General features: G+C 43.7%; 2 protein-coding genes across 11 annotated transcripts; both read right to left on the bottom strand.

Annotated features, from left to right (window-relative positions):
* Positions 1-14,490: 14,490 nt before the first annotated feature.
* LOC124703002 (noroxomaritidine/norcraugsodine reductase-like) lies at positions 14,491-16,412 on the bottom strand. Its single transcript, XM_047235205.1, has 5 exons — positions 16,282-16,412; positions 15,948-16,155; positions 15,393-15,618; positions 15,106-15,212; positions 14,491-14,893 (listed from the first exon to the last, which is right to left on the bottom strand). The coding sequence occupies exons 1-5, from the start codon at positions 16,365-16,367 to the stop codon at positions 14,729-14,731; spliced, it is 792 nt and encodes a 263-aa protein (XP_047091161.1). The 5' UTR covers positions 16,368-16,412; the 3' UTR covers positions 14,491-14,728.
* A 1,569-nt stretch (positions 16,413-17,981) lies between these two features.
* LOC124703000 (probable metal-nicotianamine transporter YSL16) lies at positions 17,982-23,894 on the bottom strand. 10 transcript variants are annotated; one of them, XM_047235198.1, is made up of 10 exons: positions 23,498-23,879; positions 23,191-23,363; positions 22,704-22,801; positions 22,424-22,558; positions 22,135-22,324; positions 21,690-21,746; positions 20,106-20,176; positions 19,948-19,986; positions 19,243-19,529; positions 17,982-18,234 (listed from the first exon to the last, which is right to left on the bottom strand). In XM_047235198.1, exons 1-9 carry the CDS (start codon positions 23,877-23,879, stop codon positions 19,520-19,522), a joined length of 1,155 nt encoding a protein of 384 aa, XP_047091154.1. In that variant the 3' UTR covers positions 17,982-18,234; positions 19,243-19,519. The 10 variants fall into 10 exon arrangements, with proteins under 10 accessions (XP_047091154.1, XP_047091153.1, XP_047091160.1 ...); XM_047235197.1 differs by having other exon boundaries at positions 19,431-19,529; XM_047235204.1 differs by having other exon boundaries at positions 19,431-19,529; positions 19,948-20,176; positions 23,498-23,894.
* Between the last annotated feature and the right edge of the window lie 48,195 nt (positions 23,895-72,089).

Here is a 72,089-nt window from a genome sequence, read left to right as displayed (position 1 = left end):
CGGCTTGCCCGTCTCAGAAATAGCAACAAAATCTAAACCATGTTCCCTGATACTCTCCAATATGTAAGTGTTTAGCCAAGCCTCGAAGAATTCTGATATTCTTAAACATGAAAACAATTGTAGATTTTGAAACCTTTGCCTTTTTATCAGGCCATGCATTCCTCTTTAAAGAGGGGGACCTTGATTTCTGGTTAGATTATTTTAGGTCACAACATGAGTCAAACGTTCCCTCGTCTAGTCCTAACTCCGATACCTCAGCTACAAGATGTGAGAGAGATGGCCATCCGAATTGGTGTACACCTCATCATCATCATCTATAAGGGAGGTAACCGACGTACTCAAAACCAGAGGAGAGCATTTTAATCTATTGAAATCCACATGTATCAGAGAGGATTAGTCGAAACAAAAGTACACTTACAACCCAATGAAACACCAACATCATTCAATTTACCAGAAATAAGTGGCATTGAGAAAGAAATTTTTTTGAAACGACTATTTATACCTGACGAGTCAAGATTCACCGCTGCCTTGCGACGCATCGCCTTGGACATGTAATCATCATCCGTAGTTGCAGCTCCATCCGGCCTAACCCCATGGCGCGCACTGCGCCGCGACAACGTCACAGGGGTACGGTGATGACCGAAACACCCCCAGGGGAGGGAGATGGCAACACATGCTCCCATCCCCTTGGCTAGCAGCAGGTGAAGTCGGCATAGTAGAAAGGGCGTCTTCCCGCTCGATACCCCGAGCGATGTAGGCGGCGGTGCAGGCGTGGGAGATGCATAGGGCAACGAGGACCCCAACGCACCCACACCCAGTTGGCCCGGATCGCCCTCCAGCGCAGCCTCCAGGCCCATCGATGCATGTGTAGGAGACAAGGAGGGAGCGACCGCCCTGAGCGGAGGCGATGCCGCGCGTGCCGAAGAGGGAACGACCGGGCCCAAGGGCGATGACGAACGCGATGGAGCAGACGGCGCAGACAGGCCGCAGCCAGTGTGGTACAAGCTAGGGTATTAACCCTGCCCCGAGCCGGTCTGCCAGGCCTCGTAGACGCCGGCGAAGAAGTCGGAACATGATGCTCCACCCAGACTCCACTAGCCTCGGGCATAGATAACGAGAGAGCATTGGACAAACCATCTTCAACTCCTCCAAGGATATATACCTTGGGTCTGCTCTGATGTGAAGACCACCTCTCAAGGGAGGGACTAGTAGCTTCCAACCTCTCAACAACCTCAACGGCAAGCGACGTCTAGGGGTTGGGGTTGAATGGAGTTACCACAAACTGAGTGCACGCTGTAAGAGTTCCTCCAGAAAAAGCGACCCCAGACCCACCAAACAGTACATTAGGCATAGAAAAATCGGAAGGCCCGTTCCTAGCCTCTGAAGTATCCATAGAATCATCCATCTCCTTGACATTACCATTTCCGCTCCCATCACCATCAGCCTTCTTCATCCACACAAACAGAACGAAGTCAGGCTTGGAACATAATCAGCAGGCTCCATACGAAAACAGAACTCACACCCCTTGAGATTAACCACAATGTCAGACTTTGCAAAAGCACCAGCATCATCCCTAGACTTATCAAGAACCCTAGAATCAAACATGGCAACCAGGATGCGCACAACCCCTCCGCATCTGAGACTAATAAGATCAACATCCAGAGTTTTTCCCACGAGAGAACGAACGGCCTAGAGACCCAAGAATTGTCGCACATTATAGGGTACCCCCTCTACCTGGAGCCAAACCTTCTCAAGCTCAAGCTTATGAGGCACCTCAGAGGACTGCCATGCCGAGATTCTGACATCAGAGTTAAAAGAGGAAACACCAACGTGAATACCATCCACACTGTCCAAATCCTCGAAAGAGGGAAAGGCTAATCAAGAACTCGTTGTCCCATGAGGCAACGCTTCCCACTTCCATTTAGGACAATTTGTGAACCCGGATTGTATCTACCACATACAACGGATCTTGATAAGCGAGCCGTCACGGTTAGGATTGCGGGTATGTTCCCACAATGACGAATCTCGTAACAAATTTCCATGTCTTCTTCTAGTTATGACTAGTTTTCCTTCCCTCCTGTGTGCGACTTGTTTGCTCTTAGAATTTTTTTGGTCTTTTCTGTCGACAATATACAATGGAGGCAGCTAGAGAACTAGACTAGTTAACATTTTTTCCAAACGAATTCAGGGCAATCCACGTATGGCGCTATCGATCCATCACTCTCACGAGCAAAGTTTATACAGACCCCTCAAGTTGAGCAATGATATGGCGTGAGGTATCCTCGACGTTGACTCGGACTCGGTGCTTTATATAAGCCGTAAGTACGGTCTCTTGTCTGCAATGATTTAGAAGCCATCCTCACCAAGCAAAAAAAAAACTAGTAGTTAATTGCATGTCATGTCATTGTTCGTTTCTGTGCCACGACTAAATGGCAGCATCAAATTGCTTATTTAAAATCTGGTATACGAATAATTAGCATGCGTTCTCATCTCAAGACGAAGAGGACAAAACTAGTTTTATTCATTTTGAAGATGAATGTTGGTCGTGAGCCGATTAGGTAGATATTGTTAGGCACGTTAAAACGTACAAAATTGCTGTTAGGTCTACTTGCTTGAATTTTGTAGCCCTCTTGCCCGATTCTGTAATCTTGCTGATTGAAGTTGTATCGTCGACGAGAATAATTAACTGTAACTGGGAGTAGAGGTTGCTCACTTCTATCCAACTATGCAATATATGGCAACTGATCATAGGCAGCAGCAGCCTCGTGACTTCTAACAGAAGTTAGTTGTGACTTGTGACTAGTCGCGAGGTTCTCGACCAACACAAACATTCATGTTCTGGTTAACTAGTATAGACAGCCAACATGTATATGTCTGTCCAGCTGAGGTATATATGAACATGCTACTTTACAATTCTTTAAGCTCGAAATGCTACTAATGGGTAGCGAGCGGTTACGGACGAAGACTACAAATGCAGAGTTAGTACCATGCTACCCCTTTGAGATTTTGAATTTTGGCTTCAGAAATACTTTACACGTAGTAAAAGTCACTGGATTGCAGTGAAATTAAATGACTTTGTTTTCATTTTGACAAAGAACTATTTTTACTTGAATTTAATTGAACTCCGATCATATCTCTGAGATATATTGACTTATTGGAATCTTTGTGTATATACTATACTATAATTGCTGAGATATTTTGACTTATTGGGAATCTTTGTATATACTACTATAATAGCTGAGATAATTTGACTGTAAGTCAATTGTTTGTCTGCATACAGAAATGATGGAAAATTCCAATTTTTTGTTGAAAATTCATTGAATATGAGAACCCCCGGCATGTAAGGCACTGAGTACCGTGCTGAGCTAGGTTTTCGGGGTATACTGAGGTTACCACCTTGCATTTACACACAACACAACTAAAGGAGTAGTAGTAGACTGAATTTTTGTTGAATGCGAGAACCACCCAGCAGGAATGCGACCAAGCAAAACCTTTGGCAATTTACATGGAAATCATAGACTGCTATTTGTTCGACTACCACAGTTTTGCTTAAGTTGGTCGATAAGATATATGGATGCTTCAATGACGTCAAACACATGTCCACCACTTTTAGGTAGATCTGCATGCCAGGTAGGCTTGCCACCGGGCATTGGAACTCCTTCGTTACAAATGCATAACTAAAGTCCACATGGGTATAGTAGCTGTAGAGATACTTATTAACTACCATACGGTATGTATTAATGTATGCATGGGTAAGTCAAAATACTATCTTGGTTCCAGTCAAGGGATGTGGATACATACAAAACTAGTGATAGAGACTGAAGCTCACACACATAGCAGTTTTTTTTTTACCGGGGCAAAAGCCTTTATCCTAATCTATTAGTCGTTAAGAATAAGTATTTTGATAAGATAGTCTGAATCAAATAAAATACAAAGCGGGATTACACTCCCTGCATGATTTGATCTAAACACTTCCCTCCGACGGTAACCCACAAGCGCGCTTTCTTTTTTTAATTTTTTCTAGGAGAATTAAAGGTGGCATATGCTTGGTTTTGAAGATCCTTGCATTGCGCTCGTTCTAAATTTCCCAAGTGATAAGGAGGGTAAGAGAAGCGATGAATTTGCGGTTTGGCATGTGGGAACTCCTCATATTTTACCATTAAAGGTTAACAGAGAAGCCGTCCCATTAGTTTGGTTGTATATCGGGGATGCGCAACCATTCTTGATTGTAGCTCCAACGACGAAGGGAGCATCTACCCTCGACGAACAAGTGGAAAACGAGTTATGTCCTTGTATTACAGAGCTTTATGCATATGAGAGAACATATGCTCTGTGGTTTTAACGAGCATATATTTCCTCATGCCGGACGATGCTGATGCGTTGTTATAGGGCGTTTGATCGAAGGATCAAAAGGGTTAAAGGGTCGACGAAAATACATTTGTGCATCTCACAAAACTATACATGTGTAAATATGAGCGCCTCTATTTGAACTATCATAAGCACAATAATTCGTCACAACCAACAGGTCGATCATTCCCAACGGTAACTTAGATACAGATATACTGGCCACATAACAACTGCCCAAATTCGAATGTCGTAAACAGTCGAAGCAGCCAACTAATGATTTTTTTGTACGTAATTTAATACGTGTACCAAAATAAGCCTGAACTAAGCTGAAAGAAACCTTAGTGCTTGCATCCATGTGCGCAACCGTCGTCGGAGCCAGATTCGGAGCCGGAGGAGTCGCTGTCGCCGAAGGACAGTGTGCCCAGCTTGAAGTTCTTCACCAGCTCGGCAGCCGAGACGGCGCCAGCGGCTGCGAGCGAGATGTACATGGCCAAGCGCACCTGGCTGCAGAAGTTCCTCGTGCCCCCGAGGGCGCCGTCGCAGACGCTGACGCGCCGGCCGTTGGGCGAGCAGTAGGACAGGTACTCGCTGGTGGCGAACGCGGCGCCGGTGGCCGAGTAGAGCAGCGCTGGGGCGGCGACGTCGAGGATCGGCAGGAGCACCGTGGACCACTTGCCGCTGCCCTTCTTCCACACGCTCAGGAAGATGGCCACCCCGATCATGACCGCCGCGATGGCGTTAGCCACCACCAGGTAGCTGCACTCAAGAATCACGCATGGCTGGTCATGAACAAGCGTAGATAACTTCTTACGTCTCTATAAGGTGGAAGTGTATTAATTCTTGAACGTACACGAAGGGGCCGAAGTTGCTGTAGGTGACGGTGTGCGCCGGGCCGCCGTTGTAGAGGACGATGGTGCACTGGCTGGCCGTAGCCATGAGAGCCGCCGAGGCCACCGCAAGCCCCATAGCGGCGATGCGGGCGGCGATGTTCACCGCGTGCAGGCGGCCTTTCGACTTGGCCTTGTCATCGCAAGGCATGGTCGATCGAGGGAAGAACCGATCGAAATTCAGTACGATGACTTTCGGTTCTGTTGGAGCAAAAGGCCAGCTAGCTCAATAAACTCACTACTAGAGAGCCGTGATTCGCGTGTACATATAAGCTTTGTGGCAAGGTGTTGCCGAACGTGGAGATGGTCAAACGATCGTGTGATTGGAGGGACGTTGGCCAGCTCTCGTCAGTTGTTTGCTCCCTCGCCTCACCTCTAATTAATTTCCTGTGTTCGACCACTTGTTGAGTTTGTACTCTAATCTCATTTGTGTTTTTTGAGGAAAAAACGACGATGTCCCCTAATCTCACTTGGTAATCTCACTTGATTGGAGGGAGTGGTAGTTACAACTTACAAGCCTTGATATTTTTTTATTCTCGCTATCTACTGGCCCTTTTATTTTATTTTCATGCGCGCTTGATCAATAATTGTAGTGGATCGAGCTCATATACTCCCTGATTGGCCGCCTTCACTTTGATCAGTTTGATGACCTGGCTGGTGACCAAGCACGTCGTCGGCACACACAGAAAAAAAACATCGGTAGCCAGTCTCCTTGTGAGATGATTAAACCGCGGAGAAACTTGTTAATGATTGACCACCAGAATGTATGTGACGACACTCATCATAGACATCTCTTCTCTAGTTTTACGTCAGGATAGGTTTTTATTTTGTATACCTTAGATAATAAACATAACTACTGACATGGATATTTACACTTGTCCATGTCAACTCGGCATCAAAGACGGCATTTTAAACGGGTGAGATTTGTATAGGATCTCTCCATTAGGTAAGATCAGAGAATCAGCTCACAAAATTCATTTTTAGATATTACAAAAAAAATCTGAAACTTGTGTAGGCCAAATTCGATAATGGTGTAAAAATTAAAAATTTGCAATACCGCTCTCAAAATAATCTACAGGTTGAGAAACAAAAAAAAAGATGTATATGCTTTATTGTGAATAGTGTCCGCTTTATGTTAATTGTATTTCACACTAGTTGCATCCTAATTTCATCTTGTTTGGTTCTGTAAGAGTTGGCTGAATTCGAAGCTTCAGTTTCAGGGTGTTGCATATATAGCACAGATCTTTGTTGTCATTTTTTTAGGTTATTTAAACATATTTTGTATTTCAAAAAAAATCATAGACCCTATATAATATGAGTTGCCCTGGATTTTAAAATAACCTACCAGGATAGCTCAGTTAATTAAGCTGGCCCATTTATCCCTACTACTCTCAACTGCAGTTTCAGCAAAGGCCGACTCCACGCATGGCTAGTCTTTGATATGTGGTAGCAAAGGCTGACGTGGCGCTCGCCGTCCACCCTTCATTGACCTGAAGGATCTCAGCGCGCATCCGTGTCAGACCCACAAGGAACTGCAGAGCCGGTAGGGCCCATGAAACTAGGCTCGTGGAAGCACAAAACTGCTAACAAAAAAGAAGGAAAAAACTCAAGTTCACCCTTCACATAAATAGTTGTTTTACCATATTTGTATATCTTCCCTTTAATAACTCCAGTTGAGTCTTCACATAAATAGACATCTAAAATGCATCTATGTTTTTGTAGTTATTATTTCATATTCCATCATGATTCATATAATTGGTTATAATCATGATTCAGAATGATTTTGGGGATTTTGATAAAAGATCCATTTTATTTGGATTATAACCGTGTGAGGAAAATCATCTTTTGCATATTTTTGACTTTCAGAGACCTTCTCGAACTCAAAAACATCTGATATTTTTCTACGATAGTTTTTTTTTTGGAAAAAATAAGACATAGTGTACTTGGATCTCACATGGGCCAACCAGAGGGCTGGAAGAAGGACCACGACGCGCGGGGGTAATCCATGTGCCATGGGACCCACATTCGCTCTCGTAGCTCCGATGCCATTGATATTTGTGCCCCTATATTCGTCTTAACCTTTAAAATCCCTATATATATACAACCATCGTCGTGATCTCGAAGTACATCGCACCACGGAGAAAGAAACATGAAACATAGAAGGTCCAACGAAGATTGGAGGGGGCGGACACCGTCGGAGCACGCTGGCTCGCATCTCCGACCTCTCCAACAACATATCCCTTGTCCATATGATGAATAGGGAGTATTCAACCCCCAGACTATGGGTTTGTGGAAGTATCTTGTTCTACCCCTCTCTCATGATACCAATGTTCTATAGCCACATGAGCTGCCCTCATGATTCTGGCCATTTATTAGTAACCCTTTTATGGTGGATCTTTGATTTTTATGAGATTTATATTTGAGATTGCAATTTTCAATTTGCGTTTGATGTATGAGTAGATGTACAAGGTTTGATCCAACTAGTATGATGGGGCCTGAGATGAAAGGGGGCGTAGTTAGAGTAACATGGTAGTATGGATTGGAAAGTGACCACAAAGATTGGGTCCTACTATGATTTTTTACATTTCCGTTCTTACCTCACTAGGGATACATAAGTGCATGTGTTACAATCGCGAAGTGAACAACAATGGTGATTTCATATCTTTTGAGGTAGTAGATCTGATACTCAACAACATGTCACTGAAGCAAATGCAATACTGTGTGCATCTTAAATCTGGTTTGCGGAGTTTTCTCTTACTAGGGGATTATTAATGGAATGTATTGCACCATCTCAACCATAGGACCGTGATACCCATATGAATACTTATAAAACACATATTGAGGTTACATCAATATTATGCCTTTCTTGAAGCCTTTTCGATTCCATCATATTTATAAGAGAGTAGACAAGTTAAACCATGAACACTGGTCTATTTTAATCATGAGAAACACCATTTATATACCCTATATTATCATACTTGCATTTATTTCTTTCATAAATTTTACATCACTACAATCACCATACCACTTTATTTTTGCATAGCATTTAATTTATATTACAATTTAGTTTACTTTGGTTGTTGCATATTTACTTTATTTATTACACTTTGCATTTTTTTAAATTTTAATACGAAATCTTGTGCTTGAGAACTAGTTGGTGGAGTTGGGACACAAGGTAATAATACTTTTCTTGTATGTTGCTGGAAGAGGAGGGAAAAAAAGTGAACTTCTGCTCTTTCCCCGAGAGTTTGATATAAACCCTTGAATCACCATTATTGGTGCTTGCTATATCACTTTGCACTTGGAGTCTCAACAATTGGTATCCTAGTGAATCTGGTGCCATCACATGGACCCTCTTAAGTTAATTCTTTGAGTGCTGACACATGAGGTTGTACCTGCACTTTCTCATTGGGAATACAATTTTTATTATTACTTTTCCTAGTTACAACATTTAGCATTTTGTGGTTCTCTTCAATTTTAGTAGGATAAGGTGAGTTTTCATAAAATCCAGTAGGACCAGTGGATGCAAAAACTTCAACATGAGGAGTACATAAAGGTATAACATCCAGAGTTTTAACGGGTTTAACATATTTAGTGAATCCTTCTTTAGGAAGAAACACATGTGAGGCTCAAACTTTATAAATTTCAATGATAACATGACTATCAAGATTAAACTTTGCAGTCGCTTTTAGACAAAGGAGAAGATGATAGCTTTTCAACACAAGAATATTCATAGTTCAAACATGGTTCATTACCTTTCTTTGGATCCCAATTGAAATAGTATGCTTCATCAATACTTCTATAAGTCATACTTCCTCCAGAAAGTTTATCCAAGAAGTACTTATGACTTGGGAAAATCTTATAAATTTCTCAATATAACTATTTTAGAAAGACCATGGGACTGATTTATAATAAGAAGGCACTTAAATCTCCCCCAACCTTGAGCAATACTTTCTCCCGGATAAGCTCACACCAATCTACAGAGGAATCACTTCATTCATGATTTTGCATGGTGAATCAACACTTTTCTGAAAAGATAATTGGCTTAATTCAATTCTCTCTGAGGAATTCCCTAGAGCTTACTCTTTCTGTTCATCGGAAGATGTTTATGTACAAAAGTTTCTATCAGCTGGACGTTTAGCCGACAACTTTCACCTCTTCTTATCCCCTGAAGCTATTTAAGAGGTGAGAAACATTCAGAGAAATACATCCCATATTCTGCTACAAGATGCTCTCATCACAATTGGAATTATGCTTGGGGTACAGATATTTATTCCTCGTCCTTGTTCTACAAATTTTTCTTCAGAGAAATAAATCCTCGTGTCTCTATTTCTTGTCTCTGGAAAACAAAATGTATCACAAAGATGAAGTTATTTTGTTGGCTCATTTTAATGGATAGACTCAACAAAATAAATATGCTCACAAGGAGACAATACATCTTAGACTCTGGATATAACTGCCTACTGTGCTACACACCACCAGAGTAAACTGTTGAGCACCTCTTGTTTCATTGTCCCTTCAGTCAGGCATGTTGGGCCACCATAAACATTACATGGCAACAACATGGAAACGAGGTCCAGATTGTGGAACAAGCCAAGTTACAATGGACAAGACCTATGTTCATGGAAGTTTTCATTGTAGGAGCCTGGAGTATATGGAAGGAGAGGAATAAACTTTTATTCAACAATATCACACCAGAGCTAGAATCCCGGAAGATAAGACTAATTTCTGATTTTTCCTTATTAGACATAGGACTAAGTAGGATTTACACCCCTTTGTTCTAAGTGTTACAAACTTCTTATAGATTTATGTCCTCCTTAGAGTGAAGGGTTTTTTTGCTTCCACTGTACAAATATGTAAACTTGTAAAACTTTATTCCTGAGGCTCATCAATATACAAAGCAGTAGGAGCCTTTCCTACTGTTGAATATTCACAAAAATAATTTATCCTGGATAAGGCCAAAAGTTACAAATATGAGATCTATGACCATAAGCTTTCATTGGAGAATAATACTTCACATATAATTTATTTTTATGATATTCCACTCAACTCTATCACAATGCTTCAAATAATGATACAAAATTTCTAGCTTCACCCTTCAATGATACATGGAATAATTTTTTCTTGACTTCATCTTGAGAAATACCAGAACATTTAAAGAGAGAGAATATTGCTTCAATATTATATAAGTGATCATAAGGTTCCATACTTCCATCACATGTAAATGGTTCTCTCGTATTATCTTCAACAACGTCAATATGAATAGTAAAAACTCCATTCAAATCTTGGGAGGTTTTCAAGCTCCTTAAGAAAAATGCATATAGCTTAATAAAGATAAATTAATAACTTGGTGAGCAGCCATAGATTCAAAGCGCTGCGCTCTTCGACAACGACGCTGGAAATGTATCTTGATAACCGACAAGTGTAGTGAATCAATTATATTACCTTTTGATAAGAGTTTTGAACCCACATGGAGCTAAGGAAATGATTCACCAGAATCACCCTTTAGTGAACAAATAAACTTACCACATTTTTTGGTATTTTGGTTGTATAGTTTACTTAAAAATAAAACACGGTAGAGGTAAAATGTGAATAGTAAAATAACAAAAGTTACATGCTCTTTTGAGAGAAATTACAATTCTCTATGCAGCAAGAGGACAAGCTCAGTTATGCACTTATGTGAGTCAAGCGTTTCTAAGGGCTGACACGAATTATTAAGCACATGATTTATATGAACATGACGTGCATTTTGTCAAGTTTAATTCTTATTTCGGACGGATCCTAAGATAGGTGAAGCCATGTGCATGGGAAATTACCACCCTAGTGATTGATCCTAAGATCATTTTCATGAGCAAGCAAAATATTTAGTAAGACAACTTTCCAACCAACGCTTAAAGTTTTAGGGTTCCCCCATAAATACCCCCTATTGCAAGTATGAGACTTGGGTCATGATTTGTGTCACTTCACGTCCCTCATATTTTCCTTAGTCTAAGGTGAAATCCTAGGAGCCCATATAGGTGAAGTACTTAATACCATCATAGAACGAGATCAAAGTACAACACCTGACCAACTATGAACTCATATTAAATAGAAACCATGTCCATGACATCCTATGCCCACATGATCACGAGGAAGTAATCACAACTCTTAAACATGGACATGATTGGTAGTATAATGGATAAAACACAATCTAGTAACTTCACCACCACATGATCTCAAATAATCAAGTACACCCATGCAATAGATATTACAAAGATGGTCTAGGGTTCCAGTCTAATAAAATTGCAAGGGGGTGGTGCTGATGATGAAGATGATAGAGATGTTGATGGAGAGACTCCCACCTAAACCAAGGAGGAGGAGGACTTAATGATGACGATGCCTTCGATTTCCTCTTGACTTCCATGTCCCGGGGAACAAGAGGACTTTCGCCACCACCGCTATCCCAAAAAAATCCCTAAAAATGGCGTACTTTTTTTGCGAGAGGGAGGACCTCATAAAAGGAGGGGCGAGGAGACGCTCGAAGAGCTAGTGGCCCCCCATAACACAACCAACATGGGGACCGTCCCGTGGGCCTCACTTTTGGCCTTGTGGCTTCCCTGCTATCCCTATAGTTCTCAAGATCTTGGTTGCGTGAGTGATTTGTTGTGTAATTTTTATAAAATTATTTATGCTCCGTAAGATTCCCGAAAAATGAAAAAAAACATAAGAAAGGTTCTCTCCTTCCCATAATTAAATACCAAAACATGGACTTTGGAAGAAAGTCCCACAGATGATATAAAACATTATAAATAACTTCATAATCAAGCATATATGATAGCAATACATGGATCATATGACATATAAATTGTGATGTAAAATGCATGTACCAATGTTGTATCCTCGTCAAGAGAAAGCAGACCTCTGGAAGTACCATCCACAGATTTTATTCTGCCATCACTTAAATTGAGAACACGTAAACATACTCTGTTTGAGCGTTGCAGCAAAGACAATTGATGAAAATTTCCTAAACATATAAGGATCTTTGGATTGTTATGTTATTAGGAAATTTCTGAGTAAATTTATTTACCGAAAGTATCATCGCACAAGCACTAGCTGACTTAACCTATTAACCACGTGCATGAGACTGAGTATATCTACCAGATGTGCATATGCATGGTACCAAAACTAGTGCGAAGTATGAGAGGAAGAGCACGTACATCGCAACCAGGAAGATCGATGCACCACCATCATTGTTGATCTTGCCCATGGTATTTTTGGTGTCACAAAATCTGCACCGGACGACATGAAAGCAAAAAGCCAGCAAAGAGAAAGTAAACCAGTGATGAAGAAATCAAACAACTACGACCACTAGCAGTGAGGCACTCTCCAAAATCCTTGTCGTCTACCTCCTGGTGCAGGATCTCGCGGTCGGGGTTTCGGAGGCCTCCTCGCTTGGACGGCTGTGCATGTAGTCGTCGAGATGGGGAAGGTTAGATGATTGTGAATTAAAGAAATCCATGGCGAGAGGGAGACCAAGTGGTCGAAAGAAACATGATCTGATCTTTGTGCCCTTGTATAGCCTAGGACCAACTAAATCGACACGCGGCAGAGGAAGACTCTGAAAGCTGGGTACGTGTCAAGCATGCACACGTTTGTTGACACATACACCCCAGCCCAGCCGGTGCACCGAGCGAAAAGATAGTCTTCAACAAAACTGGTTTCAAACTCTATTCACGAAAAGGCGACGCATGGCGAGGCGTGCGGCGAAGGATGAGGAATGTGTGTGAACTCCTTCTCTTCTCGCTCACTTAGTGGAGTTGGAACAACTTCCCTTATAAGCTTCTCCAACTCCCTCCCGACTAGCAATATGGACTAAATTTAGTCCCCAAAGCTAACCCTATACTGTCACCATAGATAAAAAAAATTCGAAAATGGGCCCCGGCCCATTAATCATGCACACAACCTCATTTGTTGCATAGTTTCATAGGTGTTAACATCTCATGGATCACAAAGTGCGCACATGAAAATCAACCAGCGCAAAAATAACAACAATATTCGCGTTTCCTCTAGATGACTAGTACTCCGCCAATAATCCAGGTTGTAAATAGCCCGAGCAACCGTCTCCAGACGGGTACACCTAGAATTCATGGGTGCTCGTTGCGCTTCTGGTAACAGGGAAGACCAGTCGTGGATCTAGTGGGTAGCCTTACGAGAATAACCTATAGAAAATAAGAAATTTCACTTTTGTTAAAGATAACATCGTTCTTGAAGTTCCATATAGACCATAATATACCACACGTTCCCACTTTAACCTGTGCTTTAGTTTGCTTATCTACTCTATTTAATCAATTACCAAATGCATTTGTAATATATGTTGTTGGAGCAATAGCGAAAGTAAAGTAAACCACTCTCCAAACAAGATGAGCAAAGGGGCAATCAAAAATAAATAATTAATACACTCCTCCGAGTCACAAAAGCACCTTTCTTACATCCATTTCATTGAGGTTTTGCCAAATTATCTTTTGTTAGGATAATTTTATTATTTAAGAACCACATGAAGATCTTAATCTTTACTGGAACCTTCAATTTTCATATGTATTTTTGTAGGAACACCGTATGTCCATTCATGAAATCAGCATACATTGATTTTACTGTAAAATTTTCTGAAGTAGTTAGTTTCCATACAAATTTATCATTCTCGTTGGATAATATTACATGCATAAGCCACTGGACCAAATGAAACCAAGCATCCAATTTATCTTCCCATGAGGTCCTTCTAAAATATATACTTAGAGGATTATGTGAAAGAACATCAACGTTAACGACCAAATCGTTTTTCCAAAAACAATATTATACAGCGCGATAGATATTGATTAGATAACGAAGTGCCACCCAACCAAGTGTCCACCCAAAAACATGCTGATTTTCACTATAGATGAGTTTTAAGATTTCAGAAATTTTAGGCTATATGAGGTGTCTTAGACCTCAAAAATACCGGATGGATGATGCTTTTGGTAAAGCATGAGATTCCTTTATTACTTTAGTGCAATATTTACTCTTTTAGAATGAATACTCGACATATTTTCAAACTTTGTGCGTAATAGAACAGATTATGCGGAATAGCACATTCTGAATTTATATAATGAAGTAAAGGTATGGTATTATTTGACTAGTTATTGAGTTTGAACAAAAAAAATAGGACCCTATTTTGTAAGTCGCACCGGGGCCCCCAAATCCTGGAGACGGGGCTGGGTGTCTACATGGATTATAGCACATCTACATCCAACACCGTCTGAATATTTGCCACAAAGCACACGCTCACTGAATAAATAAAGCTAAATACATAATCTCGTATGGCTAAATAAAGCCTATATGATTTAGTTCCAACCTGCAAACACGCTATTCATGTTATGCAAAGACACCTTAATTTCGCCACAGGCTCCGAAAGTGTACACACCACCATACCACCTTATTGAAATGCGCAGCATTATCGATGGTCAAGGTTTTCCAAGTTATTAAGCGCAAACAGTTCGGCCGCCGTCGACGAAGATGATCTGGCCAGTGACAAATGAAGCTGCTGGCATGCAAAGGAACAAGACCGTCGACCCAACCTCCAGTGGCTCACCGAGCCGATGCATTGGAGTCCTGGACAGCTCATGCTCTACGACCTCCGGAAGCATCTGTCGACTCACAATAATCAGGCCAAATAACAATACTCCGTATTAAATACAGGTAAATTTCATTTATTTGATTATTAAAAGCAGAGAGCGTATATCTTGAAATACATTAAACTATAAAGAGTACGAGTAGTTATTAAGTTAACAAGGTAGAATAATTAGGTTGTGCATTTCTTGGTTGCCTTTGGTGTCTTTCATGTGAGCTCGGTACGTACACTTTTTGCCATGTCAGTGTTGATCCCACCAGGGGCGACGGCGTTCACACGAATCTTGTCCTGAGCCCATTCGGTAGCAAGGCTCCTGGTAAGCTGGTTAATTCCTCCTGCGTGAAAAGAAGAACATCATTTCTGCACCTTAGGTTGAAGTTTGGAGCTTCAGTTATGAAGAAAATAATCTAGTGGGATGATACAGAAAGTATTTATACTCTAGTTTATTTTTGTTATCCAGTGAAGATGAATTAAGAAGTTCGGTTAGAAAAAGACTTCGGTGTGCAAGTAGTTACCTTTTGTGATGCAATAAACTGCGAGGGTGGGGTAGCCAAGTGAGCTTGCAGCGGAGGAGATGTTGACGATGCTGCCTCCTCCGGCGATGGAGGCGTTGAGCAGTAGAGGGTGAGCGAGCTGACTGAGGTGGAAGGATGAGTCTAGGTTAGTCGCCATGAGATGCGAGTACTCCTCCGCCGTCCACTCCACTGCCGCCTTAGCAATAGCCCGCCCCGCGTTGTTAACCTGAACAAACCCGCCTCACGTCAGAACTCAGCTAACAATACTGAGTATATTGCAGCCAGTTCTAATTGAGTCCCCATCAATCCTGAATTTCCTGATAACTGACAGAGCTTAGATACTTGCAAAATAGTACTCTTTTTCTTACTGATGAATCAGCCACAACTAATATGAAATCTAGGGAGTAGTAACAAAGGTGAAATCACTCGGCTATTTTTTTTTTAAACTTGACACAAGAAGGTGAAGTACACTTATTTAACGACGGGGAGTAGCTTAGATACTTGCAAAACAGTTGTAGCAAGGGTGAAATCGCTAGGCAAAATTAGTAAGCTTACTAGTATGTCGAGCTTGCCGTCGAAGGTCTGCTTCACCGTCTCCATGAGCTTATCCCTCTCAGCTGGCACGGAGACGTCGCAGACAGACACAGTGACCGGGACCTTCAACTCCTCCCACCGCCGACGGCACTCCTCCAGCCCAGCCGCGTTCTCGGAGCACGTGTGCACCCGCGCTCCGAACCCGACAAGCTCCTCCACGATCGCATGCCTGATGATCGTGTGATGCAATGCAGAAAACTGTGATGCATGTTTCGAAGATATATACGAGCTTTCAAGCGAAGATATATACGAGCTTTCAAGCGTAATACAGCAAGGTGTATGTGCGACTCCATACCCAATCCCTTTGTTTCCGCCGGTGACCAGCGCCGTTGCGCCGGCGAGACTCCATCTTTTATCTCTGCTCCCGCCGGCGCCTGCCATCTCTCTCCCTCTTTCTCTCTGAAGTCTGAATGCGTGCGCGCCTCTTAATAATTATGTGAAGATAACACAGGCCCACGCTGGAGTGGCCTCGTCCACACTTTAATTGCCACAAGAAAAACATGCGACTGAAGCACTGCATCTCCCGTTGTCCCGTCGGTTTCTTTGGATCGTACGGAAATATCACGGTCATCGCAAGCTGCTGCAGTCAAATATTGCTACTAGTGTAGAATGGAACGTAAACGGCTCGCTCTAATCAGGTAAGTACATCGTGTCATATTTATTGACTTACATAATGCCATATCAATTTACAATCTTGTCAGTCTTTCTCTGCGAATTTACTGGTCCGTTGCTTCAACTGCTTTCCATCAAAGCAGAGGAGTTCGCATCGCTCATAGTCATATACTAAATTTGGGGCAACCAATGAAAAAAGATAGTAATATTTTTCATAAATAAAAGATGGGACGAATAATGGAGTGTTTATATCTGACGCATTTAAAAATGTTTCTCGGGTAAAAGAGGCGACATATAGCATGGTAATTTTTCTGTAGACGGTAATTTTTGCATGGTAAATGGTTATTTTAAGTACCGACGATGACCGATCCAGCTATTTGTTTCCAGAGTAAGACAATAGTATGTTTTTAAATAAAGGGGCGACATACAATCTAGCTTTTTTTCAAATTACGGCTAAAAGATAGGTAGGTCAACACCGCTTTGTACCGAAAACAAAATAACCACTAGAAACTTTAAAAATATGAAATATTACTATTATCAGATAAAAGAGACGACGAACGATCCAACAATTTAATATGTTTCCCGATTAAAAGAATCGACAAACTGTTGAGCAATTTCTTAAAGTAGGCAACATCATTTTTGTCGTAGCAACCGGGCCGGATAAAAGGACAACATACGATCTAGCATGTCTTCCGCAAATTAATGCTAGAGGTAAGGTTGACCAACGATATTTGCACTGAAAATAATGAAACGACTAAAAACACAGTTCACTGGCACGGTTCATCGCGGTATTGTGTGGACAGAAAACACCGGATGATTGTAGGATGATGGAAAGAACAAAGTAGTACGCCAGTAGCACTGCACAATAACTGCAGTGCCCGGAGCCAGGACAACACACACCAGCTAAAAGATGTAACATACGACGGAGCAATTTTTTCAGAGATACCAGAAGAAAAATATATTATTTTCATCGACTAAAAAAAGCGAAAAATCACTTCGAAAATTGAATATTTCTGTAAATGAATTTTTGCAAAAAAAAGTCAAAATCAATAGAAAATAACTATTGTTTTTCTAAAATAATTTGAAAGAAAACGTAAAAAAGAGTTGTTCATGGCACAAGCAATCAAGGCCACAGGCGATGTGAAAAAAGAGAAATAACCAACGGGAACCGGTTAGAGGAACTAACCCTCAAAGACAAAAGGGAAAGCTAAGAACCATCTACAGTAAAATCAGCAAATCAGCATAGGTGTCACCACTTGAATGGGAACTAGATTTAGATGTGCGCCTTGGCGCACGACCCCGTGAAGCTCTTACCAATATAATTTTTGTATAATGGGGATTTTTCTTTTGAGAATTACAAAGCTTCAGATTTAACAAACCTACTAAGCACATAAATGGGATGGTATATCAATTGTTTCTTATACATGAGGTCCATAAACATGCAAGCCTAAAGTTTTGCCCAATGCACTGTTAAATGTTAGGTTAATTCTACTGATCCATGCACAAATCATTCCTGTTTGCAGCTTCTCTGGAAGTCAACTATAGATATTTGCACACTTCCTGACTGAAACAAGACTAACAAGCCAATTTTCTTCGTAGTTCGCTTGCAGAATATTTAGTTCGTATGCATCAATGCCTGTTATGAAAGCAACATTAGGAACATCAGAACCAATGGAGTGCTGATTAAATATAGTCGTAAACGTGGATAACTGTTAAATGCCATCACGGAACAATGCAGTCAAAATTCCAAAATGTGGATAACTCATGAACACAGAATTGTTTTGTTATTTCCTCGCATATATGGTCCTGGTATATTTTTATAGTATCAAATTCACATCGATACAAAAAGAGTACCGATATCTAAAGTAGGATTAGAAGACGCAATGCTTATAGATATAGAGGTAGCATAGGCATCAGGAAAAAAACTAAGCCGTCAATGACACGAATAATGGAATTAGCAGGAATTTCTTCATGAATGTCACAATAGATTTCTCGTGGATTTAGCAGGGATTTCTTCATGAATGTCACAATAGATATATCATGGATTTCTCTTCAAAGAGCAAACATCAAAGTATATAGTTAGTTATTGTAAAAAATTTGATGCCTAAATGTTGATCATTTAAGAAGTCTTCAAACGTGGGCTGCTATTTCAAGAAGATAAGACAGAAGGGTGTGACCAGGACTTAAGCATCAGCCTCTAGTGCTTTTACAAAACAAAAAATTGATGCATATCCGTTTGTGTGTCAAGAGATGCGAACTTGGTTGCAGCCACAGAAACAACATCAAAAGACGTTCAAGGATGAAGACAATGACCCTACCAGCACAGGATAGTCTATATTTATATTCCAATTATTTATGTCCTCATTTTCACAATGAAAATGCTAATGCAGTACTCCTCTGAGCAAAAATGCCAAATTTCCAATGGACCTCCATAAGTAAATGTAAGTATGTAACAATGGGTTGGGCATCACAAGTAAAATCAAACTAATGGAATATATACATGGAGAGAACACATAACTATGTGAGTCATCAAATGCAGAAAATACACAACTGATATTAGCATTTTTTAGTACCAGCAGAGAAATTCAAATCAACATCAAAGACTAACTACGCAATTGCAACATCTTTGATAGCAGCGAAACACCTTTTAGATTTTGAATGTCCCTCTTCTCAGTGAAAGAGAAGCATGCCCGTTTAACATGCAGAAGAACAATCATAATTACGCATTTTTTGTGTTGTACTGCTATAACACCAAAGCAGGTCGAAGAAAAGGAACCTAAAATAATCCTGCCAAACAAAAGGAGGAATGAAGCAGTGGACAAACTTTATTACCTCGTGGTGTGAATCAAGTACTGACAATATCTGGCAAATACTCACTGAAAGTTCCTTTTTCAGAAAATTTGTTGGAACACAAGCATATATCATACTTGGCTGCGATATCAAAAAAATCCTGTTCAAAGCGAATACTGATCCCAGTTCACATTAGCTGAAGTCCATTTGAAACATGATTTCTGATCCAACATGACATTCATACATACTATCTATTTATTATTTTAAAGGAAACAATATTCTCAAAATTTTAAATATTCATTCAGTAATACACACTGCTAGAACTGCTATTATAACATTAATTTTGGTAATTATTTTACTAAGATTAGATCCAGCTTTAAGGCACGGGCAAAATAATATATTTTTCCATTGAGAAATGGCCAATAATATACAGTTACAAAGAACCGACAAAATGGAAGAGAAAATCAGTACACTGAACTACAAAGCCAAAAATATAGAGATCAGTAACTATACAAACATCGAAACCAAAGTATGCATGATTCAGAGTAAAAGAGCAAACCTGTCCAGAAAACCACAAACACAGTGGTTCCGCATGAACCTGTACAAAGAGCAGTCACAAGCTCACATTAGAAACAGACTAAAAAGCACAACTTGGGATCAAGAACAGCGCAACCCTGGATCGGGAAAGGGGATGGAGAAAATGTGTATGGAACCAACTTCAACCAGCCAACCACTGGTTCAGGCGTCAGCCATCCAAACCACGCAGCAACGCACCGCTTCCACTGCACCTGAGAAGAAACGGATGCTCAAGTGATTTCGAGTGATGGCACTACCAGATAATATTAAACAGAATATTTTAGAGCTCACTACTAGTATATAGGAAAATTTGTTTTGACTCACTAAAGATCCTAATGGATTTCAGTGAAGACATGTTTTTCACCTCATTGCCAGATTGCACACATCACATCCGGTTCATGATTCGAAGAACTAATCTTTCGTTCATATAAAGTTGACCAAATCACAATCCTAGAGTGATCCAAGCAAACAACTTCATATAACTAAGTGCCTTGATACGTATTAAATATTAACACATATGTACTCTTAATTTTTCTTGATATGATCTAGCCAAGAAACAATGGGCAAATATCACCTCAACATGGATTAAGTACTGCCCAGACCATCCAGAATTGTAGCCAAAGCAAATATAAATATGTGCATACAAAAGAAAAATAAAGCAGGTCATATAGCCCCGAAGAAGTGGCAACCCACATGGCAGGCTCGACCAGCACATAAATCTGTGCAATACTGCACCAGCAGCCTCGAGCAGGCAGTGAGCCAGTGACCCAGCCAGCAGGTCAGAGGCACACCAAATCCTCTCATATCCAACTTCACTTTACTCACTGTAAGACCACCCAAGTATTTTACTTTCATCAAACTATACTTCACAGCATCATTTCAAAACTCAAAATCTCAATGGAAAAGTCTGGAGAAATACAAGTATGGAGATGGAATTAAAGATTCCAGAAGCATATTCGATATAAAGGCTGATTTTCTAGTATGCAACAAATAAAATATAGTAGCTAGTCGTGATATTTATGCAGTGATTTCAGTATTTAACCAGACACAAAGCAGCCATCTGAATGTAGGTTTGTTAGCACAACCGTCCAAATATTTAAAAGAGTGCAGAGGTTTCAATATTTAACACCAGGCATAAAGCAGCTAGCTGATTGTGGTTTCGTTAGCACACACTATCCCAAAATGTAAAATAGTGGATACCAACACGCTTAACTAATTAGGATCACCAAAAGAATGTGGTTACGAAGAAATAAATGATCAGGTATGGAGAGAATACCAGTCCAATAGTGTTCCTACCATTTAAAATTTAGAGAAACTCAAATCAAAACCCTGCCATCGTAACTAACATATTTGGTGTGATAATTCTGAAAAATAAACAGTGCACTCTACCTACAGAAGCACGATAAGTAATAATAAATACGCCAAGACTTCACTATACAAACTGAGAAGCGGAACATGTACATATAATGATTTATCACCTTGCTTTACTGAAATAGCAGATAATAGATTTGACACCAGCAGTGAAAGCAAGGAGGGCATATTCATGGATCTGATGTTTCAGATTTGGCAAATGAGGCATGACTTTTTCCAATACAAAACCTTCAAATGAAGAAAACAACAGAATAACTAACTTGTCTTGTCTAGTATGAATGCAGGTATGCATACCAGACAACTCTTGTACAGCCCTACCAAGAGAACAAATCTACAAGAAGAAATAGTAATTGCCTGCACAATAGAAGGCTCAGATCTTTTCTGTCTGCGCACGTTCCCCGGATTGCTGATCTAGATGAAGTGAGGAATGCAACAATCCATGTATTACACTCTATTTATCCAATGAAAAATATATACATGCCAAAGTACAATCAAACATGTCATTTTGTGAATAGGCCAATACAAGGGGAGAATATCAATAAGCATTAGGAGACAAATAAGATCCGCTAAAATTATGTATCGCAGTTTCTTTGACACATAGAAGCCAGAATGAAACTTGACTGTCTCTTATATCACTTGTAGATTAAAACGAAACCCAAGCCCAAATTCAGAGCCTACATGGACGAATTCTAATAAGCAACCGCCCCTATACAGCCAAGAACATGAGCGTAATTAAACCGACAATAGCCGCAAGGGATCACAATAGCCTTAATTAGAAGAGGTGAATTCAGGAACATACCTTGTAACCGTAGAGGCCTGTCATGCTGCTGGCAGACGCCTTTGCCGAGTACCAATTCCCCTCCTGTTTCTTCATGAGCGGCCACATTACTCCATAAGACAGAACAGCGCCAAAGAGGAGAGAAAGGTTGACGAGGTGCGAACAGATCATCCCGGCGCCAACATAGGTCAGACTGAAGTCGAAGAAGAATCTGGCCATGGAATTATGGAGGGTTAAACGGTGAACTCTGTGATGCATTTCAACTGCTGAAACTTGAACTTAAGTTTTGTGAAAAATTCATAGACAGTACGATTGTTTCCAAGCCTTCAGCCCAAATGTGGGGAACTGCATGAATCCGCAGAAGTCGCCGCCGGTGTAGAACCACTGGAAAAAGCTCCAGAAGAAGCTGATCCCAAAGTACTTGAGGAAGCCCAGGACCTGCTTCCTGTTGTAAAGGTGAAACTTTTGAGTCAGTTGAGGTCATTGTTTCATTTCCTAAAACGTTGAGCAATTCAATTTCATGAGCGCACGTTGCTGGAATAAAAGAGCATGCCTTTTATATGCAGGTAAAATAAGAAAAGAGAGCATACTTTGCATTCTTATCTCCTTGAGGTGTGTGGAAGCCGTTTATGAGCACGGCAGTCGCAGTCCCACTTGGATAGGTTAGTTTATAGTCGATGACGAGCACCTGGAAACGAGTAGTATTTAGTTTCACCAAACACCAGTTAACTTAAAAGACGGATTGCGACTATTAGATCACTTGTAGAGTAGTAAAAGGTGTTTCTGATCAACACTGCAATAACTAAATCTAGACCAGGTTATGTCAGCAGTGCACCGTAGCGTCACGCACTGATACAAGTGAGAAGAGGAGAAAACAATGGTTCCAGTGATGGAACGATCTTCCGACTGATGCCAAAGTTTGAGTACTTTTCGGACAGTAACGGCAAGAAAACCCCGGCCCAGAAAAATTCAGTAAGTGCGGCTCAAATCGTCAACTGGTAAACGCTGACGAATAGTAGGACATGGAAAGATCAGAGGTGAAGGGTGGGGAAAGTGTGGGAATGGAATCTTACGTACCTTTCTGAGGGGGAGCAAGGTGAGGAGGCCGACGAAGCTGACGGCGAGGAGGAAGCCCATCATCCATCCGATGCCGGGGTCCTTGTAGCTCCCCGGCACATTCCCCGGCGTGCTGGCCCCGGCCAGCTCGTAGGTCTTCTTGTCCAGCCCCAGCAAGAAGGACCCGAACCCGCCTGCAAGGCATGGATTAATGAGCGAATTAATCGAGATTCGGAAACTAATTAACGCAATGGCGGCCTGGTGTGCTCGAATGGGGAAAGAAATACTAATCGGTTAGTTCGATGGGAGGGGGAGGCGGGCGGCTTACCGCCGAATCCGATGGTGTAGCAGGCGACGATGCAGGTCTGGACGACGGTGTTCTCCTGTCGCGTGAAGGGGCGTGAGGCAATGCCGAGTCGGTGGAGCACGTGCGTCCATCCGCGGAGCGCGAGGAAGGCGAGCAGCGCGGCGGAGACGTTGAGCGTGGGCACGATCCCCGTGGTGAGGCTGAGCTTCATGACGATGACGGTGTAGACGACGCCGATGAGCAGCGCCGCCACCAGGCCGCGGGCCGTCAGCTGCTCGCGCCACGGCGGGACGCGCTCCGCCGCGCGCGCCGCGGCCGGCTCCGACTCCATGTCCGCCCCGGCCTCGCGCGGCGCCTTCTCGATCTCGACGGCTCCCGCGCCGCCCAGCTCGTGGCGGTCCATGCCCGCGGCCCGCGGGACGAGCAGCTCGAGCTCTCCGGCGGCGGCGGCGGCGGCGCCTGCGGGTTTGGGAGGGAGACGCAGGCGTGAGTTCATCTACACTAGAGGAAGAGGGAGAGGAGATAAGGGAGCAGGAGAGCACGAGCGGTGGGGCGATGGCCGAGGACGGGGAAGGCCGCCGCCGCCGCGGATCGGCCTAGCGCCGGCCCGTCTCTGGCCGCGCCAGGCGGCTCCGGTCGCCGCCGCCACCGCCGCCTCCGGTCGTCGCGGATCCGGCCCGCGTCGGCCCGTCTCTGGCCACGCTCAGCGCCTCCGGTCGCCGCCGCCATCCGCCCTCCCTTGATCTCGCCATCAGCTCCTCGACGGATGCATGGAGGAGATCTGCCGGCGAGGTGGGGAGACGAGGCCTGGGAGGAGGAGAAGGGCGGGTGGCGGCCTAGGAGGTGGAGCGGCGCTGGGCAGAACGGGATTGGGGGGAGGAGGACGGTAGGGGATTGGTAGGAGGAGACGCGCGAGACGATTGGGAGCGAGAGATCGGGCCGAGCGGGGCTTTTCGTGACCCATGGATAAAATGCGGGTTCGTGCGAGGGCCTCAGCGCCCTGGACGGAACGACGGCCGAGATCGCGCCACGTTAGTTCGATCGGACGGCCGAAAATCCAAAGCGCTGTGAGAGCTCCATGGGGGTGCAGCAATCATACCGTGGGATGGAAGAATCAGCATACGTGTCGTCATCAGTTGAATGGAGGAAAACCTGCTGCAACCATCAAAACGTTGTGGTGAGAGCAAACATGGTTAGCTTTTATATATAGTGGGTAAAAGAGGCGACATATAGCATGGTAATTTTTCTGTAGACGGTAATTTTTGCATGGTAAATGGTTATTTTAAGTACTGACGATGACCGATCCAGCTATTTGTTTCCAGAGTAAGACAATAGTATGTTTTTAAATAAAGGGGCGACATACAATCTAGCTTTTTTCAAATTACGGCTAAAAGATAGGTAGGTCAACACCGCTTTGTACCGAAAACAAAATAACCACTAGAAACTTTAAAAATATGAAATATTACTATTATCAGATAAAAGAGACGATGAACGATCCAACAATTTAATATGTTTCCCGATTAAAAGAATCGACAAACTGTTGAGCAATTTCTTAAAGTAGGCAACATCATTTTTGTCGTAGCAACCGGACCGGATAAAAGGACAACATACGATCTAGCATGTCTTCCGCAAATTAATGCTAGAGGTAAGGTTGACCAACGATATTTGCACTGAAAATAATGAAACGACTAAAAACACAGTTCATTGGCACGGTTCATCGCGGTATTGTGTGGACAGAAAACACCGGATGATTGTAGGATGATGGAAAGAACAAAGTAGTATGCCGAGTAGCACTGCACAATAACTGCAGGTGCCGGAGCCAGGACAACACACACCAGCTAAAAGATGTAACATACGACGGAGCAATTTTTTCAGAGATACCAGAAGAAAAATATATTATTTTCATCGACTAAAAAAAGCGAAAAATCACTTCAAAAATTGAATATTTCTGTCAATGAATTTTTGCAAAAAAAATTCAAAATCAATAGAAAATAACTATTGTTTTTCTAAAATAATCTGAAAGAAAACGTAAAAAAGAGTTGTTCATGGCACAAGCAATCAAGGCCACAGGCGATGTGAAAAAAGAGAAATAACCAACGGGAACCGGTTAGAGGAACTAACCCTCAAAGACAAAAGGGAAAGCTAAGAACCATCTACAGTAAAATCAGCAAATCAGCATAGGTGTCACCACTTGAATGGGAATGGAAGAATCAGCATACGTGTCATCAGTTGAATGGAGGAAAACCTGCTGCAACCATCAAAACGTTGTGGTGAGAGCAAACATGGTTAGCTTTTATATATAGTACTAGGAAGTTTGCGGCGCGGCGCACGCCGCGCCCATGCTGTCTAGGGTGTGGGAGGTGTAGTTTTTGTTGGTGGATTGTTGAATACTTCGAGAGGGGGAGGCTAGATGGGGCTATTCGGTATAAGTGATTGTTTTACTGTATGACATAAGACTTTAGGAGTTATAAATAATATCTGCTGATGATATATTAGATCTTATCGATATTTTTGTGGAATCTACTTACTTCTTGTATGAGATAACTGATTAGATTTCTTAAAGCTTGCTGAAATGAATTTGGTGGAGTTCACTTGTCAATTTGGATATCCTAGTATTACCATCTGAGCTGAACTTTTGAAAAGAGAAGACAAACTAAGATATATAGTGTATCAATACATGTTAGAGTATCAAAATATGTACCCACATAATCAGTGGGAAATTAAGCAGAGAACAGAAGAAACTATTTTCTCGTCATGTTTAGGAAATTTGTGAGATCCATGGCAATATCAGTAAGGGATGTTGGCGCGATGTCAACGAAGACCGCCTGATGTACACCTCGCCGGGAATGGCGTCGGCGTGGGCTCGGTGAAGGATTGGCTAAGCGGCAGGGAATCTGCTGTCGGGAGGGCCAGAAGTGCAGATCTACATGAGCTTTGCAAGGCCCATTTAGATTGTATTGTGGCACCGCTCGATGGGTTGTTGTTGTCCGAAATAAGGAAGCCGGCGGAGGGGAGAGTCAGTGAGTGGCCCGTGCGTTGCTTCAGCGAAAAAAAGAGTGGATGGAGCTGTTGTCACCTACCACTGGCTTCCTCCTCGGAGGATGGATCTTTGCAATAGGATCCACGCGAGTAGCGGACGGAGTTGTGTTGGGGCTGGCAGAAGAAGGCGGGGGTCTGTAAGGACATCCTCCTTGAGGTGTTTCTATTTAGGGAACTAAAGTTGTGCCTTGTAGTGTTGTGGCATTATCTCTTGCTTAGTCTGTATATTTTGGTATGGATCTGAAGAATATATGTAAGCCCAATCTTATTAGTGATGGCTACTGTTGAAGTGATGTCCGTGTAAAATTAAAGGTGTAAAAAGGAGATCCAAAATGATAGCAATAAATAGATAGACGTGGAGAATAAAGGAGACATACGGCCTCGTATCTGGATTCAGTGGCACCGTCTGCTGGGTCATTGTGGCATCATCTGCTGTATCATTAAGCTGTTTTACTTTTGTTAATCTGTACATCTGCTTTTGTAGATAATTGGCAAACTCAAATTCACAACATATATGGTAGTATTATTAAGAGAAGATATTTTGAAGGAAAAAAATCTGAATGCTAAGAGTGAGCAAATGGGTGCTGTAGATTTCTTTCAAAATTTGCTAAACAAACATGTGTAATCTATGGCTGGAACATGTAAATGTTTTTTTTCTGTCAAAAAAAGGTAGATGTTATTTCTTTTCTTTTCCAGAATCGTGCAATTAAGTATGTAATTCGAAGACATGAGCCGGACCACTTTACGGCCCATCTAGGCCGTAACTTAGTATTACTGGTGGGCTGCGAGCAACAGATAAGAGGCAGTGCTTCTACAGAAAAACAAAAAAGGTGGTTTGCGTGGGTGAGTTGATCGGTGGAGAGTAGCTGTCAGGCTGTCACCTACATCTGTCTTCATCTCCAGAGGATGCTTCGAAGGGGAAAAAATAGCAAGGTTAGAGCCTGTGAAATGTTGAGCAAACTTGATCACCGTCGCTTGCAGTCAACATGGAAAGAAAGCAGATCGGTCCGGGAGGCTACGCCGGATTGGCATTTTCGATCTTAGCCACCTGCGCTGCGCCACTGGATTTTGCTGTTATGAGCTTTTTTTTGGCCGGGAGGGAAGAGGAGCTGGCAGCCGGAAGGGGTATGAAGGGACTGGGCGGGCAGAAGGTGTGTCGCGGGGTCGCCGATGACGCGGCGACATCGGGTCTGGCTTATCCTCTTCCCGGTCATCTCTGCATGCGTATCCCTGCCCGTGCTACACCCGTCCGTGTGGGATGCATCAGGCGGATGCGGTGAGCAAGATCGCGGACGCGGAGGACGTGTTGGTTATCTAAATAGGTAAGCATGCTCTGAATGCTCTGTCTTTAGATCTTGCAGCATGCTCAGATTTATTCTTTTTGTTTGTTCAAATCAACTGAAGTTTCATTCTGCTGGAACATGCAGCGATAGGATTTTGTTTCGGATCAAGATCTATCTCTTTGGGAGCACTGATTTTGTCACTGAGCCTCAAGGTAAGAGGTAGAAAGGAGGTGCTCAGTGGCAAGCGATGGCATCGGATAAAAAGGCGTGGAAGCTGATTTAAGCTAGTAGGCCGTACACAAAAAGTACAGGAAGACGAATTGAGGTGTTGTGCTACCACCTGGTATGTTCCTCTTTTCTGAACCATTTGAACTAATTTGTTCATATTAGGCTCGTATTAGTTTCATGAAGCTCCCGCTTTTTTCAGTCTTACTTTACGGTTGCACAACGATCATGTTTCGCCTTTTCTCGCTGCCCAAATAAGTTGTAACCGAAGAAGCAAAACTAAAAAGAAAATAGATGGACGGTATAACCCTTTATCACATCGACTTATCACGAAATTAGAGGTCGTATAGAGATAGGGGAAACAAAAGATAGCCTTTAACATATTCATTACATTTGTGAAGAAGTCTGTACAAATACACACAAAAAACTATTGACGGTGCCATCTCACGGAATCGGATGGCAATAGCAAACATATACTAATATGATGTGCGCCAAATGAGCTGCATTCATGGCTGCAGCAGCCGTAGACAATAGTTTGAACATCCAACACCTACTGTTGCTAAGTTCCGTCGATATCTGCGACACAACTGTGGATAGTAGTCTGAGCAGTCAACAGTTTCTGTTGTTATATGTAGATACCTAAAGCTCAGCTCACTGATGTCAACACCCGGATTTTTAAGTCCAGGTGCCTGCTATGCCATACATCGCAATCCCAGGAATATTGTTGTTGCGAGACATAACAGTTGAGTATCATAAGTCATCATTCATTACATATCATAGTCGTCTTACAAATAGATCACATGATCCAATATTACAATAATAGTTGAACTATTGTTTCAACACACATCACAAATACATAGCGGAAGCGTAGATCGAAGGGGACTCTATAGTCCACAGGACAACGCTTGACGTCAGGAGTAGTCCTAGTTGTCGTAGACGTCCTGCTGTCCATCCTCTTCATACTCGTTGCTCCTCTTCATAGTCCGGCCATTTGAATAGCCGGGGACACAGCCAGTGAGTACTTTAAAGTACTCGCAAACTAATACTAATGTAAGTACGAACATTTCTGGTGAGGGGGTGCTAAGCTCTAGTTTCTTTTGCATAAAGCCAATTTTAGTTCACAAGTATTTGAAATCAAGACCTTTCAGGTGCTAACTAACTCAAGTGGGAACATTAGTGTCATTCCCACAACATTTGTTGTAATTCAAGTCAAATTCAACAGTCACCTTTCAAATGCAAAAATCACAAGTCATATGTCACATTTTGTGAAAATGGTCTGATGACGGAACAGTATGGCCTTTCCAACCGTCCTTAACCGTGGACGCGGCTATTCGAATAGGTTTACACTCTGCAGAGGTTGTACGCTTGTGCCACAACTTTTGATTACATCCGTCGGGGTAACCCTGAATAATCGTAACTCAGTACGCGGATCATCAACCATAACCTTTTACTTACATATCCTAGTATAGGTACCTCTCCCCATGAGCTTGGCCTCCCGAGTGAAGACCGATCGTCAACCCGGGAACCGCACGGGGCTTGGGCCGGACATTCACCTCATCTTTAACGTCGTTTCTTTTGTTGTGGAGGCAGCTTTCGGCATAACCCCGATGACGCTTGTTTAGAGGGAACCCATACTAAGACACATAAACTTCCGAGTTAAGCCCTACCCATAATCAGGTATTGTGGGGGTACTTGTAAATTGGAATGGTATCGCATCCGAACCCAACCATCAGTTTTCGTAAAATTCACCAAGTCATTCACAAGTCATATTCACCTTCAAAATATTTCAATAGAATGACTCATCATTCCAAGGTTTTCAAAGTCCTTTCATTTCACAAGATCCCAACTAGAGTAGTCACTTTTATTTATTTAGCAATAGCCACTAGTCATGAGGGGTGCTATCTAGCTTTGTTTGCTTTAGGCTAAATTTGATGCTCTTGTTCTATTCTAGCCTAAGTGAATCATAAATCAAAAGTAAGCTTTGAAAAAAAACAATAAGCAAAATAATTGCAAGGTAAAAACATGGGATAGGTTTATTGGACATAAAAATAAATGGGGATGGTGCCTTGCTCTTGTAGAGCTTTGCACTTGGGACTTTGCAAGAGTGTTAGCTTGCAACATTATAACTTGCATTAGTCTAGCTTGCATTGGTAATAGCTTGCCTTGGTTGGTGATGTGATCAAAGTTCTCTTGCTCTTCCTCTTGGTAGAAGACCTCTTCCTCTTGATAGTCCCCGGTACTAGCGTCTATAAACGAATACGAGGATACAATCACCAAACAACACTTAAGTAGTCTTAATTAGCCTTATTGGCTCACACAAAGGATCTAGCATCACTACTTAACATTTATTCTCAAATTATGCTAGGGTTTCTTTATTTAACATTAGGAGAATAATTTCCTCTCATTGAAAGTTGAAATTAGGGTTTCTCTTTGGTTTGGAGAAATAATTTCCTCTCATTGAATCTTCTTAAGATTTAATCTTCTCAAATAACCAGGGGTGCTCCCATGTTGACCAAGGTCAACACTTCACACTTAGTATTTGAGAAAAGTGATTTAAATGAGATTCATCATCTCATGTGTTTTAAATAACCTTTGCCATTTAAATACTATGTTGATTTAAATTCTACAATAGAGCAAGTATGAGCCTAAGCATTTAAAGGTCAACACATTACTTCATATCACTTGTGAGAATGATTTAAATGAGGTGCTACACCTCATAGATTTAAATTCCTAAAATTTGAAATAGTTTAAATGGGCTAGTATTGACTACATAGCCAATATTCTGCATCTAGCCCATGATCATGTACAGAACCCATATCATATTTTTACATAAACAATTAGAGTTTGTGAAATGTGAATTATGAGAGGTGGAATCACCTCAAAATTCAAAAGGGTTGATTTTTAATAATTATTCTAAGTCAGAAAAGTCTATGTCTTGTTTATTTTTCTACTTTAATTCTACAACAGCTATTGGTTTGAATCTAGTGGCATTGGATAGATAATTTCATGAGCTTTCCAACCATATGAAGTTCACTAAAAATGGCCTAGTATATTTGGAGATATTTGATTTCTAGCAAAGCATCTGATAGCAATTTAAATGAAAAAGAATTAAACAAAATTTGAATTCAAACGGGGGCGGGAAGAAGTTGGGCCGGCCCAGCTGTGGCCTGGGCCACGCATGCATGGCGGATGCACGTCGGGTGCAGGCGACGCACGCGGTGCGCTGGATCGGGATCGGACGGCGCTGGTTCATCGCCTACCTCGCGATTCTGCAACCTTGCGGGGGCCGTATCTTTCACTTCGTAGCTCGGATTGAGGCGGGGTTAGGTGCGTTGGAAAGCTCTTTCCAAGGGCTACAACTTTGGTATAGGTGTTGGAGGCTATGGTGGCAAAAATCTGGGCGGCTTTTGGTGTGGTCGCCGGCGAGCTTGTGGACGCCGGTGAGCTGCGAGGAGGGCGAGAGGAGCGGTGCTAGGAGGGAGGGGAGGATGCTGTGGGATGGTGTGGTGAAGTCCAGAGGCGCGGGGAGTTTATATAGCGGCTGGAGGCGCGGGGCGCGACGTGGTCGGCATGGCCACGACGTCACGGTGCACGGAGGGCACGGGCGTCTTCGGCACCGCTGCTGCGTCGGGAGGTGAGCTCATGGGTAGGTGATGACGCGTGAGTAGTGGCGCGGTTGATGGCGTCGTGTGCAGGGAGCACGGGGTCAATGCCGACGTCGGCGTCCTTCAAGGACGTCGCGTCGTGGCGTCGTCCCGGGCGCGCGCGGGCCAACGGCCGTGTCCGTCGGTGGTGCGGGACCAAGAGGGAGCTGGTGGCGCAGGGTGACGTGCTGGAACGCGGTGTGCATGCGAGGAGAGGGAGGTGTCCACGGGCTGGTGACCAAGTACTTGGCATGGATGGTTTTAGTCCACCACTTGCTCTCCTTGTCCTATGGTGATGTCTAGCAGTGGTAATGGGTCAAGAGTGATGTGTGTGACAAGGTGAGAGAGAGGGAAAATAGTCAGGGCAGGTGGGTGCATGGTGGTGAGCATGTGAGTGGCATGGTGTGACATGGGCTATGCTATGCCTCTCCTGAGGTCAACCTTGGCATGGTGGGGGTCAGTGAGGTGAGTGAAGATTATTTGACAAGGTGAGGGTGACTAGAGAGGGAGGAGGACAAGGGTTGGCATGTGATGTCATTTGGAGTGGCATGGCATGGCATTGATGCTTTGTGCCTAAATTTCTTGTGTACCAAGGTGCTGCAAGCTTAAGTGGGGTGAGGTGAGTCTAGGAGACATGGTGGGCAAGGTGAGAGGGGTCTAGAGTGTGCACAAATGATCAAAGTCAAAAAGGTGTGTGACATATGCAATGACATGGAGTGTCCTTGTGTCAAGGTGATCATGACAAGGCTAGATGAGGTCATTGAGAGTGGTCAGAGGTACAATGTACTTGTGGATGATCACAAGAGAGAGAGGGTGAGGTGGTGAATAGTGGTTGCATAGTGGTTGTACTTCCATATTACTCTATGTATACTTCTCTATCTCAAGCCATTGACTTCTCTTGTATGTAATTTTGACCACTTTGCTGCATGATTGTGTTCTAAATAAGATTTTACACACATTGGTGGTCTTGGTTTGGGTTTTGGAGATGGTTTGTGAAAATTTCGAAAAGTGGAGGGAATCTAGAATCTGTTTCAATGTTGCCACTTGGCTTGACTAAATTAAGCAATGGTCAAAGATCTGGTCAAGGTGGTCAACATCAAAGTTGCTCATCTTGATGAGGTCTTGGATGAGGTGCAAAGAGTTGTTAGGGTTTGGTTTAAGAATCTCTTAATAGAAGAGCTCAAAGTGGGTAAGATAATATAAAATGGCCAAATGACCATTATCATATATAAGTTGCATTTGAATTCTTCTTTGCTTTGATTTGGGTTTCTTTGATGCAATTGTGTTTGTTTATCATATACAAACATTCTACAAGCAAGAGATCAAGCAATGGTGGCCTTTGGTGAAGATTTGCAAAATTGGCCTTATGTGTATGTGAGTGAAATTGGGAATTCCTCACCATTTGATTTCTCTCCAATTTATTTGATATTTCTTGACTCAAATGTGATTCTTAGTAGTTTAGAAACATTTCCCAACCATTGAAACCATTCCAAAAGGTCTAGCTCAAAGATTTGCAAAATTGGCCATAACACATAAGAGGTGATGTGTCAAATTTTATTATTTTTGTAAATTGTTCACCTTGCTTTACTTGGGCATGGGTTAGGGTTAATTTAGTGTTAGATTAGGTTTAGATATGGTTTCACACCATTTAGTCAAGGTAGAAGTGCATAGGTCAAGATTTGGGGAAATGGCTATGTGGCACATATGCCCCTATGCATATGTGGCATTTGATTTTTAATTTGATTGTTCTTGGCCCATTTGATATTGTTGAGTGTTGAAATGGTATATAGGAGTGATCCAACCATTCTCCACAAGTCTTAGGGTCAAGATCCTCAAATTCACAAATTTGCATTTTACTCTCATATGCCTCCATGGCATTTTTAGTTTCTTTTTATTTTCTTTGGAAACAACTTGAATTAGGTTTGATAAGTACTAGGTAAGGGTTGTGAAGGTTTTCCAAACCTCTAAACAAAGTGGAAAGTTCTAGGGTAAAGATTTATAATTATAGCCATAGGCACATATGCATTTTTCTTATTTACTTCCTTTTATTTAATTTTAACTAGGATGATAAAAAGGAATGTGAGGTTTAGGGTTTAAGATTATTTCAAAAACTAATTTAAAACAAGCAATCATGGCAATAGCACAATAATTAAACAAGATCTCTATGGATCAACTTAATTTAATCAAAGTTTTTGTTGGTTCCAAAATTTGGAACTAGGGAAATTCATTTTGTTTGTTTTGAAATTTTTGGGATGTTACAAACCCTTCCCCTTAAACAAATCTCGTCCCGAGATTTTAAGAAAAGTTAGGTTCCTAAGAAAGATTGAGCAGTTTGTTTAACGGGAAAACATACTTGGCATGGCCTCGAGGGGCTTCTCGTGCTTCTGCGGCATTCATGTGGTAGAGGCGGCCGTTGCGGTTGTTCTGGTTCCTTTGGGCTGCGAAGCGGCGCTGTTGCTGAGCAGGGGCAGCGGTGTTGGCGGCAATCTTGGCAAGCTTCTTGGGGCACTCATTGGAGTAATGACCCACAGTTCCACATTCATAGCAGGTTACCGTTGACTTGTCCTTTTGGGCAATGGGTACAGCATTGCTTCCAGTCCTTGGGGCATTGTTGGCGGCTTTCATCGGGCACTTTTTAGAGTAATGACCAGTAACACCACATGCATAGCAAGTCACAGTGGACTTGTCTCTGGGGGCATGGTTGGGTATTGGGATGAGCTGCTCCAGGGTTGCTATCCTCACGCGGAGACGAGCAATGAGGTGGTCCTTCTTGGCGTGCTGATGACGAAGTGCCTTGCGCTCCATTGCAAGGATGTTGATGGTGTCAGTCATCTTGGCGTGCTTAATGTGCATCTGGTTGGCTTGGGCACGGGGTTGTTGCGGGTAGGAGGGGCCATCCGAACAATGAGGTAGATCATAAGATAAGGGGGGAATTTCTATGGTTTGTTTGAGATAAAATTTGAAAAGTTCCAAACTTGAGTAGTGTTGAGGGGGTACAACCAACAACACTTTTTCATTCATACCAAACATCACACATTACAAAGCTAACACACCGTTGGTTTTAAGAACCATTCATCGCTCTACGATACAAGGGGAATCCTGATACAAACTCATACTAGTGCTCTCTTGCGTAGGTGTGAGTTCTACTAAAGTGATCAAGTGTGCAAAATTTTAGGTAGAATTTCAAGGAAAAGTAGAGCATGGAATTCTACTTTTGAAAAGATTTCAAGGATAAGAGTGAGAATAAGTTTTCACAAATATTCACTTCATTGGTTTTTTTGAAACTAGGTTTTTCAGACGTCCATTCTAACTTAGGGTCTCCTAAGGTCAAACAATGGCTCTGATACCAACTTGTCAACACCCGGATTTTTAAGTCCAGATGCCTGTTATGCCATACATCGCAATCCCAGGAATATTGTTGTTGCGAGACATAACAGTTGAGTATCATAAGTCATCATTCATTACATATCATAGTCGTCTTACAAATAGATCACATGATCCAATATTACAATAATAGTTGAACTATTGTTTCAACACACATCACAAATACATAGCGGAAGCGTAGATCGAAGGGGACTCTATAGTCCACGGGCCAACGCTTGACGTCGGAGTAGTCCTAGTTGTCGTAGACGTCCTGCTGTCCATCCTCTTCATACTGCTGCTCCTCTTCATAGTCTGGCCATTTGAATAGCCAGGGACACAGCCGTGAGTACTTTAAAGTACTCGCAAACTAATACTAATGTAAGTACGAACATTTCTGGTGAGGGGGTGCTAAGCTCTAGTTTCTTTTGCATAAAGCCAATTTTAGTTCACAAGTATTTGAAATCAAGACCTTTCATGTGCTAACTAACTCAAGTGGGAACATTAGTGTCATTCCCACAACATTTGTTGTAATTCAAGTCAAATTCAACATTCACCTTTCAAATGCAAAAATCACAAGTCATATGTCACATTTTGTGAAAATGGTCTGATGACGGAACAGTATGGCCTTTCCAACCGTCCTTAACCGTGGACGCGGCTATTCGAATAGGTTTACACTCTGCAGAGGTTGTACGCTTGTGCCACAACTTTTGATTACATCCGTCGAGGTAACCCTGAATAATCGTAACTCAGTACGCGGATCATCAACCATAACCTTTTACTTACATATCCTAGTATAGGTACCTCTCCCCATGAGCTTGGCCTCCCGGTGAAGACCGACCGTCAACTCCAGGAACCGCACGGGGCTTGGGCCGGACATTCACCTCATCTTTAACGTCGTTTCTTTTGTTGTGGAGGCAGCTTTCGGCATAACCCCGATGACGCTTGTTTAGAGGGAACCCATACTAAGACACATAAACTTCCAGTTAAGCCCTACCCATAATCAGGTATTGTGGGGGTACTTGTAAATTGGAATGGTATCGCATCCGAACCCAACCATCAGTTTTCGTAAAATTCACCAAGTCATTCACAAGTCATATTCACCTTCAAAATATTTCAATAGAATGACTCATCATTCCAAGGTTTTCAAAGTCCTTTCATTTCACAAGATCCCAACTAGAGTAGTCACTTTTATTTATTTAGCAATAGCCACTAGTCATGAGGGGTGCTATCTAGCTTTGTTTGCTTTAGGCTAAATTTGATGCTCTTGTTCTATTCTAGCCTAAGTGAATCATAAATCAAAAGTAAGCTTTGAAAAAAAACAATAAGCAAAATAATTGCAAGGTAAAAACATGGGATAGGTTTATTGGACATAAAAATAAATGGGGATGGTGCCTTGCTCTTGTAGAGCTTTGCACTTGGGACTTTGCAAGAGTGTTAGCTTGCAACATTATAACTTGCATTAGTCTAGCTTGCATTGGTAATAGCTTGCCTTGGTTGGTGATGTGATCAAAGTTCTCTTGCTCTTCCTCTTGGTAGAAGACCTCTTCCTCTTGATAGTCCCCGGTACTAGCGTCTATAAACGAATACGAGGATACAATCACCAAACAACACTTAAGTAGTCTTAATTAGCCTTATTGGCTCACACAAAGGATCTAGCATCACTACTTAACATTTATTCTCAAATTATGCTAGGGTTTCTTTATTTAACATTAGGAGAATAATTTCCTCTCATTGAAAGTTGAAATTAGGGTTTCTCTTTGGTTTGGAGAAATAATTTCCTCTCATTGAATCTTCTTAAGATTTAATCTTCTCAAATAACCAGGGTGCTCCCATGTTGACCAAGGTCAACACTTCACACTTAGTATTTGAGAAAAGTGATTTAAATGAGATTCATCATCTCATGTGTTTTAAATAACCTTTGCCATTTAAATACTATGTTGATTTAAATTCTACAATAGAGCAAGTATGAGCCTAAGCATTTAAAGGTCAACACATTACTTCATATCACTTGTGAGAATGATTTAAATGAGGTGCTACACCTCATAGATTTAAATTCCTAAAATTTGAAATAGTTTAAATGGGCTAGTATTGACTACATAGCCAATATTCAGCATCTAGCCCATGATCATGTACAGAACACATATCATATTTTTACATAAACAATTAGAGTTTGTGAAATGTGAATTATGAGAGGTGGAATCACCTCAAAATTCAAAAGGGTTGATTTTTAATAATTATTCTAAGTCAGAAAAGTCTATGTCTTGTTTATTTTTCTACTTTAATTCTACAACAGCTATTGGTTTGAATCTAGTGGCATTGGATAGATAATTTCGCAGGCTTTCCAACCATATGAAGTTCACTAAAAATGGCCTAGTATATTTGGAGATATTTGATTTCTAGCAAAGCATCTGATAGCAATTTAAATGAAAAAGAATTAAACAAAATTTGAATTCAAACGGGGGCGGGAAGAAGTTGGGCCGGCCCAGCTGTGGCCTGGGCCACGCATGCATGGCGCATGCACGTCGGGTGCAGGCGACGCACGCGGTGCGCTGGATCGGGATCGGACGGCGCTGGTTCATCGCCTACCTCGCGATTCTCGCAACCTTGCGGGGGCCGTATCTTTCACTTCGTAGCTCGGATTGAGGCGGGGTTAGGTGCGTTGGAAAGCTCTTTCCAAGGGCTACAACTTTGGTATAGGTGTTGGAGGCTATGGTGGCAAAAATCTGGGCGGCTTTTGGTGTGGTCGCCGGCGAGCTTGTGGACGCCGGTGAGCTGCGAGGAGGGCGAGAGGAGCGGTGCTAGGAGGGAGGGGAGGATGCTGTGGGATGGTGTGGTGAAGTCCGGAGGCGCGGGGAGTTTATATAGCGGCTGGAGGCGCGGGGCGCGACGTGGTCGGCATGGCCACGACGTCACGGTGCACGGAGGGCACGGGCGTCTTCGGCACTGCTGCTGCGTCAGGAGGTGAGCTCATGGGTAGGTGATGACGCGTGAGTAGTGGCGCGGTTGATGGCGTCGTGTGCAGGGAGCACGGGGTCAATGCCGACGTCGGCGTCCTTCAAGGACGTCGCGTCGTGGCGTCGTCTCGGGGCGCGCGCGGGCCAACGGCCGTGTCTCGTCGGTGGTGCGGGACCAAGAGGGAGCTGGTGGCGCAGGGTGACGTGCTTGGAACGCGGTGTGCATGCGAGGAGAGGGAGGTGTCCACGGGCTGGTGACCAAGTACTTGGCATGGATGGTTTTAGTCCACCACTTGCTCTCCTTGTCCTATGGTGATGTCTAGCGGTGGTAATGGGTCAAGAGTGATGTGTGTGACAAGGTGAGAGAGAGGGAAAATAGCCGGGGCAGGTGGGTGCATGGTGGTGAGCATGTGAGTGGCATGGTGTGACATGGGCTATGCTATGCCTCTCCCGAGGTCAACCTTGGCATGGTGGGGGTCGGTGAGGTGAGTGAAGATTATTTGACAAGGTGAGGGTGACTAGAGAGGGAGGAGGACAAGGGTTGGCATGTGATGTCATTTGGAGTGGCATGGCATGGCATTGATGCTTTGTGCCTAAATTTCTTGTGTACCAAGGTGCTGCAAGCTTAAGTGGGGTGAGGTGAGTCTAGGAGACATGGTGGGCAAGGTGAGAGGGGTCTAGAGTGTGCACAAATGATCAAAGTCAAAAAGGTGTGTGACATATGCAATGACATGGAGTGTCCTTGTGTCAAGGTGATCATGACAAGGCTAGATGAGGTCATTGAGAGTGGTCAGAGGTACAATGTACTGTGGATGATCACAAGAGAGAGAGGGTGAGGTGGTGAATAGTGGTTGCATAGTGGTTGTACTTCCATATTACTCTATGTATACTTCTCTATCTCAAGCCATTGACTTCTCTTGTATGTAATTTTGACCACTTTGCTGCATGATTGTGTTCTAAATAAGATTTTACACACATTGGTGGTCTTGGTTTGGGTTTTGGAGATGGTTTGTGAAAATTTCGAAAAGTGGAGGGAATCTAGAATCTGTTTCAATGTTGCCACTTGGCTTGACTAAATTAAGCAATGGTCAAAGATCTGGTCAAGGTGGTCAACATCAAAGTTGCTCATCTTGATGAGGTCTTGGATGAGGTGCAAAGAGTTGTTAGGGTTTGGTTTAAGAATCTCTTAATAGAAGAGCTCAAAGTGGGTAAGATAATATAAAATGGCCAAATGACCATTATCATATATAAGTTGCATTTGAATTCTTCTTTGCTTTGATTTGGGTTTCTTTGATGCAATTGTGTTTGTTTATCATATACAAACATTCTACAAGCAAGAGATCAAGCAATGGTGGCCTTTGGTGAAGATTTGCAAAATTGGCCTTATGTGTATGTGAGTGAAATTGGGAATTCCTCACCATTTGATTTCTCTCCAATTTATTTGATATTTCTTGACTCAAATGTGATTCTTAGTAGTTTAGAAACATTTCCCAACCATTGAAACCATTCCAAAAGGTCTAGCTCAAAGATTTGCAAAATTGGCCATAACACATAAGAGGTGATGTGTCAAATTTTATTATTTTTGTAAATTGTTCACCTTGCTTTACTTGGGCATGGGTTAGGGTTAATTTAGTGTTAGATTAGGTTTAGATATGGTTTCACACCATTTAGTCAAGGTAGAAGTGCATAGGTCAAGATTTGGGGAAATGGCTATGTGGCACATATGCCTCTATGCATATGTGGCATTTGATTTTTAATTTGATTGTTCTTGGCCCATTTGATATTGTTGAGTGTTGAAATGGTATATAGGAGTGATCCAACCATTCTCCACAAGTCTTAGGGTCAAGATCCTCAAATTCACAAATTTGCATTTTACTCTCATATGCCTCCATGGCATTTTTAGTTTCTTTTTATTTTCTTTGGAAACAACTTGAATTAGGTTTGATAAGTACTAGGTAAGGGTTGTGAAGGTTTTCCAAACCTCTAAACAAAGTGGAAAGTTCTAGGGTAAAGATTTATAATTATAGCCATAGGCACATATGCATTTTTCTTATTTACTTCCTTTTATTTAATTTTAACTAGGATGATAAAAAGGAATGTGAGGTTTAGGGTTTAAGATTATTTCAAAAACTAATTTAAAACAAGCAATCATGGCAATAGCACAATAATTAAACAAGATCTCTATGGATCAACTTAATTTAATCAAAGTTTTTGTTGGTTCCAAAATTTGGAACTAGGGAAATTCATTTTGTTTGTTTTGAAATTTTTGGGATGTTACAACTGAGCACTTCCCCGTGCAAACTTTCAGAGTTAAATTCCTGGTTGTATATCTGCTCCTGTAGTAAAGTCTAAACAATTAGCTTTTATTAGTTCATACTAATAAAGAACAGAATGGTGAGCAATTAATAAAATTTACCAAAGCAGAGCCTGGGTAGAAAGTACAATAAAGAAACCTGGCACTCTTTTTTCAGAGCATGGAACTTGCATGAAGAACCGGTGATTCTTCTTTCTTTTTTACTCGTTTAATCAGTTCCATCATTTATGACTATACATACATACTGCCGTCTGGCTGTTCTGAGGAACCATCAGGATTTGCACTCATTCATTGATATTCCCATTATTAGCTAATCAATAACACTGATCCGTTCTGAAAATAAAATAAAAAGACAGTGCAGTTTCTGAAAGGATGAAAAGAATAAATGCACCTAAACTTCTGCCCAAACACTTGAACGGTCTAGTATTTTAAGTTAGCCTGGTCACTACTCCAACGATATCTAAAATTGACAGTAAAGGAGAGAACTGAATGAGCATGAGAGGTAGGTAATACAGGTTGTAATAAGTAGTCTGTTTTTTTTATGGAAACCTGATAAGAGCACATTGTTTGCTGTGCGTGGCAGAATAGCATCAAATGACTTTGTGTCGTATGCATATAGGGGGAAGTTTTCAGGCTGCCGCACATTGTATTACGAGGCAATACTGATTCTATGGGGTGGTTTGCTGTTATGTATTTTTTTTCTAGGGACCAACAACCATGAAAGGTTGGAGCCTGTAGATCTGGCCCTCTTTTAGCTTCTATCTGAATTGATCCATTTGGCTGGCTAGCAGGCAGCCTTTCTATTGTGTTGCCCTGCAATATCATCTAAGTCTAAGTACACGCTTATTGTAAATAATCACTAGTTCTTGTAATAATTACTGGCACAATAAACCGAAAAAGGAATATGTAATGTCAGCTAGTAAAAAGATGAACATGTCTAATTGTAGGCGTTTCATATGAAGATGAACAGTGGAACTAAAAATCCAAACGTTCAGATGAAATATATTGTCATAGATTTCATCATCTGAAGGTTGAGTAAATATCGGCAGTTAATTGAATGGGATGGCTAAGCTAACTGCATGAATCTCATGTGTAGGTCAGCATGGAGGATGAAGAAACTGAATGTTCAGGAGATACCAGTTGGTCAACGACAGTGAACCCCAATTCATACACATTCTATTCTTGGTCCTTGTTCTCCAAGATCCGTGGAAGATGCAAAAGAGAATTCCCCCGAGATCGAGGTGAGACATCTTTTACTGGAGGGGCCTGCATTTCTATTTTCTTAAGTTTCCTGCAAGATAAGTGTGGAGATCAAGTGTGAACTGATTGAGCAAACAAACCACCGCAACAATGATCAATTTAAAACAGTGCATAGGGTTATATTTACTGCTCGCGCATGCCCTGAGGTCTTCAGTGTTACAAAATCTAGATCGTAGCATCATAACAGAGCCATCATGACCAAGCAAATGAATCAAAAGCTTGTATGGATAGATCATTTTTTATCAAAACTTTAAACAAATTTATAATGCACTCGGAAAAGGTATTGAGAGAACATAAATTCTGAGCATATGGGAGTAACTTGCTAGCCTTTTATCTTTAAAGCAAACGTAATAGTTTGAATAACCGCAATGGTTTTAATTATCTGTCTCACTCCACTGACCATTGTACTCTCAAAATGAAGCTTCACGAAGTATTTCTTCAGAGAAAGTTGTGAGAACACACTCTTAAAGGAGAAATGATTCTCACAACACTGGACCTCTCTGTGTGACGATAACCTTATAAAAAGTACACTGAACTCATAAAAGAAAAATATCTGTAAGCTAGCTGGTATCTTAACAAATGATTCTGAATTTTATTGCACAGCGCATATAAAACAACAGGCCATAATCATTGTCTATAAGTTATCCGAACCTAACAGCCTACATCAATCCACCTCAATCAGAATCATTTCCATATGAGCCTATGTATGATGATAACCATATGAAAAGTGCCGGCCAACATATATGAAATAATAGTAGGAATAGAATCTGTAGTTGTGAAATCTAAAGAAAGACATTTCCAGCATGTCCACATAATCTCGTGTCTTAATTGTGAGTTGTTGCAAAATCCACATCTATTATGTTCCAAAGAAATATTCTAACACTGCAGCAGGCCTCATGTATTAAGCCTATCAGTAAAAAAAGCTAGAACAACAACAGTTTAGATGACTGTATGATTTTCATAGAAAATGAAAACTTATGGGAGGATAGTGTCATGGGAGAACTTTATATATACCTTCGGGATGCTAAAACCTGAAGCTTTCCGAGACGAAGGCTTTGTTGAAAATAATAGAATAGGAGCATCGCAGGCCTCCTCTAAAAGAGGAACATGGAAAATATCACAGGAGTTATCACAGTTGAAGACATGCTGGACTGAAAAAACATTAATCTTTCACAAAGTAAAATATGTGAGGGCACTATTTCTTGTTCTTACGAAATCGCCAATCCAAATATCAAGACAGCTAATACCAGATTTCCCATTTCTTTCGGTGCAAGCAGAGCTTCCAAGATAATAACTCAATCCCTCTCTCATAAGTAATAAGCGGCAGTGGTAGATTTTTGGCACCAGGAGGCTCCCAAATCAGATTCACCAAAGGTAAGCCATGATGATAAAATAAAATGATGCAAGTTCTTCATAACCATGTCATTTTTCACTTTTGATAGCACCAGCAGGACTATCAGTCGACTCACATTCCACCCGGAAGAGGAAAATTATCCACCGAGAAAATGACCCAACAACTCTCCCATCAGAAGTACCATGGAAGCAGCAGACATACATCTTCCAAGCGGAGATGGAGCATGCAAAGCAGAAGATGGAACCACTGAGGAATGCCTCCCGGCCATGGCATCAACAGTGGCATGGCAACCTACAACATCAATCAATCAGTAAACAACATGACATTGCTGGTAAATTTCTATGATTAATATAAATTTCTATGAGTCTCCCGCTACACCGCCTTGGAAGCTTTCCCTATTCATCCGACCATCGAGCACACAGAGCCAGCAAGGTCCATCACCACCAATCCCATCACCGCGAACAGCTCGCCTTCCAGAAGGATCTAGGGCAGCGCTGTGAGGTCTGGCCACGCATCACCGCGAACAGCTGGTCCTCCAGCGGAAGCCGAACGACGGTGAGAGGTCTGGCCGACACTGAGGAATACTCAGGCAAAGCTGAAACTGCGGAGATCGATAGCATGGCCGGAAGGGTTCGAGGATCCTCCATGGCGGCTGGGAGAGAGGAGTCCGGTGGATGTAGATGTGAAGATCAACCAAAGGGGTCGGTGGAGACATTCAATACTCCTCCTGGACATCAATGACCACATGGTTTCTTCTGGATCCGGCGAGGTCTGACGGAGATGACATCGATAGAGAAGATGAGACCGGACCTCGTTAGGCCGGCTCGCCGCTGCGTGCATCTACATGACGGTGCCGGAGGCCGTTGAGAACATCTTCGAACGACACCCTCCATTATCGCGACGGCGCCGCGCGCAGAGGGTGACCGATGCTTCTCCGCGCCGCTAGTCCCCTTGGGAAGGAGAGGAGGGGTCCGACCTTCTCGTCAGCCAGCCGCAGAGAGAAGGCCATGCAGGGAGAGGAGATCGCCGGGGAGGATGTGGGCGGCGGCGTTGGGAAGGAGGAGAGCAGTCAATTCCTATTTTTTCTTGGCATGGCGAATTGGAGCGGTGGAGACGTGCAGATCGATGGTTGCTCGATGTGGGGTCTCCACGCCGCTTTGACCTTCCCACGTTGTGAACCGGGAAACCGGGGATTGTGAGTATAGAAGAGAGAGAAACCTGTAAGAAGGGATGGGCAACCGGAAACCATAAGGAGTAATACCAGAAGAAGCCGGTCAGATCTGATTTTTTCACGCGAGAAAAAGGGAAAGGAAGTCCCGCACGTCCAGGACTATCAGCTCGTGAATAGGGGAAAATGCAATCGTGTCAAAACCTGATTGGTGGAAACGGGACCATCAACAGTACCCAAAGTAATCTCCTTGCGGCAGAAAGGGTTAGCTTTGATATAGTTTATAGGGGAAAATGCAATCGTGTCAAAACCTGATTGGTGGAAACGGGACCATCAACAGTACCCAAAGTAATCTCCTTGCGGCAGAAAGGGTTAGCTTTGATATAGTTTATAATATATATCCATGCTTCGTACACGAGATCCCAGGAATGATTGGGGCCATGGAAACTTTTTCAGGAAATCCATATATAACAGAACTTGCCCGTATGCTCAAATATCATTTAATTTTCATCTCTTCGTTTAACACTGAAGTTTTGCTTACGGTGTAGATTTGCCACTTCTGACCATGGAGTTGATCAGCAAGTAGCTACTGCAAAGACGATGCTGCTTTCGAGTAACTCTTCTCTATCTTCCTCTTGCTACTCATTCGCAACGAGCAACATGAAAGATTTTCTTTTTGAGATAAAGACCAAAGCTAATACTGATAGTTATACTGGCTAGATATGAATGACAGTAATTTTGCTTCTCTGAGCCTGCGAGATATACCAGTTAATTTAAACAGAACACAAAACTTAAGGAACCAAAGAGAAAACTGCGAATCGACAGGAATGATTGAACACCCTGACATATTCAACTGACTAAGAGAAACCAAAAAAAAAAAAAAAAAAGAGAGAGAGAGAGAACCCAATTTCACGTATTAGAGCGTCCGGCTTGGTCGAATTGCGGGATTTTGTCCGCTTTGCAATCAAGTTCAGAATTCAGCGGCACGTGTCCTCTTCAAATGCTGCCATACGAGCAGAATTTGGATAGCTACGAGTTGTGGCTCGGCCACAGGTGTGTCCGAATTCGCTCCAAGATTGGTCTATGTGCGTCATTCAAAGCCTGGCCACTCAAGAAATCACTTTGTTTGTTATTTTTGTCCATCGCTGCAGTTTTTTCGATAAAAAAATATATATTAATATCAAAAGATACCAATAACATCTAGTTTCTGCAACAACATAATAGCCAAATGGCAGTACAGATGCACACAGCCAAAAAGTGAAAAAACTAAGAAACGAAAGTCCCGCTAGGTCATCCCAGCTCTAGCAATAGCAATATATCCACCACCAAGACAACACATGAAATACGCTCCAAAAGCGACGCCTCTAAGAAGGGAACAGCGCACCAGCGTCATCGTTGCCCGATCAAAGATCCTAGGTTTTTACCCTGAAGATAGTCTCCGCTCTCAAAACAATGCTTTCAACAAGGTCATTATCAGGCAAAACTAGTTAAGGCCAAACCTTGGTTTCAACCTGAAAGGTAAGACGGTTGTCGCTCTCACTTTCATACCATTGCTACGAAGCCCGGAACACCAAGCAAGTCCCTCAACAGCCCGGAGACTTAAACCTCCCTTAGCTAGTCCTCCAATCCGGCCTTCACGATGTATATTCTCTTCTTTTGACTTCACCATGGACCAAGATGTATCTTGATGTCAACACAGAACAGAGCTTCGCGCCACACCCTCAAGAACCAAACGTCCGGAATAAAAACATAGATGCACACGACCGAATACCAACCGATCCAGCAAACTCTAAGCAATAGAAGCATTGATCCATTCACCGGCGGCACCTTCTGGAACTCAACACTCCAGCTAGATCAAGAAGGGAAGGCCTCGGAAAGGTCTCCATCTTCGCACAGGAGAAACCCTAGAACCGCCACCTTCAAACTGCGAAACGGACGAGCAGGCCCCCTCGCCGCCATCCGCTGGCCAGCGACAACGAAGGAGGAATCCATGGACGCAACATCCAAGACCCACGCGACCCAGATCTCAGATCGGGCCTGCCACACCACGCGGTCTTGGACGCCAGTACCGCACCATCCACGCCTCGCAAGGTCGCTACACCCTCCTCGCGCCGTCAGCTTAAGAACCGACGACGGGTCTAGGCGGGAAATAGACCCGCAGCCACCACCACCCATTGGCGGAGAGGCCATGGAGGGACCAGCAGCCGCCGCTGCACATACAGGGACATCCGCCCCGAACGCCATACGCGCCTACCCTGGAGCCGCCACCACGGATCGCCGCCACGACCACCCCCCCCCCCCATCGGGGCCCGCCGCTACCATGGCCGGCGTCGACGGCAGCGTCGAAGAGAGAGATGCAAGGGAGGGCGGCGGCTGGCGGTGCTAGGTTTCGCCCTGGTGTCGCCCTGGGGAGCGATGCGAGGACGTGAGCGAAGCGTTTCGATTGACCGTAGACGCTTACGTAGCCGCAACGACTGCGATGACTGTAGGGTGACGTGCCTGACCAAGTATAAGGATCGTAACTTTCACTTTTCGGAATACAGTGACACAACCAAATTATACGGACAACTTCAATGATCAGCCATGTATTTTACTCAATTTAGAAGTAGCCCAACACGAGGCTCTTCCGACACTAGTGGAGGAATCCTACCTCATCATCAGGTCGAGCCCCTGAGAGCAGTCACAGGTAACGTGACGGTTAGATTACTCGTAGTGGGGAGTAACATATGTAGTAATATCAACCACATGCAATGCCAACTAATCATTTTGATGACATGACATGTTATTAATTGAGAAAAGAGAGGGTAGTGGTAACTAGCTATGTTACCATTAGATCACACTTTTCAAAGAAAAAAAAAAGTCTAGAGAATAATAATGAAGCATTCTATGTTACTTTACCTATGATACTATCCACTCTGAAGATAACAATATAGAGTAATAACATGTGCATATTATTACCATACGTACTCCCCCACTATGAGTAGCCTTATGGAGTTGAGTTTGGGAACGGGAGCATCGGTGAGAGCTGACATATATACGTGCTGAACTGATTACAGGACAACGCCTAGCGTGGTCTTGGTCTATCTGGGATTCTGGGGTGGCTCTCCGTGGGCGCCACGAGTGAAACAGGCGGGATTCATACGGCGGATGTGGTCACGACCAGATGGATGGGTCAGTGGGTCACAACGAAAAGCCACTAGCTTGACGTCTAGGCGGGCGCCATGGAGCAGTAGCTGAGCAGTGCTAAGAAGGTGTGCTACTTTTTATTGAAATCTGGAAAGAGATATGCTGAATAATTGGGCAATAATTTCATGATTAATTTTAGAATATTAAATATGACCACACTAGCTACTATCATGTAAAATTTAAACATACTAGATGTAATAATCAATATGAGCCATAGTGATGCATACGCTACAACGTCTATTACAAAAGAGGGGATCACAATTCACAATACATCGCTCGTACCAATTGGTGGTAGATGAATTAGCTGCTGGTGCGTCAGTGATTCTGTTGACAACAACATTGATGAAGACCGGTCGAAGTAGACGATGGTATGAAGCACTGCCCGAATTTGGATGGTAGACAACCAGTGATTTAGAATGCGAGCAATCATGCGGAGCTCTTCCCAAACACCAAATTTGTCCTCTCCATTACAGGATCACACAAGGGTAGGTGGTACCGGAGACCTACTCTCCAGTTCATCGGTGGATATTGGGATGAAGTAGATTATGATGGCGGCACAAGTAGAGAGAGGAGGCAAAACGCTAACTTAAGGTTGTAGTGTACTTTGTGGAGTAGGTCAGCAAGAATTTATAGAAAGATGCTAAGGAAACCCTAACGGGTAGAACATGGGCCAATTCCATGTCGCACATGTTCTGGTGCTTGACTTGAGGTCTAACTGGGGAAATAGAAGTCTGGCGTCTGTTGTGACAAGGAGCACGCTTGTATCGCTCATTTTCTCATTCACTTATAAAGTAGTAGAGCAATCACTTATAAAGAGGTCTAAGATTGTGTTTGGTAGCAAACTATTTTAAAGCATTTCAGCAATACGGTAGTTTCTTAAAATACCACAATTTTAAATACTTTGATGTGTATGGTTGTTACTACTCCCTCCGTTCACTTCTGTAAGGCTGGGAAGGAATTTCCGACAGCCATCAACCACCTGAAAATGTATGTGTTTGCCCTTCAAATCGTTTAGTTCAGAATTCAATTTACATCTGGATCTCGCCTACTTCCCGGCGTCGCCTCCGTTCTTCTCCGTGTCCCCCAGGTCCTACCTGTCTGATTGATCGCACGCATCCAGCTGCTCCGCTCCGGCCGAAACGATCGATCCACATGCTCATCAGCTACGCCCTGCTCCCCTGCCTGGTACTGGTACGTCGATCCACCTGCTCATCAGCATGCTCTCGAACGGGGCCGGACGGAGCCGACGAGGACCTCCTCCCGCCTGTTCTTGAGGGCAACGGAGGAGCTGCACAATGCGGCGAAGAGGCGCGGCTTGTGGAGTTGTGGAAGAGGAGCCTAGGGTTGTCGATAGCAGCAGGGGGCGTGCGCGGAGGTGCGCGAAGGTGACAACAGGATCATGCTAGTCGCGGGCGTCGCGCGGCTGGGGCAGAGTAGATTCAACGTCGGTGATGGCACCATGGACCACCAAGTCACTTCCGCAGACGAGGGGCGAGAGAACGAGGTATTCTTCCGGAGAGCAAGGCGTCAATTGCGAGCAAGAGGAAGATGCCGGCGGATAGAGAGATAGGAGGGGCGGTGGCGACGTGTGGCATGGACGGACGGTGAAGGAGAAAATGACAAAAAACCACAACAATTGGGGCGGCGGTGTCACGTGACCACGGACTAGAGGATAAGCGACACATAACCACACCAACTCAGCGACGGGTGCTCGACAGAAAGCACTGATTACATGGTTTGTTGAGTTTAATCACGTTTCTGATATATGGGGTCCCCTATCATCTGCCGGGTGGTGATGTTTTCCCCATCGTTTCTGACAGGTTGTGTACAGCAGCGGTGCCGCATCCCGTCGCTGGCGCGCGTGCTTCCCAGCTGCAGCTCCATCCGTATGCCGAACGGCTTCCCCGCTCCAGTCCGGTCGCGCGCCCCAGAACTCTGGTTGTTCTACGTCCTGCGGCGTTGTCGACTCCTGCACCTCTCCGCCTCGACCATGCGCGTTCACAGCATCTGCGGCGCATCACCTCCCGACCAGCGCACGCATAAGCTGCGAAGCAGCAACCAGGCCGCGCCCTCGATGAACTCGCATGTGGCTGATGACCCACAAGTATAGGGGATCGCAACAGTTTTCGAGAGAAGTAAAACCCAAATTTATTGATTCGACACAGGGGTAAAGAATACCTTATCAACGGAGTTATCAATTCAGCTGCACCTACAAAAACACTAGTAACAGAGGTGATTTGAAAGCCGCAGTAATATGAGAGCAAGAGTAACACAACAGTAGTAACACAGAGGATATGTCAGCAGAAAATTTTCCAGCGCGGAGTTGACTTTAGAGAAATGATGATGACAGAAGGACCAGTGTTTCCACCTATCGACACTAGTGGTAACACTCTAAATAACATGTGTTGGGTGAACAAATTACAGTTGGGCAATTAACAATTGTGAGAGCATGATAATACATGTTGTGATAGATAAAGTTATCGTAGTATTTAATTGGGCATTACAACATAATATATAGACCGTAATCCAACTGCGTCTATGACTAATAATCCACCTTCATGTTAACGTCTGCACCCCTTCCAGTATAAAGTTGCAAGCAACAGACTATCGCATTAAGCAATGTGTGTAAAGTAAACAATAGAATAATCCTTAGGCAAAACACTGTTGTTTTCTCCCTAGTAGAAACAACATATCTACAACCTTATAAGTTATAAAGTCACTCTCCCAGAAAACTAGAGGCATGAACCTACTATCGAGAATAAAAAGCCCCTCTTGGAGATACATGTAACTACTTCATCAGGGCAATCACAAGTACCGGCGAGCATGCAAAATCTTAAATAACACTAGTATGATAATATGATGAAAAATCTGATCACAATTCCACAATTTATCGGATCCCAACAAACACAACACCAATTACATCATATGAATCTCAATCATGTAAGGCAGATCATGAGATCATTGTATTGAAGTACATGGGAGAGAGAGTACCAACTAGCTACAGCCGAGAACCCGTAGTCCAGGGGGAACTACTCACGAACCATCATGGAGTCGAAGTGGAGGCGGTGAAGTCGATGTAGATGGCTCCGGGGGTCAATCCCCGTCACGGCAGGGTGCCGGAACAGGAACTTCTGACCCCCGAAACTCGTCTGGACGATGGCGGCGCGACAGAACTTTTCGTGGACGAAGACCGGTATATTCAGGGTTTTCTCGTCGAAAGCTTTATATAGGCGGAAGATTTAGGTCGGTGGGGTGCCAGGTGGCCCCACACCATGCCTAGGCGTGGTCCAGGGCCCTCCTCCGTCTCTTCTCTGGACACCGTCGCTCCGGGAAAAATAGAAACTTTGGTTTTTGTTTCATCCAATTCCGAGAATATTTCATGTACAACTTTTCTGAAATACAAAAATAGCAGAAAACAGGGAACTGACAATGTGGCATCTTGTCAATAGGTTAGTCCCGGAAAATGCATAAAATTTCCACGAAGTGTAAACAAAACATATAGAAATTGGTTGTAGAACAAGCATGGAGCATCAAAAATTATAGATACGTTTGCAACGTATCAACATCCCCAAGCTTAACTTCTGCTCGTTCTCGAGTAGGTAAGTGATAACAAAGATAAGTTTTGAGGTGACATGAAGCCAACATAATCTTGATCAAGTTATTGTAAAATCACTGTAAGATGAGATCAAAGTACTCTAAACATAGACATGATAGATATAATTCTAACCATAGAGCTTAGCAACTATATGTTACAACATGAGAAGTAACTCAAACAAAATATCATGAATAATAACACACTGAAAGCAAATGTTTGTTTATGTGCATAGAGAAAACATAGCAAAGTGGTATTCAGCTTGTCCTTTATGAAGTAGCAAAATATAAATGCTAGGACACCTTTAAAGTTTAAGGGGTGACTAGATACAAATAATTTGAGAAGAAGCAATAGCAGAATCATGAATCAATCAATAATAGATTTCGGGAGTATGCAAATTATACTCAGAATGACAACTATGCTCTCTTAGTTGTGCATAAAGTAAGAAGATGAAGACTCAACATAAATGTAAAAGAAAGGCCCTGCGCAGAGGGAAGCAGTGATCACTCATGTGCTAGAGCTTTTTATTTTGCACAGAATAGATGTATTGAAAATTTATTTTGAGAGGTATGTATATCTATATCAATGACTAGTATCAAATGATTTATCATCTCCTTCATGTTTGATGGCCTCAAGAGTGGCTTCCATAGAGAGAACAATATAGTTCCTCTGATCCTTTGTTTGAACAAGCTAAGTTCATAATTTCTCAAGTACATAGTGTTAGGAGATTTTGATTATGTGTTTAATTTAAGTGGGCTGGGCACCCGCGTCTGCTCTTTTTGCAATATTAAGGACTAGCATATTATGCATTCTAATCAAGGTGTGAAGCCATAATAACCATGAAAGAGACGATAAAGCATTCAACACTTCCTCATGAGGTAAAACAAAACACAAAACAGGTAATAATTTTAAAGGTTTAAAGGTAGCACACAAGCAATTTACTTTTAAGTGCCGGTGAAATACCACATATAGGTAGGTATGGTGAACACAATTGGCAACCTAGGTTTTTGGTGATTGGATGCACGAGTAGAACTTATACTCATTACAGGCGAAGGCTAGCAAAAAACTGAGAGCGACCAACTAAGAGAGCAATAATAGCTATAATCATGCATAGCGATAAAACATTATTAATCAAAGCATAAAGTGATATTACAAGTCAAAAACTAAATGATCATAGAGGCTTAAGGTGACTGGTTTGTAGTCATAACATGTTGTAAGCATGTGCCAAGTCGACCCAATAACAACATTAAAGGAGAATACCACAATATTATGCTTTTGTATGATGGAAACAACACATGATTCTTTCAATGACACATTAAGCACTCTCAGATATTTGAGACAAGTCATGCTACAAAAATAATTACTGAGCATATAATAAGAATAACATCCAACATGATATGCCAAAGTCTACCACAGTCTAAACAAGCTTCCTTTTGCATCAATATAAGCAAGAAACATTTAACTCGTCTCCAACACCAATCAACTTTTTTTGAAATATCTCTCATAGATGAAAATTGTTATGGACCAGAGAGATAATCATACATAAATAAAGAATACTAACGAGCTCTGAACATAATTCAAGTGAAAGAACAAGAGCTAAACGTAGTACTAGCAAACTAGAACACCCGCAGAACAATAAGAATGAAAACTAGAGTGTTCTATGCAAGGAAAACGGAGCGTGTCTCTCTCCAAAACAAATATATTGGGGTCCAACCATATGCTACAGTAAATAAAACAAAATAAAACTAAAAACACAAACAAAGACGCTCCAAGAACAACACATAGCAAAAATATAGTGTATTGAAAGATGACCTGATATTTTTGTTGATGAAGAAGGGGATGCCTTGGGCATCCACAAGGTCTGACGTTTGTACCTCCTAAATATTTCTTGGGGTCAAGGGGCATCCCAAGCTTGAGCTTTTGTTCATTCTTCATCTTATCACATCATTCTTCTCTCACTACACTTGAAAATTTTCTCCGTACAAAACTTCACATAATTCTCATTAGCAGCATTACTATAATCAAAATAACAAATCCACTTGATTTAGTTCTAACATAAATAAAACATCCATTAAAACATTTAGCAACTGTAGCAATTTCTTTGAAAAGCTCATTCTCTTAAAAAGAACTCAAAAAGTAACAAAAGGATCAAGAGGCAAATGCAAATGGTGATAGAAATCTGTCAAAACAGAACAACAGGTAAAGATCGATTTTTTAGAAAATCTTCTGTTGCTCAGATCGAAAAGTGTTCAACTAACGAAAGTTAGATAATAACCTCGGGCATATGCACAAAAATTGGCAGCTCAAAATTACGCTCTTGATATTCATACAAATCTTTATGGTAACAGCACAAAATATTTTTTCAGAACAACAACTTCCCCAAATCTTACTTTCTTCTTATTAGTGGCTATTCTTGGCACAAAAAAGAAATAAAAATGATAATGAGAAGTTATTATAGAGGTAATAACTTCCAAGACTCAACATAAAAGATAAAATTATAGAAATAAAATAATGGGTTGTCTCCCGTAAGACCTCGTTTAGTTGTTGGGAGAGAATTAACCAGGGAATCAGACCCCCACTCCGGAATTCCCTGCGCACTAGGGATCCACCGGAATCCCCTCCCACCACGGAAAAATAATTGTTGCTGTTTGGAGAGCAGAAAGACGGGAATGGTATGGAACGGGAGGAGACATGGAAAAAATCGAATGTTTCTCTTCTTACGTACGTCTTAATGCTAATATCGGGAAATAAAAAAGTACGATTTTAATTTCCGACCATAATTAAGTGTCGCAAACACAGTACAACTAAAATTTTGCAAAAAAACTCCACAAATTCAAAACCTTTCAAATCAGGCCTGAAAAATCAGAATCCAAATTCAAATCTTCATCCTTCCTGCCATCTGTCGCTGCTCCGCTTGCCGTCATAGGGCTCCCGCGGGGGTCGCCCCACCTAACCCTGCTCGTTGTGAAAGGGCTCCCGTGGGGGTCGCAATGCTCCGCACGTGCAGAACTCTCTCCTATGGCCACGCTGCTGCTCCACTCGCCAATTAAGGGTTCGAGCAAGGTCGCACCGGCGGAGGTCTATTACTAGAGCAGGGCAGCATGGTCGGACCACTCCCATTCCGTTCCGGCCTCGTCGCCATGTTCCCGTTTTTGTCCCCAAAAGGAGCTTGCCCTCCGCCGTCTCTTCCTTGTCGACCACACCTCCGGAGCACCAAAGCTTCTCCGCTGTTCGAGCGTGCGCCCTCCACCCAACCTCCTGCAGTTTCATGAAAAAGCTTCAGGTTCAGAATAACATTCCATTCCAAATTATCCAACATCTAACAATATATTGCTGGTACTTGCTACTCTAACAATCTGAATAGAGTATTTGAGTATGACAATATCAACCAAACATGAAACCTCTGTACCATACCGGCGGCGACTGCGTCCACACGAGCCCGTACCGGCGCGGTGACCGCGCGCTCGGTGCCTTTGTGGCAGAGTACCGCAGCGCGGAGGTACATTTGTGGAAGCCTTAAAAACAAAACAGAATTTGAGTTTCGTGCAATGCACAATGTGACCGTTAAATGTCTCTGCAACTGGATCTGATTTGGATTCAGCTTGAGGCGCTGAGATAGACGAAGGCGGCGGCAGCGAGGACGAACAGGACGAGCTGCTGCTGCTAGACATCACAGAGGGGATGGACATGCGGCCGGACGGGCACCCGAGCCATTACAGCCACCGGCCGGGCGGGAGTGTGGAGGGCGACTTCGTCGTGGACTGCCTCGCCAGGGCTGATTGACCTCTGGAGCGAGCTGCTATTCCACTGCCCGACAAACAGAGCTAGCTAGCCAAGAAACAAACAGAGCTAGCACTGGGTTCTGAACTTATATGTTCTTCTAGAGGTATAACAGATAAATACAAAGCACAATGATGTACGAAATGTATATATCCTGCATGGACGTATACAAGAAGAAAACATTTAATTGAAACGTGTCAATATGGTACTACAATGAAACAGAGGATCTGAACTAGCAGCCAATGTTTACTGCAAGTTAATCGTAGTGAACATCCAAGTACAGATATTATTTCTGAAATAATGCTTCAGTGTAGGTTTATGTCTGACCCTAAAGGCAACACAAAATTACCAATATCTGAAAATACTGCCGTATAAATTAACATCATCTGCAGAATAACCAGGACATCAGAAATATTCCACAAACCAGGAATGCAACTTATGCTCAGTACTAATGCAGGTAGCAGTAGTATTCTAAGCAGTCAATACTAATGCAGCTTATGCTCACCCTACATTTGAAATTAGAGAGCAATATTATTCTGTATGTTGCACAGCTCGAACCAAAGCACACTATAACAAAGAGAAGGAAAAAACAAAATTACCAAGTGTCAACATATTACTCTCTAAACTTACATCAGGTTGAGAAGAACCACAACATCAGAAGTATTCCAGAAACATGACAATGATTTGTGATTAGTTTGTTCATTATTGAAGCCAAAACGAAATGAAGACAATCATGTCTAGTAGCTACCAGACCTAAGAACGATCTATATGATCAGTTGACCATACACTCCATATACATATATAAATTAATTGAAACACGCCGCAAGTGATTGACTAAGCAATATACTCCCAATAGTTTTAACAACAGGAATCAAAGAGCATTTCGGATGAAAAAGCAATTCTCTTAACAAGTACAACGTCAAGATTTCCTAATAAATAAGTAGTACCTTCAAGTTTATGGGAGAGCTCTTCAGAGACAAGATCACCAAAATCAAAATACAGCACAGCCTTCTCAGCACAGCACCAGCAAGCTGCAATCATTCAGAAAAATTAGCAATACTTGTGCAGCGTCGCAAGCAACTGGTCTGCTAATTTAGTATACATACAGCTCTGAGTGTTTGACATTGATTCGAGCTACCTAACTTCTATAAGAAATGTAATAGAAATAGTGATTGATCGATAAAATTAGCGAAAGGGAAAGGCTAGTTGCTGCACGGGTACAGCTTGCAAACTGCTGCAAGCTAGCACACTTATTTACTCGGGCGAACTATCAGCTACGAGCATGTCAGAGACGCAAAGTCCATTAATCCGGTGCAAAACGGCAAGCAAGAAAGCAAAAGAGCATGAAGAATTCATGGTCAAGCCAATCAGTTATCAGCAATCTACTTGTGGAAAAATAATCTGTCAATACTAAACCAGGGTTTAAATTGGAGAGAAGGGGGAAGAGGTTGCGCTGGTGTGCTCAATGTGATCTGAGAATGGAAAAGGTCATTCCTCTCGTTTCTTGGTCCTCGCTCGTTAATCTGTAGCAAGCTTTTGGATCTAGAGTAAGAAAGCTTATCAGTACAGATCGGAAAAGGGAAAAGGAAGAAGAGGTGAAGGGTATTACCTTGCTCGCCGGACCACCGTCGTCGTCGGAGTGGAGAAGAGCTTCAAGGCGGAGTACAGATCGGAGGGAGGATGGTGACGGACTGTAGCTTCAAGGCGATGTGATCGGAGATGGGCTTGGGGATAACCGCTTGGGGAGGGGTTGGGGTGATGCGTTTGGGAGGCGTTCGATCCGGTCGCCGGAGGAAAGAGCTCGGGGGTGGAGCCGCCGCTCCAGCGTCGCCGCGTCGTCGTCTTTCTGTCGCGAGAGAGACGCAGAATTCCTTCCCCACCTCTCTAGTGGAATGGACGCCCGGGAAAAGACGCGAAAGGGCCGAGCTTCCTCCCCTCGTCGGCACCCAAACGGTACGGTAACTGGACCCGGGCCAATTCGACCCGGGGTTTCTTGGGCCAGGGAAAGACCGCGGAACCCCTAGGGAATGGAGGCAACCAAACGAGCCCTAAGCGTTTTTATTTAATGTCTTTTAGCTAGGCTCAGTAATTTGAGAAGATGCTCACATAAGAATATGAATTGAAGCAAAAGAGAGCATCAAGGAGCAAATATGAAAAACGTTTAAGTCTAACCCACTTCCTATGAATAGGAATCTTGTACATAAATAAATTCACAAAAGATCAAAGTGACAAGCATAGAAAGATTAAAAAAATAACTACAAAACTTTCAGCATATAGAGAGATGTTTTAATACCATAAAAATTTCTACAACCATATTTTCCTCTCTCATAATAATTTTCAGTAGCATCATGAATAAACTCAACAATATAGCTATCACATAAAACATGCTTTTCATGATCTACATACACACAATTTTTATCAAGCTCAAAAGTAGTGGGATTAAAACATTCAAACCCACTTTTAACAATTTTATAACAAGATGACTGATCATTCTCAGGGGGTATGGGACTCAAAGATAAAGCCAAGACCCTCCCAATCTTATTTTCAATAGTAGTACAATTAATATTATCAACCAATATAGGACCATCATCTAGAGCATTATCATAAATAATTTGTAAGCAGAACTCTTTAGTACCATGCATTTTGAAATTTGCCACATATAAAGGATTATCAAAATATTTATCAAAATTGTATGGATTATCATATATAACAGGAGCATAATTATTATCACAAGTTTTACTCATAGTAGATATTTTAAGAAAATCCACATGAACATAACATTCATCCTCCTTTGATAAGCATGGGGACAATCAAATAGTGTAAGGGATAAAGAGTTACTCTCATCAGAAGGTAAGCATGGGTTGCTAATTCATTCTTCCTCCTTTTGTTCATCACTCTCCTCCTCTTTTTCATCTAATGAGCTTTTAGGTTCAGCAATTTCTTCTTCAGCAATTTCTTCTTCCACTGGTTTCTGCAATTTGTGGATACATTCTTGTGCATTACCGAGTCTCTCTTTATAATCAATGATATAACAATTATTGCTGAAATGTTCTATGCAATAATCAAGGATAGAAGAGACATATTTTTTAAGGTCTTTACAAGCAACACACGTTTTATAATTTTTAGACATGAAGGATTCTATTTCAGAAGCTCCCATAAACATAACAAATTATTCTACTTCTTCAAACCCGAGATAAATATAGTTATTCCAATGATAGTTTGTAATTAAAACTTCTTCACTAAAACCACATTGGAATTTAAAATGTTTAGTATCCTATTTAGAGCAACAATTTATATCATGACGTTTAAGCAAAATTTTAGCAATTAGATGAAACTTGTTTAACACGAGTCTCATAACTTTACCCTTATATGATTCTCTATGCTTTATAAAATGTTTCATGAGGGTCTAGGATGTTTTTTCATAACAAAAGTTTTTAGATTTTTGGTTTTTCAAATTTTTATGGATTTTTGGGTATATAAGAAATATAAAACAAGACAAAAAATAAACTAGACAAAAGTAAACTAAACAAAACACAACTAAGCAGAAATAAACTAAGCACAAATAAACTAGACAAGACAAAATAAAATAAAATAAAATAAAAACAGAGAGATAGGTAAAGTGTACTCTCCAGGTGAACTTATGAGTAGTGCTATGCCTCCCCGGCAACGGCGCCAGAAAATAGTCTTGATGACCCACAAGTATAGGGGATCACAACAGTCTTCGAGGGAAATAAAACCCAAATTTATTGATTCGAAATAAGGGGAGGTAAAGAATATTTATAAGCCTTAATAGCGGAGTTGCCAATTCTGCTGCACCTGGGAAAACACTAGTAACAGGGGTGATGTGAAAACAACAGTAATATAAGAGCAAGAATAACACAGCAACAGTAGCAGTAACACAGAGGAGATGGCACCGGAAAATATTCTAGCGCGGAGTTAACTTTAGAGCAATGATGATGACGGAAGGACCAGGGTTCCCAGCTATCGACACTAGTGGTAACTCTCCAAATAACATGTGTTGGGTGAACAAATTACAGTTGGGCAATTAACAATTGTGAGGGCATGATAATACATGCTGTGATAGATAAAGTTACTGTAGTAGTTTTTAATTAAGCATTACAACATAATACATAGATCGTAATCCAACTGCGTCTATGACTAATAATCCACCTTCAGGTTAGAGTCCGCACCCTTTCCAGTATAAAGTTGCAAGAGCATGCAAGATCTTAAATAACAATAGTATGATAATATGATGAACAATCGGATCACAATCCCACAATTTATCGGATCCCAATAAACACAACACCGATTACGTCATATGGATCTCAATCATGTAAGGCAGCTCATGAGATCATTGTATTGAAGTACATGGGAAAAGAGTACCAACTAGCTACATCCGAGAACCCGTAGTCCAGGGGGGAACTACTGACGAACCGTCATGGAGTTGAAGTGGAGGCGGTGGAGTCGATGGAGATGGCTCCGGGGGTCAATCCCTGTCCCGACAGGGTGGCGGAACAGGAACTTCTGACCCCTGAAACTCGTCTGGATGATGGCGGCGACGACGAAACTTTTCGTGGACGGAGGTTGTTATATTCACGGTTTTCTCGTCGAAGGCTTTATATAGGCGGAAGATTTAGGTCGGTGGGGTGACAGGTGGCCCCACACCATGCCTAAGCGCGGGCCAGGGCTAGACCGTGCCTAGGGCAGGTGTGGCCACCCTGTGGCCCTCCTCCATCTCTTCTCTGGACTCCGTCTTCGCTCCGGGAAGAATATGAATTTTGGTTTTTGTTTCGTCCAATTTCGAGAATATTTCCTGTACAACTTTTCTGAAATACAAAAACGGCAGAAAATTGTGAACTGGCACTGTGGCATCTTGTCAATAGGTTAGTTCCGGAAAATGCATAAAAGTTCCATGAAGAGTAAACAAAACATATAAAAATTGGTGTAGAACAAGCATGGAGCATCAAAAATTATAGATACGTTTATAATATATCACGGCCGCCCTTGGACGGGAGCTCGCCTAGCCGCGCCATGGCGGATCTCGCCCACGCAACCACCTCGCAGATCCCGTGCTAGCCCTAGCCGAGCGCGTCCGCGTCGCCCTCTGGGAGCTCGTTTGCGCTAGCCCCTGGCCATGGTCGCCCGTGCCGGCCTCTGCGGAGCTTGCCAATGCCTCCCCGGGCGGATCTCACCAGCGCCGCTCCATGGACGGAGCAGTGGTGGCTGGTGGCGGCGACACAAAGGCTCCAACAGCTCTGGCCTGGTCAACGCAGGCGAGAATAGAGAAGTAGATACACACAGATAAATATTTTTTGTGAAGGCATCGCCACCTGGCACCTAACAGCAGGCCCCATCTACCATAAAGGTGATTTAACCCAGCAAAACGTGGAATCAGTTCTTTGTGTCAAGCACCGGCCCCTGAGTTTGTGGTTACGTGTCGCTTAGCCTCCAGTTCGTGGTCATGTGACACCGCCGCCCAAATTGTCATGGTTTTTTTGTCATTTCCTCACGGAGGAGAGAGGGGCGGATCGCGGCACGGACGCTACTCGCGAGATGAGAGGAGTGGCGCGACACACGAGCAAAACGCGAGTGTATTTTCGGAAACACTGAGATTTCGGGAGCGTGACGAAAATTGAACGCGGATTTCTTCCTGGAGGGCATCTCCGCCCGGTCGAAAAATACGTCTAGGACCAAGCCTAGCGACCCGACGCAGAGTGACCGGGCTATCCGCAAAGACGCAAACTTGGCTCAAATATGTATCTCAGATGCGTCTCCACGAACAGTTCGTCGGGCCCGCCTGGCAGCGACCGAGGCTCGATGCGTCATCTCAGCCGCGGCAGTACTGGCGCCGAGGCGTCGATTCGTTAGTCTGTGTCACGTTAATGGCGATGCATCGCGTGACGAGTGGCTTCCGCCCACCTCTGCCAAGGAAGTAATGGCGATGCCACTCGTGCCACGCCCCTGGGCTGCCTCTGGCAAATATAAAGAGGGCGCGCGCTCGTCTTCCTCGTCATCTCCTTCGCTGTAGCGCCGCCTCCACATAGCCCTCAACCTTTGCCATGAGCACAGCCGGGCGCGGCCAGGCTAGTGCGCCTCCACCAGCAGCTCCACCTCCCCATGTCGAGAGCTCCGACGAGAAGGGGGAGGACGACGAAAGCACGGACAACATCATGGACGCGGCCATGGACTCGACTTTCATGGCTGACACGGAGCAGGAAGCCGAGGAGGAGCGGGAGGCCCACGTAGTGTTCGACACCAAGATGGAACGCCGCAGGGAGGTGGCCGCCGCAAAGGACGAGTTCAACTGGTCCTCTGACGATGGGCCTGGCCCGGAGGAGAAGGTGGCGGAGTAGAGGTCTTTAGTAGAGTTCTTCGAGATGCCCAAGAAGGCCGAGGATGCCGCCAACAAGACGCTGCGGTGGCGCCTGCTAGAGGACGCGGCAGCGGGCAGCGGAAAAGCAGAGGAGGGACGGACGCAACGACGGGGCCGGGCCGTCGGGCGGCAAGTAGTCTAGGCCTTGTTTCTCTTTTAGCTTTTTACTTAGTAAATGAAAAATATTGTTGAAAAGAATGGCGCTTCGCTGGAAACATATCCAGATGCAAACGGGTGCGCGGTAAAAACAACAATTTCTATGTCTATGGGCGACAGAAACGAACGCGCACGACCACTTTTCAGCGTCCGATATGCGTCGCTTCGTTGAAGATGTCCTTACAAAAGTAAACGTAGGGAGTAAAAGCTATGGCATTAATACTTTACTAGCAAAATTGCCCGTGTCGTTGCATCGGGAAAAACAATTTCTGAAGAGAAACAAATAGTCAAAGCTCATGCAAGCCTTCCGTGTTCACGCTTCTTCTCTTGATCTTTAGAATGAGTGCGGCCGTTACACACAAATTTGTAATGAACCCCTTCATCCCTCAGAGCGTGAGTCTCAGGTGATTAGGTTTTCCTCGTCTCCCTCCGGCGCCACCGCAGATCTATCTCGATTTTGTGGTATTCGGTCCATGGAAGAGGGGTGGATCTTGGCCCCCGTCGACGGGAGTGCTCCTTTTTCCTGTTTTTTGGGTTCAAGTTTGGTGGGGCGGCGTTTAACTGGTGGCGTCTCTTCCAATAAGGTTTCCGCGGCTTCAGCCCCCCTCTCGACGGCAACGTCGAGAAGCTTGTGGGATGGTGTGGTCTTCGAGGATTTCGTCTGACTGTGAGGATCTTTGGATCGTCAAGAAGCTTCATCGATAGTTTATCCTTCTTCTTCGTTTTCGGGACAGATGTAATCTTCTTGACCCGTTGGACGACTTCCTGTCTGTAACTAATAATGTCAGGCCGACTCAAGGAGAAGCGGCAGCGATGGCGCACCGTCGACATGGTCTGGAGGTTGAAGATGAAGGGTGGTCTCGTTTTAATTTTCTTTTTTCTTGAGGTGCTTTGTACTGTTTGTTGTTTCTTTTAATGCTAGTGTCCTATTTAGAAGAAAAAACTAATTATGGGAAGAAAAACTTGCTCTGTCAATTATCAAATCACCGCACTTATTAATCTATGTACTCAAAAAGAAAATTTCTGCCGGGCGGGCAGTAGTACTTGTACCCTGTAGCCAGCCATGATTCAGCAGTACCCGTGCCTGGTAACTGCATCGTGTATGCAACTATGCATAAGCATGTATGAAACCTTTCTGTAACCCAACGGTAATGGAACTTTGACCAATCAAAATCAGATGTCAATCTGAATTCCCAAAGCTAGGTTGTAGATTCGAGCGGTTGGTGCCTGGCTCGGTTCTAGGTTTGTTGGCAGACAACACATCAGTAGCGCAGCGGAAGGGCTCCTTGACATTCCTATCGAGAGGGCGGAACGGCGCCCCTCTCCGAAGCAACGGCGGCGCGGAAGGACAGAGTGACAGACACGGTCAGGAGGTGAGCCACTTTGGGCCTCATCTGAATGAAAAAACCGTATCAATGCCATTTCAGTAGAATTGGAAACATACTTTGATTACTGGAGTACGATGCAGTTATCTCCTAGACTACATGAACTGATCCAGAGAAGAGGTACTACCCAGCTCCGGCTCCGGCTGCTGCGGATCAATCAGGGGAAAGGGGGAATCTCGTTCAATAACGCGCATCGGGATGCCACCGCGAGTCCATCCCCCACCTCTTATCCTAAAACTGTGCGAACATCAAACTACAACCACTTGGGTATTTACACGAACACTTCTCATGCGTGCTCAAACAACCGCATCGGGCACATACAGCAGGAGCAACTCGTCCCTCACCATGCTCCAGAGCCTCAGCGACGCAATAAACCTACCAGGACTCGCCGAAGGAGCGGATGGGCGGCTACCGGCTAGCCAGGAGACACGGCATCCCCGTTCCTCCAGCCGGAAAGCGACGTCCTCCCACGGCCTCCCGCCATGACCGAGCTTCCCTAGCTCGCGGGCGACGCGTCTCGCGCTCCGCTAAAGCCTGAACCACCTCCGCCGAGAGCGGAGTGGCCGACGGACGCAAGACGTACTCCAATGCCCTCCCGCCATGGCCGACCTTCCGAAGCTCGCGTGCGACCGGTCCCGATGTCATTTGCCGCCTGGGACACCTCCCCCGAGTTCGTATTGGTCCACGAACTCGCCCTTTTCGGTCGCGACTCCGGCCAGGCAATGGAGTGGTGCCGATGGTGGTGTCTGCACCTCTGCCTACGGCGTTGGGAGGGAGAGAAAGAAAAATAATAGGGAAAACGAATAAACGAATCGTATTTTTCACTTGAGGGTGGCAGATGTGGGTAATTTGCCCTAACCCATAAATATGACGACCGAGGGAGAAATCCTTTTGCTTTTATTATTAGGTATAGATTACGTCTGAAGACAAGTTATTTTTTGAAGTATTGGAAAGACAACCTGGACCGCTTGTTCGGATATTGACGTATTATTAGTAGCTCTAAATACTATCGATTTGTAATAATTCAATTAAGCTAGGTTTAACTCTCTCGGGTTTTTTTAGTGGAACTAAACTTAGCATCCCACCTCACTCTGGGTCGGGAAATTCCGAAATTTTAGGACGGGAAATTGGGGAAGAATTATTTGGGGTTCCAACAAATGACAACCGAAAATGCACCACAATATTTGCTTCCCGACAATTCAGGATTGAGATCGGGAATTCCCGAATAGCCCGAAATTACACACTGAAAAAAAATTAACAGCAACCAACGCGCTGGAGGTGTTGCTTGCCATCGTAGGACAGGGAGGTTGGAAGGCAGAGGTGTCCCGTCCAGCATCAAGGACGACGAGGAGGCGTCGACGAGAAGAGGACGACGGGGAGTTTTCGAGGAGTTAGCAGCAGACGGCAGCGATGACCGGCGGGAGCGGTTGTGGCGAGCGGTGGTGGCTGGAGTATTTTGCTATGGCGAGCGGCGACAGGCATGTGCGGTTGTTGCTAGCGGTGGCGGTCAGCGGGTGATGTCGTGGCGAGCGGCGGCAGTGAGTATGTGAGGGTCTTGGGAGAAGGGGCGTGGTCGCGTGGGGAAAGTAGAGATGTAATGCGATAGTCTAGGGTACACGTCTTTCTACTTGGGCTGGTTTGAAGTTATCTCCAGGTCTGGGTTCTCTTAAGCCAAAATCTTGATGGGCTTCTCGGAATATTCAGGAAATTCGGGTGACCATACTATAAGCCCGAAATTCCTGAAATAAATTCGGGACTTCCAAATTCCTTCCCGAATAGTTGCTCAGGTCTTTTGGGTTCGTGATATACGAGTTCAAGATCGGGAATTTTGGGTTCGGGATTTGGATTTTACGCGCGAACCTATTGCTACACCTAACTTTTTTTTAGGAGAGCTATGCCTCAGATGAGATGTTACAAACATGGGCTTTAAAATTTAATCAAAATTTAAAATGCTACATGGGCCACATGAAATTGGCCCATTATTTCAACGAAACTAGGGTTGGAGAAAATCAGTCGACCCCTAAAAAAAAATCCAAGAGACAAGAGGATCGTGGACGACGATCGTGGCGGCGCGCGTGCTCTCCAAGAATCGGATCCTAATCGTGCGCGCTCCCGGCTGCGCTCCACGAATCGATCTGTTAAAAGGGGATGCACGCATGACACCAAATCAAATCTGCACGATTGCATCTGCATCACCATGGATATCTCCCGCAACCGCAAGGCGAGGCTCGGGGACGCCGCCGGTGCCCGTGGCCGTGGCCGTGACCGCCTGAGCGAGCTGCCGGACTGCCTCCTCCACGTCATCCTGTCACAGCTCAAGGCCCGGCAGGTCGTGAGGACGTGCGTGCTGTCGCGGCGGTGGCGGCACCTCTGGCTCTCGTCCCCGTGCCTCGACGTCGACACCAGCGAGTTTTTTCTCCCACACGCCGCTCCCCGTCCACCTCCACCTCCAGATATACGCCTGTGGTCGTTCGACGTTGCCCTTGGCCCCGTAGCTGCAAATCACGCGCCTCCCCAACTTCCACGCCAGCACATTGCGCACGAGGAATTCTACTACGAGTTCGAGGATTTCGTCGACTGCCTACTAGTCCACCGGAGCGCCGGCGGCACGCCGCCGCTGGACACCCTGCGGCTGCGCATCCCGCTATGGTCGCTAAACACCCAGTGGATGCTCAGCGCCCTCTCCAACACGAGCAAGTACACCAGTTGGGTCCGTCGTGGCCTCAGGTGCTCCCCGGCGGCGCTCGACGTCAGCGGCTTCGTCAAGCTCCCCGCTCTAGCCTCCTCCGTCACCCGCCGTCTCACGAAGCTGCGCCTGGACCGGGTGATCCTCCACCATGATTTCGCGGAACACCTCATGTCCGGCCTCCCCGTTCTGGAAGACTTGGAGATCAGCGACACCGACCTGTCCGGGCTCCCGAGGATCCAATCCGGCACGCTCAAGCACCTGGCCGTCGATTCCTCCTCCGCGATCACGCTCAACACCAACGGCAGACTCGCGTTCCACATCGTGGCCCCTCGCCTCGTGTCTCTGCACCTCGCCGTCGAGTTCCGTCACCTGGTCTTCTTCGGCGTCCTCGTCCAGGAGGCGCCTCGCCTTGTCCAAGCATCCATCCGCCTGGTGGACAGACCTGAGCTCCGGCAGATTCGGGGGAGCATCTACCACTCCCAGGATGACAGAGCTCTCGTGAAATCTCTGTGCGACCTCCTCGGCTCTCTTTCCCACGTCCGCGCCTTGACGCTGTCAGGATTCCATGACACGGTAAATTAACTTGCTTAATCTCTATCTCTATTATACAAATTTTAATTTGATGCCAAAGTTTAACAACTGTTTGCTTGTCAAACTCTTGAACGCAATGTAGACGTTGGTCCAGCAACAGATTCCTCTTTTTCCACAATTCCCTCTTCAATTCCCTCCTGGTCTGGGGATTGGGCCTCCAAATTATATGCCACTTCCTCATCCGGCGACGATTATTGCGGCTTCCAATCCTTACCAGTATATGCTTAATCCATACAATATGCATCCGCCGCTGGTGCGCCCAATGTTACAGACAATCCTCGAGGAGGAGAGTGTCGGATTGCCGGTGTTCAACGGCCTGACATCCTTGGTCCTCGACGAATGCGAGACAGGCCTCGACTTTGAGACGCTCTGGCGTTTTCTGCATAAGGCTCCTGTCCTAGAGGACCTCACCTTAAAGAATTGCCAGGTACGCACGCTTAATTGGTTTTGCTTTATGTAATGTAACTATGCGCGTACCTCCTATAATTTTTCTATATTTGACCATATGTTTGCAGTGCCAAATGTTTCCAAACGATTCAGAGATGGAACCACCTCAGACTATCTTCGAAACGGCGACTAGTACTGTATCACCTAATCTGAAGTCGGTCGAAATCATGTACGACGACCGAAATGCTGGTGAGGGTAGAGGCCAGCACAAGGTGCAAGTCAACGAGGTGTCATCGGACATGATAAAGTGGAAACTGCCGGCCACTACCATGATCCGATTTACCAAACTGCCAAAACACTAGACTTATTTTGCCCCTGTTTGGTTGCTTCTGAGATATATGGTATCCTCTTGTCTTGCACTAAATTACTGAGTTTTGGCGATTTTAATAGTCAAGTTATGCTGAGTTTCACAACATGAATTATGTGCATATTCTAATATTATCATACACTTGTGCAGAGTGCACAGTACGTACGTAGTACTATCAGTCAACCAATGTTGCAGCCACAACTTTAAAGGTGCTAGTTGCTAATGAACATATGTTACGGCAATTAAGGTTGGCAGTTGGTGATGAACATATGCTACTTTTACGGAAATTAAGATTGGTACATAGTTGTGATGAACAAAATGGTACTCTATCCGGTTCAAAATAATTACCTGAAAGTGGATGGGTAATTATTTTTTAACAGGAGGGAGTACTATTTTCCTTATTAAGGTTGCTAGTTTCTAACGAACATACGCGCTATCATTTTCCTAATTAAAGTTGATAGATGTTAAAGTGGAAACTAGACTCTTATTAGGGCCTCATTGATTCAAAGAAATTTAAAACCACAGGAACAGAAAATACGCAAGAACAATATGTCATGACATGTGAACTCCTACTGAAATAAGAAACACATTTTTTTAATAAAAGGAATATATTGATATCAAAAGATACCAATTACACCTAGGTTCCTACCGTAATGGCATTACGGATGCATACAGTTAAAAAACAGAAAAGAAAACTAAGACATAAAAGTCTTGCCACAGTATCCCATGCCTAGCAATAGCAGTACATCCACCACCTAGACAATATGTGAAATACAAACTCTCCAAAAACGATGCCTCCAAGAAGAAAACAGTGCACCCCAAGAAACACATGAATTAGTTGTAGAAGTTGTTTCGTTGCACCATAGGAAAAACAAAGAAAATTTCTTGACTACATCTCAGTTGTCATAGAGACACACGAAACTTCCCAAGAGGTTTAACCTCTAAAAATCCTATGGGATTGTATTATACAAAAACAATCCATAAAATATTTGGAGGGTTCAATTCTTTGAATCAAATGGCCAGTGTAGGAAAAAATTTATGGGTAAGAATCCTGCAAAATTCCTTTAAAAATTCTTTGAATCAAACAAACCCTTAAGTTGTTCTCTTAAAGGTCCGGTTCAGACGGACATTTTTCATTAAATTAATCTGAACAGAGTACCATGTCATTTCTGAATTCAGCTAAACAGGGTATATATTGTGGTTGATAAAACGATCCTCTCTCGTGTGTTCTGGAACATCTAGAAAGGCAAACAAATATATCATAAATTGGATTGTTCCTTAGAGTCATCACACCTGATTAATGCTCACACGTATGTATTAACTGTTGTGAAGTGTATAAAGTAGATTGCCTAGCCCTTTCCATCAGTTCGGACTTTTGGTTCAAGTGGCTAGTGCATGAAGCTTAACATGGTATCAGAGCCCCAGGTCTTGAGTTCAAATTCTGGCTTTCACATGGTTTTCGCAATTAAGCCTAAAAATTGCTGTTGCCCCCTCTTTAGCCACCGCTGATGCCCTGTTTCGGTGTGCTCTTCTTCTTTCACGTGTTGACTTTCTCTTCTCCCGTCACACGCGAGTGGGGGTGTTGTGAAGTGTATAAAGTAGATTGCCTAGCCCTTTCCATCAGTTCGGACTTTTGGTTCAAGTGGCTAGTGCATGAAGCTTAACATTAACAAAAAGGGTGTGATGAAAAGATGGCATCTTGTACAATGGAGAGAAATCTCGTATTTTTTCCTTGAAGAGATCTCCCATTTAAGAGGAGACAACAAATTTCTTTTGTCTCTCGCCATAATACGAGCAATCAACCTACGTGACTCTACTACCTCATCTATTGTGAACTTAACCACTAATAGTGCGACCCCTCCTCATTCGTATTAGAGGAAATGCAATCCAAACGAGAGTGTCCTCCATGGATTATCAAAGAAGGGCATAGGTACATCCAACAAGCTTGAGAAAATGGACAATGAAAAGAGAGTTGAGTTTTTGTCTCCAAAACTGCCATATGGCATAAGACACATGTATAAATCTCTACGAAGAAGTGTTCCCTATGCAGTAAATCCCCAGTGTTCAATCTGTCCTGTCTTGAAGTATCCAGAAGATAACTCTGTGTTCCTGTTGGCAACAGGATTTCCAGAAACAACTAATAACAGCTGGAAGTGGTGCAAAATGTTTGATGGCCATGAAAAAAACATATACTTTAGAAACTGAAAACCCATTTCCCCAAGGCTATGACCGTAAAGCATTCTCTTCATTATGAGGAATAGCGCCAATTAAATCATTGAAGCGCGAGAAAGTGGCAAGTGAAGAAGATGCAGTAAAGATTCACTGTAGTCTGTAGATAGCTGAGCTATAGGGAATATCCAGAGACTTTGGCAAAGGATGCTAAATGGGGTTAGGCTGGCTACAGGTTTTTAAACAGTAGGCCTAAGCCCCGCGTTAAATTAATAACACCGACAACGGCAAATATGAACATGCTTACACACAACTTAGAGGCAACCGGCAACACAAGCACACGGAAGATGAACACAAGAGCACAGAGTGAGGCACCAATGCCACAGCCCGACACTACAGACTAAAACATGGGGCACACAACAAAGGAAGAAGCAGCTAGCAACGCGCCATTGTCCGCTTCAGCGACACATCAGAGTCCGTACTCCACCGTCTTCATCTCCGGAAGGGACCCCATGTCCCTCGCTCTGGATCGAAGAGCGCCGACCCGTCCGGAGGCGAAGGAGTTCACCCTAGAACACCGAGGAGCACAGGAATCATGCTGCTAGGAAGAACCCACTAGAGACGATGCAGGAGCTCCACCAACCGATCACCACCACCAAAGCTTCAATCACCATACCATGCCACCGTTGCTGGACGAAGACGTACCAAAGACGAAACGACTGGAGTCGCCACGGCCACCTTCGGAGAATTTCTCAACCACCATCCCTTTAGTCCCCAAGATGGCGCCTCTAGGAAGGTGAACGGGATCGCAACACCGCCGTCCTCCGAAAGGGGGAACCAGGGCTTTCAACCAAGACAGGGAGGGGTAGTGAAGGACGATACCTCGGCGAGGCCTTCAACAAGGTGCACGACGCCCGCAGTGCCATCACCGTCGTGGCCAACACTGCTGGCCAAGGGTTTCCCCCGGTACCTGCCCACACCGAACCAGCCCACCTTGCACCTAGACCGACGGAGACCGCCAAGCACCAGATTAGGCAAGGGAGGAGCAAATCGAGCAAGAAGTGGCTTTGAGCTTCAGATCTGCGACTAGGGCCGGCGGCTCAGCCCGACCCCTTGACCTCCGACCACCACCTCCTCGCCGCCAACACGACCGAGGGAGGGGGAGGGAAAGCACCACAGACGTCACTTGCCGCCGAATCTACGCCATCCACACCTCCTTGGGCCGCCGCCCCGGTTTTCCAAAGCCCTCCACGTGAGGCAGAGCAGCGAGATCCCCGCTGCCACCTTCCTCTGTGCCGCACGGGCTTGCCCGACAGCCCCTCTGGTGGCGGCAATGCTGGGGGAGGAGGGAGGCAAGCTGGTGGAAGATGGCTGGCTACATGCTATGAGTATGCCAATTATCCTTCCAAAGAAGCACTAAAAATCCATTAAAACGAATTAGCGTGTCTGTCTAAGAAATCAATTAAGCTCACCAGTATATCGAGCTTGCCGTCAAAGGTTTGTTTCACCGTTTCCATGAGCTTCTCCCTCTGGGTGCGCATGGACACATCGCAGACGAGGATGAGTAAATAGCTTATATGAGACGCCATTCCGCGGAATTGTCTGAAACTCAACATCGTTCGCCAGAATAGCTGTTGTGTGACGCTTCTCGCGGCCCAAATTGCTCTCATGCGACACGGGCGAAATTTCTCTCTTGCGGCGTGTTTTAATGAAGGGTGGGGTCAGATTAGTGTTAGATTAAGGGGTACCCTAGATTAAGACAACTGTTTCTAGTGGGTCCCACTCATTTGCCCGCCTTGAAACTTCGGCCCGTTCTGCCCGTCTCCGACCCATAGTCTGCCTTCTTCTTCTCCGGCGGCGGCGCCGTCAAATCGTGTGCTCGGCAATTCCTGCCCTCCATTCTCGGTTGTAGCTCATCGGTGGTGAGTAATCTCCAAACCCTAGTTCCCTATGTTTGGATTTCGATCTGAGTAGGTCTTTTCTAATTTTTGAGCTAGATCGTCGGGGAGCCGTGGGCGGGTTGTCTGAACCAGGGGCATCGAGATGGAGAGGCAAGAGAGCAATTCCAGCAGGTAAAACAACCTTACTTTGATTTGATTTGACTGAATTTCTGTAATCAACCAATTCCGCTAGCTCACTTTACCCGCCGCAAAATAGGGGTAATTGTGAGCGGACAAAATTTCAATTCAACTTAAAGTTCTTCCCATCTGAAGCAAAACTAGGTGATGGTAGTGTACATAGCATCAAGAGAGGTACATCTGTGAGTTGGGAGGTTGAATTTGCAGATATTGATCCACAGCAACTGCATCAAATGGAAGAACTGGATGTGAATAATTTGGTGGAGAAAATTGGGAAAAATGTTCTTTGGGGTCGAGAGCAGGAAGTTGCATTGTTACTGTTTGGAAATTGGAAAGGAGAAGACATAGTTGATGAAATTGATCGGCAAGATGGCTGGACAAACAAAGAGGTTACTTTTCATGATGAGTTCATCGATCTGAAAGCATATTCCATGGTTAGATATGTGGCTTCAAATTTGGGTTTGCAAATGTCAGATGATGATTGAGCTTCACAGAAGCATATGGTGCCCATACGTACTGAAGTGATTGACAACAATGGTGCTGATGTAGGGCCTGATGTTGATGCATGGGCTAGTGTGTGTGTTGATTGGAATTCAGTGGAGTTAGATGAACCTACTGATTCAGTCATAACACGTATGGCTGACACAGAAATGGCCAAAATATTGGCATTCCAGTAGATGACAGAGATAAGGAAAAGGCTGATGAAACTAGTTTGGCCGGTGAAACTATTTAGCCTGTTGATGTAGATGATATATGATGTGTTGGTTACTGTCGATAACAAAGAAAACCCTGCTATTGCAGTATGGAAACTATTTCTAAGCATGTGTGAGTTTAGGATGTGTTTCAAAACTTATGACATCAAGAAGGAGTTTGTGTAGCGACCCCGGATCTGGTAGGATCCAAAGTCTCTGTGATTAAACATGCTAGTCCCTGGATCATTAGCTAGCACTCACAGTCGATGAATTATCATGTAAAACACAAGTCTTTATTACACGATTCGAATAATCCAGAGTACAAATATTTACAACTTGCATAGCCAAAGGCTAGCTCAATAGCAACGGAAAACGAAATTGCATCTTGGAGTCCCATCAATGCCACAGGCTGGTTGAGTGTAGACTCGCGACCTACGCATTCTCACAAGTCGTCGAATAACCTGCAACATGAAAGGTTGCAGCCACGAGAGTGGTCAATACTTTGAATGTATGGCAAATTACACCGAGAAGAGAAAATTGACTAGAACTACATGCAAGGCAGAC

The sequence above is a fragment of the Lolium rigidum genome, chromosome 3 (assembly GCF_022539505.1).
Source record: "Lolium rigidum isolate FL_2022 chromosome 3, APGP_CSIRO_Lrig_0.1, whole genome shotgun sequence".
Taxonomy (NCBI): Eukaryota; Viridiplantae; Streptophyta; class Magnoliopsida; order Poales; family Poaceae; genus Lolium; species Lolium rigidum.
The sequence above is the reverse complement of the archived record's forward strand: the minus strand, read 5'-3'. Positions and strand labels throughout refer to the sequence as shown.

Coding starts and splice junctions, on each gene's coding strand:
- LOC124703002 (XM_047235205.1), bottom strand. CDS start 16,367: ATGGCAGGCGCCGGCGGGAGCAGAGATAAAAGATGGAGTCTCGCCGGC. Junction 16,156..16,281: donor GGCGGAAACAAAGGGATTGG/GTATGGAGTCGC, acceptor CACGATCATCAG/GCATGCGATCGTGGAGGAGC. Junction 15,619..15,947: donor ACGGCAAGCTCGACATACTA/GTAAGCTTACTA, acceptor GGGTTTGTTCAG/GTTAACAACGCGGGGCGGGC.
- LOC124703000 (XM_047235204.1), bottom strand. CDS start 23,879: ATGGACCGCCACGAGCTGGGCGGCGCGGGAGCCGTCGAGATCGAGAAG. Junction 23,364..23,497: donor CTACACCATCGGATTCGGCG/GTAAGCCGCCCG, acceptor CATGCCTTGCAG/GCGGGTTCGGGTCCTTCTTG. Junction 22,325..22,423: donor CTGAAGGCTTGGAAACAATC/GTACTGTCTATG, acceptor TTCCATGGCCAG/ATTCTTCTTCGACTTCAGTC.